The 72,089-nt window shown below is 44.6% G+C and overlaps 1 protein-coding gene across 5 annotated transcripts; it reads right to left on the reverse strand.

Moving 5' to 3' along the window:
* Positions 1-11,199: 11,199 nt before the first annotated feature.
* Positions 11,200-48,758, reverse strand: LOC146198300 (zinc transporter ZIP1-like). 5 transcript variants are annotated; one of them, XM_084593725.1, is made up of 4 exons: positions 48,344-48,758; positions 17,807-17,932; positions 13,830-14,051; positions 11,200-12,251 (listed from the first exon to the last, which is right to left on the reverse strand). In XM_084593725.1, the coding sequence occupies exons 2-4, from the start codon at positions 17,917-17,919 to the stop codon at positions 11,681-11,683; spliced, it is 906 nt and encodes a 301-aa protein (XP_084449851.1). In that variant the 5' UTR covers positions 17,920-17,932; positions 48,344-48,758; the 3' UTR covers positions 11,200-11,680. The 5 variants fall into 5 exon arrangements, with proteins under 5 accessions (XP_084449851.1, XP_084449850.1, XP_084449847.1 ...); XM_084593724.1 differs by lacking the exon at positions 48,344-48,758 and adding an exon at positions 21,080-21,336; XM_084593721.1 differs by lacking the exons at positions 11,200-12,251; positions 13,830-14,051; positions 17,807-17,932 and adding exons at positions 30,636-31,429; positions 32,243-32,752 and having other exon boundaries at positions 48,344-48,685.
* Positions 48,759-72,089: the final 23,331 nt, after the last annotated feature.

The following is a 72,089-nucleotide window of genomic DNA, read 5'->3' on the forward strand; positions in this document are numbered from 1 at the left end:
ACGTCTGTAAGGCGGGATGGTAGTTCTGTTACAAAAGATGACCTCGTTTTTGTATTTTATTTTTTTATTTTTTTTTTTTTTTGTGCAAACGAGTACGTTTGGGTTTCGCTTCATCGTGAGGCAGTTAACCTATCAGAAATGACGTGCGTAAAGTAAGCAATATTTTTAGCCAGGGCTTCACACAGGAGTTAGGGCGATCAATTGCAATGCTATCAGGAACACATAAGGCTTTGTTTTCAGGCAGCATAAAAAAAAAAAAAAGCACGAGGGTGAGAAATAAAATTGCAGCTTCAGAAAGGTAATAAGCTTTGCCTTTAGCGGTACCTGTGCCTAGAGAGAAAACCGTGCTTTGAAAACAATTATTAATATTCTGAGCCATCTGATCACATACCATACTGCAGTTCACGGTAACCCGTGACTCGCCTTTTCTTTTAACGCTATATCGTTAAATACCCTGTTCTGCTGAAAATTAAACGTTTTCGGTCTGTTAGCTTTGTGGGCGAAAAATCACGTGCGTGGCTCTGGTAGTTGGTAGGCGACATGGCCGAGCACTTGTCGTCGATAGGCTGCGTGACGTAACGATAGGACAGCATATGCTGTCGCAAACTTTGTAGAAACTGCCAACTTGGGTCGCTCTTTTGAGGTGGGAATGTGAAGTAGAAACTAACCTTCGCGGACGCAGTATGCCGAGTCAGGCAAATAACACTCCTATATCGGCCAGGCAGACACATCCGGACGGACTGGTTAAAGCGGAGCTTTATATCTATGTCAGATGGTCGCTTACGAGTCACGACCGGTAATTTAATAACGTGGTAGCTTAAGTCTATATGGTAATATATAGAATACTAGAGGCACAATTTAAGGAATTGATAATTAGGCGAGCAGAAACAACACTTACGCGAACGAGGAGCCACAATGGGAGTCACACACAGATTGGATCGAGCCGTTAATGCTATGGCGTCATACCCTTGTAGACGCAGCTTAGTGTCAGGACGTATCTTGGTCAGTCATATTATTAAAAGCGTTGGCTGTTATAGACTTGGCGAAGACTGCCAAAGCAAAAGTATGAAGTTTTTAGTCTTTTTAATTATACATGTTCACACTGTACTTCTATGAAAAAGGAGCCCGTGAGTTAATTAATTAAAAATAAATAAGGTGGGTTCCTAATCATGCAGGGATAATAGAAAATGAACTGGCTCATCAGCTAGTCCGAGATATTCGCATCAGGACACCTGCGATCCCCTGGTCAAGCCCACCTGTGTAGGGCGAGAAGATGGTCTACAAACTCACTCTTAAGAAGCACTACAGCTGAATGAAATTCTGATATCGACATTTACCTCGCCCCCATAGACAAAGCACACACACTTCATTAGAATCAATGAAACACTCGCGTAAAATATTGCCGCATAGAAGACGACGCAAAAGATGACGACTATGGCAACACAAGCGCGAGCTGAAAGAAGAAGGAGGAAGCTTGATCGCAAGACTCGTTCTAGGCCAATAATCAAACCGTCTTATATTTCGACCCTCCTTGGCGTTCTGTCGAGACGTGACACTGGTGGAGGTGCTGGGTATGCATAAGACTCCTTCCGGCAGTCCACAGCGGATCCCAGACATCGACACTCCTGTCCATCGCACTAGCCGCCGCCTTCTAGGCCTAGCCCCGGAGTACAGCCATCTGCCGAACGACTCTTCTTCAAACGCCCAAGTTCGTCAGGTCCCCAAAGCCATGGCACATACCAACCTTACGCCGGTGACTCTTCAGAACACCAAGGTACCAGAGTGCTTTCGCGGGGACGCTTTTGAAGATGTCGAGGACTGGCTTGACCAGTTTGAGCGAGTGGCCAAAATCAATCAATGGAGCGCAGACCAGAAGCTGTCCAATGTTTATTTTGCCCTTCAGGATAATGCTAGAACGTGGTTTGAAAACCACGAGACCAGCTTATCCACATGGAATGACTTCCGCCGCCAGCTGGTAGATACTTTTGCGAGAACGGATCGACGAGACAATGCGCTGCGCCTGCTTGAAGTGCGCATCCAGAAGCCGAATGAGAGCGTGGCTATGTTTGCGGAAGACATGGCTCGCCTTTTTCGCCGTGCCGACCCTGATATGAGTGAACCAAAGAAGCTACGGCATCTCATGCATGGCGTCAAAGAACAGGTGTTTGCCGGCTTGGTCCGCAACCCCCCTAAAACCGTGAGTGAGTTTGTTAAGGACGCTACGGCTATCGAACGAGCCCTCCAAGACCGGTGCCGCCAGTACAACCGACCGGTCAACTGTGCCCCGACGACTGCGGCGGCGCTGACTGCAACAGATACGACCACTCTTCGAGACATCATTAGAGGCATTGTCCTTGAGGAGCTGCAGCGAATTACGACTACGAAGGCTCAGTCGTCAGGGGCCCTCATGGAAACAGTGAGGAATGAAATTCGATACGCCCTATCACCGTCTACACCATGCAACGAGTCTCATCCAGTCGACAACGCGGCACCCCTTTCCGAAGCATACCACGCTCCAAAACCGATCAGCTGCACGGCCAACATTCCTGCAGCTTACCTCGAGCCGCAGCCCGAGAGCTATGCTGCGGTCCTTCGTCGCCCACCGCCAGACCACGCCCCACCGAGCTCACCGAACCGTCAGGAGATTCGGTTCCTCCAGGGGCCTCAGTGGGCGCCTCCCAGGCGCTCTCAACTGCGCCGAACTGACAGGTGGCGCAGTTATGACAGCCGACCACTTTGTTTCTACTGCGGACAACCTGGTCATGTGTATCGGTACTGCCGCCACCGCGAAGAGGGGCAGTCCTTTCCGCTTGCTTCTGCTCGCCGCCGCTTCGACACTGATTCTGCCCAAATCGACGACGACCCTCCGGTCAGCAGGGAAACCGAATCCCCGGGCTTCCGCCGCCGCTCCTCCCCATCGCCACAGCGTTATTCGCCGACGCGTCGCAACACTACTGGCGTTAGCGCACGGCGGTCTCCTAGCCCTCACCGGGGAAACTAAGAGCTGCAACCTCGCGAGGGGAGGTTGCAACCAGTCTAAAAGTGTCGAAACCCTCACCACCGCCGCAATTGCCGACAACCCGGGCTTCTGACGCCGCCGCTAACATTGACATTTCCGCACTACCGCCGAAAATGCCGTACCAGATGATCAGCCATGACGACGAAGCTGACAGCGCCGACCTTGCCGCGCTTCCGCCGCAAATGCCGAAAGGGACGATCAACCCAGATAATTTTGTTAGCGCTGACCTCGCCGTTTCCATTGATGGGCTGGCGGTACATGCTCTGGTGGATACCGGGGCAGATTTTTCAATTATTAGCCAGAAACTGGCCGACACCCTGCGCAAAGTAAAAACTGAATGGACTGGGCCAGTAATAAGAAGTGCTGGGGGTCAGCTACTGGCACCGACAGGGAAATGCACTGCCCGGATAGGAATAGGAAACGCGGTGTTTGTTGGCAGCTTCGTTATTCTCCCTGACTGCTGCAAAGACCTCATCTTGGGCATGGACTTTCTGCGTCTTCATGGGGCTGTAATCAGCATCCGTGACAGCATCGTTGCCTTCACCAATAACCATGAAGACCTTGGTTATGCGCAGGTACCACTATTGCCCTTACGCGTCGCCAATGAGACGGTGACATTACCTCCGAGATCATGTTCTCTTGTTGAAGTGAAATGCGACGTGGCGCATACAGGCGATGGCGTCGCCGAACGGGCAGTTACCCTGGTACTCAGCCGAGGTGTTTCTATAGCTCGAGGGCTGGTCAACTTGACCAATGGGCATACCGAACTGCTGCTGACAAACTTCAGCGACGAGCGTCAGCAAATTCCGAAAGGCACAACTGTGGCCTTTTTCGACAGCCTCCCAAATGCGCAGCACTGCTGCTTACTGCAACAGAGAGGATCAGTGTGCAAGACACCCGTAACCATCGTTGATGTGAGCCCAAATCTGTCTTCTTCAGAGCGGGACCGCCTTTTGGATCTCATAGATCAATTTCGAGACTGTTTTGCTTCAGAATCGCGGATCGGCCAAACGCCTTTGACAAAACATCGAATTATCACGGATGACTCGATTCGCCCGATTCGACAAAATCCTTACCGTGTGGCTCCGAAAGAACGTGAAGCCATTCAGCGCCAGGTGGCCGAAATGCTTAGAGACGACGTTATCCAGCCGTCACAGAGTCCCTGGGCTTCTCCCGTGGTACTTGTTAAAAAGAAAGACGGCAGCTTACGATTTTGCATAGACTATCGCAAGCTCAACCAAGTGACTAAAAAAGACGTGTACCCTCTCCCTCGCATCGACGACTCCTTGGATCGCCTACGAAATGCACGTTACTTCTCGTCGATGGACTTGAAAAGTGGATATTGGCAAATCGAAGTGGATGAGAGGGATCGGGAGAAGACAGCATTCATCACTCCCGACGGATTGTATGAGTTCAAGGTGCTTCCGTTCGGTTTATGCTCGGCGCCAGCAACATTTCAGAGACTGATGGACACTGTGCTTTCGGGACTTAAGTGGCAAACATGCTTGGTGTATCTTGACGACGTGATAGTGTTTTCGGCTACATTTGAAGACGTTCAAATGTTCAGCGACGTTTAACCGACGTCACTTATGAGGTGATCCCAGACGGGGTGTCGACATCAAAGCGACGCCAGCACCAAGCTGACGTCGTCCACGTCGTGCGTATGAAGCCATACCACTCAGCCTGACCTTAACCTCCTACTTCCTTTTTTTTTCACATCGGGACGATGCTTCCTAAGGAGGGGGGCAAATGCCGCATAGAAGACGACGCAAAAGATGACGACTATGGCAACACAAGCGCGAGCTGAAAGAAGAAGGAGGAAGCTTGATCGCAAGACTCGTTCTAGGCCAATAATCAAACCGTCTTATATTTCGACCCTCCTTGGCGTTCTGTCGAGACGTGACAATATGCACCTTACCTACGATCCCATTTCCATCCTTGTTCTAACCCCTCTTGTTCCAAATACCCAGCTCTATATGCCAGTCTAGAACGCTGCCTCTTTTCCTGTCTCACAGTCCAGTCCCTGCAAACCCTTCCTTCTCTTTACTCCTCCTGGAGCGCCTGGATCTCGTCGGTCCAACTGGAAGACCAGCTTGCCTTGGTGCGCCAGGCGCAGGATATGTTGAACGCTTATCGTCGTTCTTAAATAAAGTGTCTCTCTTCCTACCTCTTTATCACATGAACGACGGCGCGACATAAACATTCGGCGGGTTGTTTGATGCGCTTGCTTGCCCCCTAGGTGCCTTTCCATGCTGTGCACGCTGTCTGCTAACTATATCTTTAGGGTGCCTCGATGACCAGCGAGGCATCGAGGCACCTTATATATCTTTCTCTGCCAACGCTATCTGCCGCCCAGTTTTCCTTTACAACTCTCACGACCTACGCGCCGCGGTGCCTCAGTGGTTAGGACGCTTTGTTACTGAGCTGGAATACCCGGTTTTGAACTAATTCGAAGCGGCCGCGTTTTGGTGGAGGCTGGTGGATATTGTGCGATGCCAGTGATAGTTAAAGATCCCCAGTTGGGCGAAATTATTCCTTCATTATTCCGCAGTCCTCCAACACGGCACCAATTTCTGGTTTTCTTCTTTCCCTTCCACCTTCGCCCTCTTTATTACGGAAGAGGGAAAGAATTCCACCAAGAAGTGAAAAAGATACTGTGTGTTCCGTTCTTCAAAACCAATTTTTATTTTCTACTGCGCCTTGTCCGACTTTAAGTGTGTTTCCTCACTCATTAGTTGCTGCGGTCCGAGAATCGTGCAGATGGCAAAACGGGGATTTTTCGTGCCATGACGCCGACCGTATACAAATACATGTTTCGTCATAATAGGACACTTAAGGTTTTTGCCTTAAAGAACGGTTGCAATTTTAAGTTCAAATCATTTCGTTATTTTGAAGAGGGTGTTAGCAAACAGCTTAACAACCGTTTTGTACCTAAGCACAGCCAGAAGCAATATGAACCAATCATACGCCAGTAATTGTTCGAAAAACTTGAGACATACCACGTCACAAGGTGCAATTATTAGAACGTTAAGGATTTAAAAAACATTAACTGCGATTTCAAAACTCAATGTGCAGAACGGCTAACGACAACTCTGGCGTGCACATGTCTCACCAGGTTAAAAAGCATACGTCACAAAATCACGCAGGACATTCCTCTAGTGCAATTAGAACAGCCACAAATGCACAATCGGCACGCTTCTACTGCTTTGCCTGTACCGCCTGTGCACTTATTTTTTTTTTCGGGATTTAACACGCGTCCACGAAGTATATATAGAAACATACTTCGATCTTGCATTAGCTTTCAGCTGCATTTTGAATAAACGGAGCTTCGGCGCTGATCGCGCCGGAATGAGCGTAAGATTCTGTTGTCAGCTTGGACCTCAAAGTGCATGGCCACTTTAGTCCAGACCATGGAAAGCACCCGCCGTCATCTCCGATAAGTGATAAGTTACCCTCCGAAAGCCATATTAGTAATCGTTTATTCAGTCTTCACAATAAATAAATAAATAAATAAATAAATAAATAAATAAATAAATAAATAAATAAATAAATAAATAAATAAATAAATAAATAAATAAATAAATAAATAAATAAATAAAATATAAACAGCGAAGCTACGTGGTTCAAAGGAGCCTCCGTTTGATTGCTTTCTTTCATTATTTGCAGCCCATTTAGTTGACCCGTTGACGTGACCGGCGGCTCCTGATTTTGCTGTTTTTATATATTTAAAGAAAAACACCGTCGTACCAATGCGGCGGCTTAAAAGGCTCAGTGCCAGGGCGGACAAGAGACAAGCAATGTGCACAGCTTGTAGCTGTTCTTTTCGGAAAAGATCTTTATTACCCCTGTCCTGGGAATGTACACAATTGGCCAACGCAGAAAGCACACATAGACAGCTGCACTAAAATAAAAACCGAGCACACAAGCGATGGCGAAAGTGCCTCTTTATCAATGGAAGCGCATCTAGCAAGCGATTTTTACCCATTTTGCAGTTCTGATGGTCGCCATACCATTGACGCGGCTTTCGTTACAGCTTTTTTAATGCACTCTTTCAAAGCTTGATGCAACGATTTACTGCAGGCACGCATTAATTAGATGGCTGAAGAAGTACGCGAAGCAATCGGAGTACGAAGGACGGCAGGTAAGTGAGCACGCACTGTGAACGCGGCCGCATTTATGACGCTTCAGAACGGGTGGGTCGCCAAAGACCAAGCATTTCGGCTGGGGGTACTCCAATGATAAGAGCCTGAATGAAGCAATGAAAACTCCCCTGTCTAGAGTGATGGAAGAAACACGGCGTCGCCCGTGTCGGCGATAAGGCATCGAAACGACAAGATGGGACTGATGAACCTTTACTGTCTCTATTCGTTTACGCTTCTATATAGATAGAGCTGGGAGACAGTTTGGGTACTACTTGCGCACTCTATTTTACTTTTTGGAGCCCCGTAGCATGTCGCCATGGTAATTCTACGCCGCCGCGAGAACATCAATGTGTATACGTTTATAAATGAAAAGGAAACACACACACACACACACACACACACACACACACACACACACACACACACACACACACACACACACACACACACACACACACACACACACACACACACACACACACACACACACACACACACACACACACACACACACACACACACACACACACACACACACACACACACACACACACACACACACACACACACACACACACACACACACACACACACACACACACACACACACACACACACACACACACACACACACACACACACACACACACACACACACACACACACACACACACACACACACACACACACACACACACACACACACACACACACACACACACACACACACACACACACACACACACACACACACACACACACACACACACACACACACACACACACACACACACACACACACACACACACACACACACACACACACACACACACACACACACACACACACACACACACACACACACACACACACACACACACACACACACACACACACACACACACACACACACACACACACACACACACACACACACACACACACACACACACACACACACACACACACACACACACACACACACACACACACACACACACACACACACACACACACACACACACACACACACACACACACACACACACACACACACACACACACACACACACACACACACACACACACACACACACACACACACACACACACACACACACACACACACACACACACACACACACACACACACACACACACACACACACACACACACACACACACACACACACACACACACACACACACACACACACACACACACACACACACACACACACACACACACACACACACACACACACACACACACACACACACACACACACACACACACACACACACACACACACACACACACACACACACACACACACACACACACACACACACACACACACACACACACACACACACACACACACACACACACACACACACACACACACACACACACACACACACACACACACACACACACACACACACACACACACACACACACACACACACACACACACACACACACACACACACACACACACACACACACACACACACACACACACACACACACACACACACACACACACACACACACACACACACACACACACACACACACACACACACACACACACACACACACACACACACACACACACACACACACACACACACACACACACACACACACACACACACACACACACACACACACACACACACACACACACACACACACACACACACACACACACACACACACACACACACACACACACACACACACACACACACACACACACACACACACACACACACACACACACACACGCGCGCGCGCGCGCACACGCACACGCACACGCACACACACACACACACACACACACACGGTATATATATATATATATATATATATATATATATATATATATATATATATACGAGCTGGAGCATGAGCCATCATTTCGCCTTGGTAGTACCCGGACAGACAAGGCCTCGAAAAACAGTGATCTTTTTAACTGGCTACGCGCACTGTTTTTCACTGCTCACTGATCACTGCGCCACCCCGGCGCAGCGGTAAGGCGCTCGACTACTGTGCCCAAGGACGCGGGATCGAATCCCGGCCTCGGCGGCCGCTTTTCGGTGGAGGCTAAACGGAGTGGCGTCCGTGAGCTGTGCGGTGTCAGTGCACGTTAAAGAACCCAGGTGGTCGAAATTTCCGGAGTTCTCCACTACGGCGTCTCTCATGGCCTGAGCAACTTTGGGACGTTAAACCCCACAAACCAACCAACCATCCCTAGGGACCATGGTATGGTCGCTGAAAATTTTCTACTGGGCTTATAGAACGCGAGAAGGAAAATTCCAAACGCTGGATAATTTCTCGGTTGTTCATTAAATGGTTTAACTCACTGTCTCTCTCTCTCACTGCTTGCTTACAAGATAACTAATACATGAAGAACTGCTATCCATGCGATGAACAAAAAGGCAACATAGGAATGAATGTTCGGAACTTCCGATGGTCATATTGCTTGATTCAAACATGTAAGAACGGCAACTTTACACGTTTAGAAACTCGTAAGAAGTATATCTACAAAAAAAAAAAAATACTGACTCTTATGTTGGAAACTATGCACTTTCTAAACTGCTCAAATACTCTTGATATCAGAAAATGAGAGCAACAGATGTTTAAAGCCGTTTTGCGTGATGGGGCTCTGAAAATAAACCCTGTAATCTATTTCACTTTCTGCCCGCAAAGTATTGCCATTTATTCGAATTATCAGACGTCTTCCATACACTTTTATCCCGCTCTTTTTCTATTCAGTGTATGTGTTCTGTAAGTCCCAGATAAATGAAAGAAAAAAAAATGTTTCCGCTGCTCGCGACATGATAATTAGTTTATTGACATGAAAGAGCAAGCACAGCATTAGAGGTCCCATGTCGGCATATTCATGCATACAGAGTGCTGCCAGAATAATACAAGCTGCATGGAAAGAATCCTACAAATCATAAAAAAAAATAAGACACGAATATGATCATGAATAGGTTTTACACCTCAAAGAAGGTGTAGGCGTTCTCACAGCAATTCTATCAAAACGAGCAAAAAGAGTGATATCTCTTTGGAGACTGACACGGCTGAGTATTCTATCATGATGACTAAATGCTTGGCTTATACGCTGTATTGATAAGATGCGAAATTACCTAATATAATACAATATAATAGCACTGAACACATTAAAGACGTCGCGACAATGTGAAATGCATCACTGCTCCATTGTCGCTTGTAGATAGTATAGGTGACATGTTTGTATCTCACTCATGAGCCCCTCACAGTTTCGAACTCGCACGCACACACAAAGATAAAAAATAAGGAGCACCACTTCTAGGCTAACTTTGCAATGAAAGCATCAAATATCACCGCCGTGCTTACCTGGAGTAGTCGCGGAGCAAATTTACGGGATGCATGCGTTAGGAATAAATTGACCGCAGCACCGCCTTCTGACCCCGTATCTCAGCAGCATGCCTGACGGCACAGACATTATTTTTATTTGACGCACTCATGTATCGTAGTTTTTCGGTTCTGATCGTCCATGAGATCTGTTGTGCCAGTTACGTGAACATCTCAACGCAGACAAAAAATTTTGATAGCTGGTGTGTTTTTTCAAGGGCACTATTCTCAGGATATTCATGGTCAAATTTCAGCATGCGCACGTGGTACTGGAGAGTCTGTGCCTGCCGGCACTGGGTCTCCGTTTTGAACCTCTTCTCCAAAAAGTGGAAAGAAGGTCGCCCTGACATGCTTCTTTTCAGTGGTTTAGGCAGAGTCAGCTGAAAATAAATTTTGATGTATATCTAGTCTTGCCCCGATGAAGCAGTGACAAGCCAGATAACAACACGGGAAGTCTGAATACTGGCACAGCTTATTCGCAATGGAGCCCAAAAATCTATCGGTTTTTGTTAGGCTTTTTTGCTTGAGAAAAACACTGCGGAGATATGCATACTGTATGTTAAGATTTTTGTTTCTTTTTTCCCAAGTAGTTCTACCCCCTCCCCCCCTCCCTCCCTCCTTTTTTTTTTACCCGTGTTCTTCTAGCAACTGTGCCCATTTAGTCTGGCCGGTGCACAACAATGCCGGACACATTGAGTCACACAACTGACAGCAGTACCGTCCTTTAAAACATATTTTAAACTCTCTTAGAGGTAGTCTGTGACCAAAGTATTCGTTACCCTTGCTTTACGTATTTGTATTCACCTTAAGGTGGATGACAATTATGTGTGCCTGCAGCCATATAAAGCTGGAGTATAAGAGGTACATAATGCACACTTAGGAACAACTCTCATCACGAGCTGGCATTCGACCCTTGCCCGTCTCGTGCATGGCCCTTGGCCTGGAGGTGTAGCACCCTGTCTTAAAAAGGTGCCATAGCGAACACAATACAAAAGTGACTTGCTCACTATCCACGTATACAGCTCTAAAAAGCACAGTCTTTGGCAGTGGACGCACGACGTCGGTGTCGAGCGAAGGTCACAGCGACAATTCGCACTTCTCACGGGTCACCACACGTCTGGAAGGCCGAAGCGTAGCAGTATCGTGCACACTACTCCCGCCGCAGCAGGCGGGAACGAGCAGCAGCTGGATGCTGATCTAGTGTAAGGGCAGAGAATGCCGAGCGCACTCGCGCACAGAAGGATGCCGCAGGAAAATGTGTCAGCGATGCCCACGTAGAACCTTGATATCTTCCACTGTGTCTCAGCGCCGATAACGAAGGCCACCGCAGGCAGTAGGGCGAGCAGAAAACACCCGATGAGAGGAACTCTTGACCGAGGCCCTGATGTGTACAACACCACGGCCAGGGCGACGGAGGCCATGACCGTGTTCGCTATGGTTGTCTTGAAACCATTGCTGGCCACTTCTGACAGGTGATCGGGAATTTGTCCAAGCGTGAAACACTGCAGCATGTAATACACGGTCAAGATGCCGGCGGCTGTCACGGAAGCCCAGAGGTCCACAGGTGGAAGTGGTTTGTCCCTTGGGTGCATGTCTGAATGCGCACGACTGGATTCAGTGGCTCCGTAGTCGACACTTCCTGAGTAGGATGACAGCATGGTGCTCTCGGTACGGGACCTGCACATAAATTTCAGTTACTATTGGCCCTTTGGGCATTGCATGCAGTGTAGCGGGATTAGGAAAAAAAAAGGGGGGGGGGGTGTAGAGGAGAAGAACGCGGGTACATTTAATTGTAAGCTATAGAAAGAATTACTGCACGCGGTGCAGCAATTCCAGTTTAACTAACAATAGTAGCGAGGAAAACAAAGATTACAGTCCTAAATAGTAAATTACTATATATATGGAAAGAGTTTTACCCAAGAGGGATGCAGGATTCAAGACAATTGTATGAAATTAGGGGGCGTTGAGTCCGTGAATCGCTAGAGAACTTGCGAAATCAAAAGCATGTGGCAAACTTAGGTAAATCACTTTCGATAAATCATGTTTCAGTTCAAAGCATATTGTAACGTGGTGGTGACAATGCCGTTGACAACAAATGAAGAGACGATCTTCGCAGGAATCAATCCTTTATTCGGCTGACCTGAGCCCGCAGAATAACTAAGCAATCGGCGGCGGCGGCGATAGCAACGATCGTGCTCAGCGCTCGTCAATCTACGAATGCCAGTTTCATTTGTCAGCGCTGAATTTAAAGGCGGCGAGGAAAGATCTAGATAAAGCCGCAAACGGTGACTAGCACGACCTGGAACATTGTAGAAATACACGCGAGCGGCCGAAATCTTCGAGATACAACCCGACGCATCTTTCGCGACAAACAAAACGATAAAGCATCGTCTCGTGACAACGAGCATGAACAAACAGAGAATACAGAATCTATCTGCGCACTAAAATCACAGGGATAAGGCCGCATGACAGCGGCTGTCGCGAAAGAACAAATAAAAATTTAAGTAGTTCGCGGCAATATTATGCAGGGTATCAAGGTGAGTCTTAGAACAATAAAACTAATTAATAAAGAGTGGAACATTTGTTACTAAACTGATGGGCCTGATTATGCAGCCAAGTATCATAGAACAGATATTACATTAGGCACAAGTTCACATCTTTCTCAAAAATTCAGCTGGAATACGAAAATGACTATTCTCAAGTTCATTCAAAATTGGTGCAATAATTCAGCCACCTTACATAATAACAATAATTGGTTCGCAGGAAAGGAAGGCGCAGCATCCATCACACTAGTCCGTAAACACCTGAACTGCGCTATAAGGAAGGGAAGAAGATGGGAGTGAGAGCAGAAAGAGAGAAAGAGGTTCCGGTAGTGGAAGGATTAGGAGTAATTTTCCAGCCACCTTAGAGCCCGGTATTGATTCCTAGCACATTCTTTCTGCGAGGCGATGTATGTACTTCATATGCAGAGTTATATGCTCATCGCCTCATGTTAAGGTCCTGATGTGCTCAGGTTGAGTACAAGACAGCTAAGAAAGGTGTACGCGCTTGAAGAACATTGAAGTGCTGCGCACACGTCGTTACCAAACTTTCCTCGTAGGTGAAACACGCAGGCGATAGGAGATGACTAGTAATAATGCCAGTAGCTAACGCTACTGGGCCCCGTGGCCAAACTAAGTGATGTCTGTGTTGTATATGTAGACATAAATGCCTCAGGATACTTTGAAAACCGTTAAACAGCGTTTTCTCACTCACAGGCGCCTTGTCGACCTCGTGCGTGCAGCCCTGTCAGCAATGAAACGGCCTAGCTGCTGGAGGCACAGGCCGACTGCGAAGCCGATGCACACCACTATTTCTGCGGCCGGCAGTTCGTACGACGTGGCCTGGTTCAGTGTCTTGGAGCCCGTGTACAGCATGTTGACGAACGACACACCGAACAAGGCCCCTCCGCTGAACAGTAGCGCGGCTCGGTGGTACCTGCGAGATGACGTGACATAAATGATATCAGGGCTGGGTAAAATATCAAGTTTGCTGTACTGCCACTTAGCTTTACGAAAGTTACAAAATTTCGGTCACGCGAGCGAGCGATGCATAATCGTACAGTGCACGTGCAGTTCCAGATGTAATTTTGACCCCACCCACTCGCTTTCAAGGCTGGACTGGTACTGAAGCTGCGTTTGCGCTTTAGCTGTAGAGTAGAGATACGCCGTTGACTGTACAAACTCCAGGCTTGTTCCTTGTCCTTTACGGTATCTTTAGAATCTTTAGATATCTTGAAAAACGGATCATGCCGGCGATTTATTCCAGCTGCTCATTCCACGTATTGACAACAGTGGAAAAGTCGCCCGCTGAATACTGACAGAGAATTTGCAGTTAGGGAACTGGTGCATGTTCAAGCACTACACAGTACGATTTCTTTTTAATGCTAATACATTTCTTGCCTCATGAGGGGCGTCATCATAGCCTGTCTGCAGATTGTACAAAGACTCACATCAGAAGGTGTCCGCACGAACTGTTAATAATTAAAAGGAAAACTGATTTTAGGGATAGAGAGAAGGCAGAGGTTTCGATTTCTAAAATATGTTCACGAGCTTCATTTCCAGTAAACGTCCTGGGTTCGAGTACTAGAAAAGGTCTTAGGATCGACTCACAAAACGGTCGTGGGTTCGAGCTCCAAGAAAGATTGTGGTCTCAAGTACCAGAGAAGGTCATGGGTTCAAGCATGGTGAATAATGTGAGTTCCAGCCAAGGTCGTGCGTTCGAGTCCCTTGCTCAGTAGTATTAAGAGATATGCTTTCGCATTTACTGCATTTAAGCGGAACTTAAGCGCACCCCTGGAAGTTTTTCAAAGATGATATGTGAAGGGTCGAACGCACGGTACAAGTAGATGTGTCGTTCGTTGATTTCTAACTTCTGTGGAAAAATGACACTGTGCAGCGCGCTAGTATATATTCATGCTTTAACCAACTAGCTCTACACAGGCAGTACTCTAAGTGGTTTAGAAAAGGTGTGTAGTTCGTACAAGGTGAGCCGCACAAAGTGGACCCTTCGTTTGTAGAACCGGACTGTTAAATTCCTGCTGAAAATACGTACTGGTATTCTAATACAAAAATGTCTTGGTACTGCCCATGCTTTTAGATGTCTACTTCCACGCTTTTCATTATCCTTTTACTCTGTAAGTGTACGGAAAATATTGATTGCTGACTATTTCTGAAGTTTTATTCTTTACTGAGCAATACGACTACCCCGGCGAGCGTCTATAGAAAACTGGTCTCTTGATGCCGGCAGTTCTTAGTCAGAAGAATAGTGTATTGAACCCCTCATACCTCAAAATTCTTGGTGAGCCAACGACTGTAAGAAATTTTCAAGAAACCTTTGGTTGAAAATTTAGGGATTGAGCCTTTTCTTTTAAGAGATTCATACGCGCTCTCGCCAGGCCATATCATCGGAAGCTAACTAGAATATATCGGAAAAACTCCAACAAGTTTGGATCATAAGTAGGATCGTTAGTCTAGTAAGCTCTAGAAAGGTGGCATTAAAAGGACGAGTTTACTGGCTTGAAGCGGACTTCTAAATGCTCTTCGAGGCATGACGCGAAAGATTGGATGTGAACCGCAGCTTTTTGGATTGAATATATTGGTTGACCCCAGCATGCATCCCCGGATTTTCTTTAGAATATCTCTTCATTCGTGAATGCGATAGCGAATCTACCAGTGACACATTGCATGTCAGCTTCTTGTCTGGAATGCCATACGTATCACACCGTCACACGTACTTAATTTTTTTCAGCCGCTACTCCATCATGTATGAACCACCATCGTTTGCGCTTTGTTGAGCGTGTTAGCCTTGTCATGTGCGAATGCCTGTACACTGCGTTGTTGTCTTTCTGTCTTAGAGCGTTAGATGTACTGAATCGTTGGATCTACTGCTCACATTCGTCAAGGTTGCGTTATTGAGCAAAATGTAAACAATGGTGGTCGCCATGGCAACGGCACGAATCCATCGCAGGTAAGGCAGAGCTCATCACAGATAGAGAGTGCCACTGCGGAACTCTATATTGGTGATGAGAGAGTCTTAGTGCAAGGTGAATAACAATAGTAATTATTATTCATACCTTGCACTAAGTCTAGCTTCAAGTTACACACAGAAACATTGCCTTTGAGACTTGGCTTCATAAAAATGGTATTTTCGTGTCATCTGTGAACTGCCGCATTTGTGATGTTCCGGAAAAGATTGAACAGTGCTCCATTAATTGTAAGGACGCAAGAAAAAAACATAAAAATCAAATCTTTGCACAAGAGTTCTCGTGGCACTGAGAATAAGAGCTCTTTTGAAAAATATACTGTCAGAAAACGCACATAAAAGTATAGCTCCTGTATAAATCCACATAAATAAGGACTGCCAGCGAAGTTGGAGAATACAACCATGGCTGGTAAATTGTTGGACGGAAACCCGTCTGGCGAGGCGGCAACGTAGTAGAAAACCGAACACTCGCCAAAATAATAAAAAGAAAAAGGACAAACACTAACAATGTGGCTAATTAGCATTAACTAAATTTGTAGAAAAGCTCGAAGTATTGGGTGGGATGTATCAGGAAACATATAAAGTGAGCCACAATCTGTTGCTCCTATATGTCAATCTGCCGCCCAATCTGCCACCGGCTCTGACAGGTCGGAAAAGGTAATCACGTCACATGGGTTCCATGAAAGAATTTGTTTTGCGATTGTTCACCACGCCAGGACTTCTATGCTATCGCCAAAGCAGATCACGCCTCCTGTAAAACTACAACACACACTCGCGATTTGCAGCAAACATCGTCGTCTTCACCAAGTTCTATCTGCAACACCTCTTCATGAAGTTGCACCTGTCGCGCTCCTACATTTAACCTACGTAAATGCGCCATCACATAGAGTGCGACTGTGATCGATCGCGAGCGTAGTGACAGGTGAATCCACCAGGCGGGTTGACAAAGAGACTGCGTGGCATAGATGAAGCCACTCGCTAGAGACAGAGACCGCAGCCGTGCCGGTTATGCTGCGGAGGCCATCGAACAAAGAGACGCCAGTCTAGCCTATCGCCGATAAGCTTACCAAGCGCGTAATCGAGCCAAAGTAGAAGCGGCAGCAGCGAATACGGCGCTGACCGATGACTAACGCTTTTGACTAGGTTCAAGAATAGTTGAACCTCCACAATTTTTATTGCGATAGCAATACTGAGCCAGGTTTCGAGTCATCGCGTAGTCCCGGTGGAGGCCACGTTTGAGGAGGAGGAGGAGAAGAAGAAGAAGAAGAAGAAGAAGAAGCATGATAGGGGAATAATGTAGCAGGCAAAAGAAGCTTCCGCCGCTGCTATCGCAATTCAACTAGGGTTAACCAGAGTTAAACCACTATTTTTTCTCTTCCCTTTAGTGATAAGTTGCTGGCAGTTACATTCACTTTTTCTCCATTTTCGTGCTCAAATCCTTGCACGCTGCATAATCATTATTTTCTTAGTTTTATAAACGAGAAATATGCATTCGTATTTCGCGCACGCATTTTTTTGCTCAATGCTGTTGCCTTGTTTTCTCTTAGTGACATATGTATTGTTACATGTTGTACATACTTCGTAAAACGCACGTTGTCTAAGTCCTCATACTGAGGGCGGCAGAATAAAATAAATAAACGGATTTTGCAAAAATTTATTCTTCGTATACTTATGACGCTAGTGACTCAACATGGGTTAAAAGCACTTACTTCTGTGAGCCTTGCCGAACGTCTGCCCGGATGTGTAGCCAGTAGACAAAGGGTCCGGCGATTAAGTTGCTTCCCAACAGGAGCAGGGCTCGACAGGTCGAAGTGGTGTCCATGACAGCACCTGAACTGCAACAGACATTCTACGGTTGTTGCATCCGTAGGCCCAGTAATATGCTTATACTGAAAATTCAAGGCAGATGGCAGTTTGAGATTTGTTATTGATTACATTTACATACGGTGCACTTATATCAAGGTTGTGCCATGAATTCACCCAACGACGTTTACAGGTGTACTGCTCCATCCGCACGGATCATGTTCATACTTGCACATCCGTTTTAAGGCTGCTGAAAATTTAGGTGTTGGAGACAGCAGTTTACATAGATGGCAAATACTTTTTTTATCCTATGCACGCCAGCCAGCACAGTCTGCCGCATAACGTCTCTGTTAATGGAAACACCAGGATGTGCTGACCAGCCATTACACATTTATTTTGACTGCAAAAACTCTACAACTCGACAGAGTATTTCGTCCTTTTGACTGCGCCATCTCGCACCATCACGTAGCCCTGCATGCAGAATCGAGAATTGATCCCTGATTAAAAGTGCTGGTGGGTGAGCGCAAATGTTAACGAATAAACAATTGACCATACATCTAGTCTCTGTCGCTGCACACTGGTCAGACTCGCCTGACTGCATCCTTGCATTGTCACTGCTGTGCAAGCAACAGTACATATCAAAGGCAGTCGGCTTATCCAACCAAGCGTTTCCAAGCTTTATCTAAAAACCACCAAGAATAACAGTGTAGAAAACCATCAGTTCCAATCAGCAGTGTCTGATCTGTGCGATAAACTAACCCAAAGCAGATAACTTTAAGACGTTGAAGTCCTGGCAGACTCCTAAAAAGAGAGCGAACATAGTTCATTCGCAGCCTTTTCCAGCCGCTGTGATGGCAACGGGCTTGCCGCACGTCTCGTAGCTGGTCTGGTGCGAGTCAAGCGCTCCATGAATTAAAAGATGGGTAGGGGTAACGTGGTGATGTATGGCTGGTAGGCATTTGTACGGACAGTGAGAAAGGTCGGCATATAAGGCTCCTGACAGTTGTGACATGAAGGTGTATGTGATCCAACCGATGACGGTATACTTATACCCTTTCCGGTGTATAAAGGATAGAAAGTTGAATTTTGCTCAGGAAACGAATAAACGAAGTGGAGAGTTCGGGGTGTGATGCTGGAATAGTCTGTTTATTTTTCTAGACACGGCCGTTGGTGTAGGTTCATTTGCTTATAATATTTATCCTGTCCGGACGCTGCGTATGACGATGAAATCACAAGTTCTCGATGGAAGGTCTCGCAGGGGAACTGATCTTTCAGCTCGATGGGCTCCTGGCATGACCAGGAGCTCATCTAATCCAAATCCGAAGTGTAGGAGACTTCGATACGTGTGTTCATCCGCTCTTCGCGAAGATGAGAGGGATTGTTGCTTGTCTGAATTTATCTAATAGTTGCCTGCAAATGAGTAGACGGTGCGCATGGTTTATGGATCATCTTCACCGTCTTCAGGCGTTGGCGTTGCCAGGTCACCCTAGCCGACCACAAGACATAAGAATCTGGACATCTAGGGCCCGCCCCCAGGCCGTGTTGGCATTTATCGCCGACACAGGTTTCCATCTCTACCTAGGTAACTCTCACCTACCGCTTGAGTGTCTCCCAAACTTTTCGGCAGTGTTCATGGAGTCACAAGAAGGGTGCAAATACTCATTTGTTCATAGTCTACAGTGCTACTTTTCATGTCGTTAGCGTTTTTTTAACCCGGTAGGTATCGCTACGCAAAGTCAATATGGGGACATGCAATTAGCCAGTTCAGCCGTAATGCATTAGATAAGCAAAATAAACTTCAACGCAGCAGAAAATAACCAAGTTGATCAGCTATTGTAGGCACGGGCCTCCAAGTCTTCAGACTTGCGATAAGAGTAGATTACTGCCTTATTCTATGCTGCTTGCCCGGAGTTGTGGCAACACAGGAAAGCAAGACTGTTGCACTTTTGCAGCTTTCACAAACAGCGATAACGTGTTAATGAGAGATAGAGACCATTTAAGTATCTTCAATATATAGGTAGTTTAATTATGGCACCTAAATGCCGAGTGATAGTTGTACCCCAATAACACAGAACGGTCGGAGCTGATAGATCGGATGAAAAAATCTACATTGAAACCAGGTGAGAGAACTGAGGTCATAGTGAACCTTTCATGAATATATTTTATTTGGAAAAAGGTTTATGAAGATCGCTACACAGAAATTTCATTATATGTTTGCCGTGTGATATGCTCCCTTAATGATAACTTTGGAGAATGTAAGGACTATAGTTTGTGACGGATTTCTTATTTTGAATTTGCAGTAGCATGGTTTGTCAGCAGCGTTACAGGTAGTCTCTCTACCGTAGTATTATCCATGTGGGAAGTATGCCATCGCGGCGAAGGCTCCGTGTGCATAAAGACTATGAAGAGAACGATCATCACTTATTTTCCTAATGAACCATGAAACCTGCTTACTTTGTGCTCGTTAGCTGATTTCATCATGATCATCATTTCTCTGTGCCGTCAAGAACCAAAGACTAGAAAATATTATGGCTAGCCATGCTGGTACAGCTAGAAAACAAGTTCATGTCGGTTGCTGAAGATGTAGGAGCCATCCGGGGAGCCCCGATGCGAGGATGCAAGCCTCAAACGACAAACAATTTCAGGAAGTGCATTTAGGTTTGTCGGTTAACCTGCGCTTGCACAGGACTTTGTTTACGGGCAGCTTTGGTGTTCAGCGAACTTGTCAAGTACTATGTCACGGTGCCGAAAGCGGGCAGCGCTGTTGCTCTGCAAGATGGATGCTAAGCACGATGCACATTTTTTTCCCTTTCTCTCTCGCTATAATGCCGTCGTCGGCGTGCTATGTCTCAACCAAAAGTACTCTGCAATCAGGTGGGCAGTAAGGGCATCGGGGTGGGAAGCATCATGCATATCATCCCTTCTTAGTCGAAGGAGAGTCTTGATTTCTTTCTCAGCTTCTTTCGGCATAGGTTCTGCATGTGCGCGTCTCATGTGAAACAACCAGTGTAAGCAGTACGTTCGTTTTTTTTTTCTTTTTTTTTAAACGGCACCCAGTATTCCTTTAAACAAAACAAAGCAACCTTCAGCAGGCATTGAACGCAACGAAAGAGATGCAATGCAGTTATTGCAAGCTGAGTATGTGAAGCACATTTAATCATGAAAGATTTTACACTCACCGTTAACAAATGAGAGGACTGCCCTTCCAGGTACCCAGATTCAAAGAGAGCAAAACAGAGCGCTCGAAGCCGCTATTTTCCCCGTTCACATTCCTTCGGGCATCGTGTGAGGATATAAGCATGCTAGTTGCGAAAAAAGAAGAAAAAAGAAAAGTAACCGTTACGTCGATCGAGACCGCACTGTCTGCTTGGCCGCAAATACTCGGGAGGCATCGTGCAAGCTGTGTTTGCCTTGCCCCGAGTACGTTCATAACATTTATCAGCATAACGGCAGCGCGTTGCGATTCTTGGCACACTGTTTGAATCAGATGAACAAACTGTACTTAAGGCAAGCGCTTGCCCCGATATCAATGATCATCGAAATGTGAAAGGCAAGCAGCTGTTTGACAAGCATGCTCCACAGAATCCTATCTTATCTAATCAAGAAGTCACTGTATTGAACGCCTAGTATGGGAGAGCAGCGAGCGTCAAAATGTAAAGAAACGCGTCTCCCGCAAAAAACATGACATCGCAAGAATTTCAGTTAGTGTTCCGACTAAATTCTGATTAAAAAAACTAAATAAAAGAAAATATGACATATTTTGCCTTCAGATTTTTATTGCTACAGAGTTTGACCGAAATGGTGCCTGCGTATGGCCTTGACCAGACTGTGTAACCAAACACAGTGCGTCGCAAGCGCAGAGAGTGTGCAGAGGAACTGACGTCAAAGTTACCTTTGAAACAAAGGACGAATTGGAAAACTTTCCTGTTGGAGCGATATCTATCTGATAAAGAGCAAGGAGCGTACAATGGGCTAATATAATAGGCTGCGAGATAATGCTGCGCTAAGAGCACCTGTTGACTCCCAAGCGGCACAGGTATGAGTACCTTCGCGTGGCCGGAACAATGCAGGACAGGGAACGGTACCTAGAAATAAGCATACTAGTCTCTTTCTGAGGAGCTGGCAAAGATCGAATTGTCACTCTCTCCTTTCAGCTACTCTTCCTTCTGCTACAGGAAGGACTGATACGAAGAACACACGAAATAAAGGGGTCTCTTATGGTAGCGCTCATTTGCAACTACGGAGAGGAAAATGAACGAAAGAATGAGAAAAATATTGAAAATTTGAGATGATGTCGTGGAGATGCTGGAATCTCAAGGAAGTTGGCAACGACCGGAATGTAAAAAGGGTATGAGATGAGAGAGGACAGTCGAAAAAGAGAAAGAACCTAAGGAAATACGCTAGAGGAACATTCTTCAAGCATACACAAGTTGTCCCTGAGACCTGAATGTGAAGGCACATGCGCCAAAACTCTTGCAAATGCGTATTCACACCATATCACTAAATGAAGAAAGCAGACTACTGCTAAAGGAAGACACAAGTTCTTCGTTAACTGCTAGTTGTGTATTTCATAATGGAACAAGAAGTTATAAGAAGAAATTGATTAAAGCGCGGAACGAAAGGGAACCGTGAACAAAATGGCTGCTGAAAATAGCCATTAGCTGGGACGAAAAAGAAAGGAGTAACATTTGTTAACTGTTACCATTTTGCCGTATAGGATATTCCTGAAGGCGCAATCCACACTCAGCAGACTCTTTGACAGCTAGGAAGCTTTTGAGTGAAAACAGAGTCATGGAAGTATATACGCTCAATTACGCTGCTTCAAAGCGAGAACGAAAAGCAAAGTGATGGCTATCTATTTGGGTAGGAAAACAGCGAAAATCGACGTATAACAATCATCGGCGTTGCTCTCGAAATTTAAAATTGGCTTAGAGAAATGCCAGAGAAAATGAAAAGTCTAGTCGTGGGAAGGTAGCGACACGATGAAACGCTGTACAAACTTTCGCCGTCAGACTCTGCCTCAAGGACGGAACGAATCAGGGTACGCCAGGATGAACGTCACGCGATGAATGATATAGGCGCTCTACGTGGACACTGTACGCATCACAGGTGCCTGCACTTGTAGAAGTCCCTGCTTCCACACAGTGTATTAGCGTTATTCCTGGATTACTGGACAGATGGAACCTCTACCATAGAATGGAATGAACAATAGTGTTTGCAAACAGGTGTCAAATATGTGTTCAGACACGAAGCCGCACATTGTTCTTTGCTAAAACTCACAATTCGGTTCAGGTGTTCTAAGCACGCAGTGGCTATATTCAGATATCATTCCCAGCATATACGCCATTACTATAAGTAGAGTTTTGTTGCAGATAGCAGCTCATTGTTGACTGCGCTTATCGGAAGCTAGAAAAACTCGACACTGAGATAATGACATTTGTTATTTTTGCGACTTCGCTGTTGTGCTATTTTAGTTTTGGACAGACAGTCGTGTCATTATTGCCGCTAGTTCCTAACCGGATGTTCGACTTCGATAACAGGCGAATTAGTGCCTTTGTTCTACGATTTGTCATTTGCTTGGCTGCTTTCGGTGCACGTTTGCAGTTGTGGCCGACCTTCGCATGCTTGCAAGTTTGGTCTGGCTTGGTTTGACGTCCCAAAGCGACTCAGGCTATGAGAGACGCCGTACATTTCGACCGCCTGGGGTGTTTAACGAGAGTGCACTCAACACCCGCGCCTTGATTTTCGCCTTTATCGAAACGCGACCGCTGCGGTGGGCATCGAATACGCGTCCTCAGAGTCGGCACGAGCCGTCGAGCGCCCTAACCAATAGGCACCGCGGCAGGACGCACACTTGTAGGTTGCGAATAATTCACAGAGGGCGCAACTTGTGAGAACGTTATTTAATGTTGGAAGTAGCAACTCACTGTGCTGGTTGCTCATTTCTTTCAGTGTTTATTGATCAAGTATTCGCATATATTATTATCTAGTTCAGGAACGAAAATGCTAGTGCAAAAGGAAGGAAGGCTGGCACCTGACACTTGATGGGAAACAACGCGTGTCAAATAGGAGACTAAAGAAATAAAAGAAGATCGTCACGTAACAACCCAGAAGCAATAATTCATCGTCTCTATTTTTCTTGACGGAAAGCTGATACTGTGCATGTCAAAATTATGAAATATGTTTTTTTTTTTGAGCCTGCAGTGACTTTCTCTTTGAAAGTTCATATCCCGGCTGTCTAATTTCCAGAGCGCAACCAGACAAGTTTAGTGGTTCAAGCTGAGCATTATGACTTCGCGCATCTCAATAAGGAAAGCCAATTTCTTGGAGTTGAGCCGTTGCGGCAAGTCAGCTGTAAGATATAGAGGCTGCAGTTGTCATGTTGGAAAGCGAAGCATTGTAATGGACGAAATCCTAGCTGTGTCAGCTGGACAGAAACCCACACCTTTAATTTGTTCTTTTAATTTCATACGAGAGCATGGTAAAAATTCTTTCTTTTGGCTATAAAAACGACGTTCAGTTCCGCACACAGCTAAAGGCTAATTCTTAGAATTCTATCATACGTTGGTCTAGTGAAATAATACATTTATTTATGCTCAAGAAAACAAACAAACAAACAAACAAACAAACAAACAAACAAATAAACAAACAAACAAACAAACAAACAAACAAACAAACAAACAAACAAACAAACAAAATGTCTTCTCTGATCCGCTCTTCCCAGTAGGTAAAAATTGACTCTTTCAATGATTCCGGCCCACAGCTTTTGTTCTTGGATCTCGCAGTAATTTTGAAACGTGTAAAGACTTCATGAGAGAGAGAGAGAGAGAGAGATGGATTTATTGAAATGAAAGAGAGAAAGGTTAGCCGGAATGATTAAAATCTGGCCTGCTACTCTGCACTAGGGAAGGGGGGAAGAAAGAGGATCATGATGGGTGAATATGTGGGAGAAGGCATATGAAAATATATACAGGCACGGTAACTTCCTTTACAATCGAGAGTCAAGTCCGGCGGCGCACAAAAGGAAGGATTTGTTTAGCTTCAGATTTCTTTCATCACTCGCACCAACAGAATTGCGGTCGCTCTAAATTAAGGCTATACTAAAAGATAGAACGAAGCTGTTTTCGTAAAATAGGCAACTATAAGTGTAAATGCTCGATCAATTCCGTTTCCAAGTAAAAGCTCTGCGCTGCCTCACATTGCTGTTAAAGAACTAAGCCAGAAAGGTAAGCCAGAAAGGTCCGTGCTTTATGTCGGCAAGAAATTTCCTGGCACTTGGACGACCCTTCTCTTTGAGCGTGTAAAATTACAAAATACCGTTTGCGAAAATAATACATCTGACGTCAAACGTCTCCAGACCACGTGATGAACGCAACATTAATGAGCTGGGTAGGCATCTGGAAAATAATTTGATTTTGAATTCCTATGCAAAGCGAAAGGCTATGTGCGTTTATTTCAGGGTGCGTGCGCTGATCACGAACATATTCATACTGTTCTTTTTTTTTTCTTCTTTTATTAGCTTGGTGTGTAGAGTAACTTTCAATTCTACTCTTCCCTATGCTCTCTTCTTGCGCATTGTCTTGTAGTGCTGCTTTCTTACAATTTGCAATTTACAATGTGCGTTACGGTTACGTGTATGGACTGTGAAGAAAGGTTTGTTTCGGAGCTGCATGCGTGCTTTCATCACGCAAAGAACGCGGTAAAAAGACATCCTAAACGTTGGAAGGTAACGAAAACCTGCGGCTCGTTTTGTTTCGATACGTTTCGGTTTCGGCGATTTGCAATCACAGCGATCCTCTTTGTATGCCCACGTCGTTTCGCTTTTTCGCATTGTTTGGTTTTTGTCACCGCGGAGCAGTAAGGGAAGTCCAAGGTTTTCCCCGTACGAAGTTCACGCATCGGCAAGCGCTTCCCCATTGAAAAGTGGTATAAGATTTATACAGGATTCTGGATATCATTATTTGTGCCGAATAAACCTGCATGGAACCAGGTGCAGCTTTCCCATAGGCCCCTCATCGGGCCTGGTTGCGACAGGGGAGAGAAAAAGAGGGCTGAAAAACGAGCCATAAACTTCAAAATGTCACGGGCACTTCCTTTAGGAAAACAAAAAAAAAAAGAGAAAGAAGATCACAACCGAATAGGATTTGAACCTTCGCCTTTTTAGAGAACTTAAATGATCTTCATTATTATTATTATTATTATTATTATTATTATTATTATTATTATTATTATTATTATTATTATTATTATTATTATTATTATTATTATTATTATTATTATTATTATTATTATTATTATTATTATTATTATTATTATTATTATTATTTGTGTAGCGTAACTGCATTTTTTGCAGATATTGTTTTTTCAAGCATTTAAATATTCATTATCGTTGAACGGTTGCCACCGTAGCGTGCTGAAGTTTTGGGCTGGCTGTCACAGGGTGCCACAGATGTCCCATATTTTTAATAAGCATCGGATTTTGCAGAGGTATCTCAGAATATTCTAATTTCTCAATGTTCGCTGTTCTGTCGTCGTCTCGGTACGTACACAATCCTTGCTACGTACACCTATATGCCCCATAAGTTTGTACAATGACCAGTAATTTAGCTTCCCCTGTGCCCTGCCACTGACAATTTTGGATTAAGCCACATAAGGTGTAAACACCTAAGGAAGCGTCGTACGAAGGGCAGCTTGGGTGGTTCATTTAAGAAATGCAAGACTGAATGAAACGGAAGAAATTGAGAAAAACAGCACCTGTGTTTCCCTTCTTTTCTTTCATGTCACAATACACGGGTCACCTCTTTCTAGTGTCAGAGTAATGCAAGCAGTGAATGACTCTGCTACTGAATAAAAACGTCCGTAGCAGTCTTTACTGTCAGTCGTGATAGTCGCTAGGCGATGTCAGCTATGCTTGCTGCCCACACTGCGCCGCTTTGTCCGCGCTTGGAAATTCTTGATATCATGCTAGTCGAGTCGGCTCAACTCTAAAATGCATCGCATGCTTGATAGAGCCGAGGTCGCTGAACTGCAGGCCGGCGTTGTCGCGAAAGCTTCGTTATCGATCTCGGGAACAGGATTTATGGCTGTTGAAAACAAAGCAACAACCCCAGCAAACCTTAGCTTCACTTTCGGCTGCTCACTGCTAGCCGCGTGCCAACAACTATGGGTTCGGCGTTCACGTCATAGTGTGCGTCATTTTACGTCATAGGGGAAAACTATGTTTAAAAGAGCGGCGAAAAAAAAAAAAAAAGAAAGCCTTTTCAACTTTGAATCGAAGTATCGCGGCATTCTTTTGTTGCCGGATAAGCTACAATGAAGTACCCTATTGGTTTTGTTAACATAACAATTATGATGGAGCTACCAGGGTCACTTTAAAGGCCCTGTTTTCCAGAAATTCCGGTTTTAGCGCTGTAAGCGACCAATCGCGGGCCTGTGGCAGGTGGTAGTTGGCTGGTGCCATGGCCGGAAACTGATTGGTCGGTGGGTTGTGTGACGTCACGAGAATGTACAAGATGGCGGGAACTACAAACTCGATCAGCTCCTTTGAGATGGGAGGTTGTGATGGGAACCGAACCTTCAGGGACCCCCTTGTATCTCCAAAAGACACGCCACCGCTATGCTAAGCAGGCATGTTTATATGAGTTGGCTAAAGAAGGGCTTTATCTCTATGGCGGGTGGTCTTTCACACAACCATGTGTTATCTTAATGTTACTGAATGCTAATGAGTATATGTGATATGATAATAGTGGAATAAATGAGAAAATTAGTAGTTAGACTCATAGCAAAGAGAATTAAGCGAACGATTACGCGTATATGGGGAACTGCAGACCTGCATGCTATATTCGCCATTCTTTGTTCTTTTCATTGGTCGCAGAGTTAACTTATTTTAGGTTGTGTGGTTACAATTTGATGATTTTAAGAATATGAATTATACGAATATGAATTATCGTCCCTGTTATTGCTTCCTTATCGGTACCAACCGCAGAGTCCTGTGACGCTGCCGGTCTGGTGCGGCGGCAGCCTGTGCCTGCAAATACCGTGTTCCACTAGGAAAGCGTTCGCCCTTATGAAGGCGCCACATATTTGCTTCTCCCATAAGTCAATAAAATGTATGTATGTATGTATGTATGTATGTATGTATGTATGTATGTATGTATGTATGTATGTATGTATGTATGTATGTATGTATGTATGTATGTATGTATGTATGTATGTATGTATGTATGTATGTATGTATGTATGTATGTATGTATGTATGTATGTATGTATGTATGTATGTATGTATGTATGTATGTATGTATGTATGTATGTATGTATGTATGTATGTATGTATGTATGTATGTATGTATGTATGTATGTATGTATGTATGTATGTATGTATGTATGTATGTATGTATGTATGTATGCATGCATGCATGCATGCATGCATGTATGTATGTATGTATGTATGTATGTATGTATGTATGTATGTATGTATGTATGTATGTATGTATGTATGTATGTATGTATGTATGTATGTATGTATGTATGTATGTATGTATGTATGTATGTATGTATGTATGTATGTATGTATGTATTCTTTCCTTGCACCTCACTTTATATTCCTTTTAGTCCAATCAGAGTCATTCCCGCTCATGCAATCTCTTTCTTGTTTCGCCTTTCACTCCTCCTCCTTCTCTTACTGTTATATCTACTGTCGTCATTCAAAGCAAGAACCAGCGCTTAAGAAATGCACTGTACAATGACAGTGACGGTAATGTAAGGTAAAGGAGAAGACAACTTCGAAGCACGATTTCTAACTTGCTTCCCACTCATGCAGTGCAGTTGCTGTGAAGTGTATTGTTCATATTACCTCCTTCCATGCCTTGCAGCTCGCTGCAACATCAATTGCCTAATAAGCTAGCCATTGTCCAGGGACAGGTCATGATTCTGCGCTCACCGGAAGTAAAAGCATGACTAATGTGCGTGGGAAGCTCCGATCGGCCTCATGCGATAGTGTATCCGATGCGCAATGGGAAATGGATATGTTCGTAATTATGTTGACCGCAAAAATTTTCAACCGCTAGTATGATGTAGGTGCCATTCGTGATATGCAAGCACAGACGGTGACCTAAACCTGCCCTCTCGTCGAAAGCACTTATCGACGGGTAGAATGTCTTATCGACCAGTTGCAACTATTTGCAGATCATTCACCGTTAGACAGTTCGCCGACGCAAATAACCCAGAGAAACTAAATTAGTATAAACCTGAAGTGCCTTGAGGGGAGTCATGTTTGCAAATGTAGCGCTTAGAGTTGCCAGTGTTTCTTTGTTCACTCGAAATTATAGCCGGACCTTGTTAGCAAACCATTTTTGTTTGCGTTGCCAGGAAGCGTGCAGAGTGGGTGAGAGAAATAAGTCAAGTTACCGACATTCTAGTGGAAATCAAGAAGAAGAAATTGGCATGGGCCGGACATGTAGTGCGAAGAGAGGATAACCGATGGTCGCTGAGGGTAACAAACTAGATTCCAAGGGAAGGAAAGCATAGCAGGGGGCGGTCAAAAGTTAGGTGGGCGGATGAGGTTAAGAAGTTCGCAGGGGTCAAGTGGATGCAGCTAGCACAGAACCGGGTTAATTGGAGAAATATGGGAGAGGCCTCCGCCCTGCAGTGGGTATAGTCAGGCTGATGATGATGATGCCAGAATTCTGTTAGTCTCAGCTTTCAATATGACCTCAAGCATATATCACATACTTCGTCGCCATCTGCTTCTTCTCCTTGGGGAATTCATTCCGACCGAAAATGCAGGTGTCGCTGAGAAGAGTCCCCACTGGGTTAAAAAGACGTAACCGGAAAATCTGAACACGCGCAATATTTTTCGAAGGGAAGATGTATATTAAAGCAATGTATTCCGTAGAAGGTAACATTGCACTATAAAACACAATACATTAACAGAACCCCTCTAAAGATGGTTTCGTTTTCTGCAGTTCGTTGTCAAAAACTCACTCTCATTGGTTTCCCATGGCAGCCTTGACTACTGAGTGAAAGCGCGGGGCAAAGCTCAAAAGTAAGATTTTGCTAGGCATCGAAAGATCAGGCCACTTCCATCAATGTATTCATTACGGTATCTTACAATATTGCATAGCTACATATCTCACGGATGGATGGAAGGCATGGATGGAATATAGGAGCGTCTCCTTTGAAACGGGGTGGTAGCAGTTGCTATCATGCTCATTCACCCCCCCCCCCCCCCCCCTCTATATCTTAATTATTGTTTTAGATGGTTAACTATACTATCATTTTATTTATTGAATTTTTCTTTCTATATTACTAACATTACGCCACTTTTCTGCTTTTAAGCCACAGTTAGGTTCAAGAGCGCACCCTATTGATTTTTTATGGCAACTTTCGCTACCTAGTGGGAACACCAGGACAAACTTGAAAAAGAAATATCTTGCTTTAAACTGGAAGGTTAGACCATCGCCAGCAATAAGTGAAAAACAGTATTTTCCACAGCTGCCTCACTATCAAATGTGCGTGTCCAGAAAAGCTGGACTTGAATGCATTTCAGAAAAACCGGATCCACAATTCGATTTGTCAGGACAGCCTGCAAAGCTGTCCTGACATATCGAATCGCGGATTCCAGGCAGTCCGAGTCGAAAAATAGACGATCCTGGAATCAACTCGCTTAGAAGCCACTGTGCAGTGAAATATGTGTAGGAACGTGCACAGTGGACATAAACAAAGCACTAGAACACACACAATGAAAGATGCATGTTTATTTATTGCACGTTATCACCTTAGTAAAAATTAAAAATAAAGAGATGAGCTGCATTTCTCTTGGCACCTTGTGTCAAAATATGTAAAAGTTGCTCGATGACGATCACTATAAATATTACCAGCAGGTACGCGTCAACATCACTTCCAGTCGATGCCATTTGGCATACATGTACAACAACAACAACAACAATAACAAAGGAAAGCAAACGATCAAACGCCCTTCAACTCAATCGTGAGGTAAGACCAGGACTAGTGTCAACATGATGGAGAAGCCGAACAGGACCGCCAGCAGCTGCAGCACCCCACTCAGTTGTCCATTCTTGTCTCTCTGCAGGACCTCGAAGAAGGTCACGTACAGGAGCGTGCCTGTGGCCACACCGTTCAGTCCAGCGACCACGGGTGAGTCCTCGAGCTTGTTCTTGGTGATGGCTCCAATCAGGGCGCCAAGCGGTGACATGATTGAGAATATGGCGATGTAGATGAGGATGTTGCGTCGCTTCATGCGGCACGCGCTCATGTCGAAGCCCACAACGAACGCGATGACGAACTTGTGGATGGAGATGGCGAGAAACATGATCCACGTCGCCTGATTCGTCGACTGTAGCCCCAAAGAGAGACCCTCGAAGATGGAGTGAAAAGAGAGCGCCACCACGATCAGTACGCTGCCGAGAGATACACGCTCCGCAGGCTGATCGCCGACGACGTCGGCTGAAATGCTTTGCTTGGCTTCGGCACTATTGTCTTGCTCCAGTGGAGGCTGCTCGGCATCTTGACTGCCGGTTGAGAAAAGAGAGAGAAATAAAAAAAACGCAGTACATATCAGCTTCTCGATAGCCAACAGCATCAGTTTACTGAGTATTGTGAATGACTTTATTATACCGTAACAATAATGTATTGCAAGAAGCAAATATATTATTAAACAAGCGAGGCTCCTGTACTGTTAGCTTTTTTCCTTCTGTATTCCCATTTCTCACTGAAAGGCAGGAACATGCAGCAGGACCCAGTTTCCTGACATAGCTTCGTGGAATCATGACGGCATCTTAAAGACCTCTTAAAGATTCACGACATGCTTTATCGTCTTGACTAGGGTTCATCGCTATAGATTTTTATATGGCACGTATTTGTGGCATTTGCGCGCCATAAGGATAGTTTGCATTTTTGCGGAGACAAATGCCAGTGCGCAGTGTACATGATGAATTTGGGCTAGCTTGCATTTAGTTGGAATATTACCCAAGTTTCGATGGTATGTAGTTAGTGGAAAGCTACACATAATACTATAATGCACGCAGCTACCATCGTGAACATGAAATAATGCGAGAGCTTAATTATTAAGTGACATTTGCTTGGCATTTACGATAAACGATTAAAAAAAAGAATAAGATTCTTCAGTTTTCAAACTAATTAAATTGATCATAAAAGCTTAAAATGTCGAAATTTTATATTCGCCTATGTTAGCTTTCGCGTTCTGCTCAACCAATACCATTCCATGTATGGATATGTCCTTCACCTGAACTCACTTTGTAATACGAGTGTATATTTAAAGCACATGCAAATTACGTAAAACGACAACAAGGCAAGGGGTTTACCTGCATGTCATCACTGTTGCCGTATGCGAGTGACCATGGTCGGAAGCGTGGTGGCTGTGGCCCAGACAGGCGTGGACAATTTCTTCCAGCGCGTAGACGGCAAGAAAGCCCAAGCAGACGACAGCTTCTGTGACCGGAAACTCCGTTGACAACTTCTCGAAGCCCTCGCGCACTTCCGGTAGGAGATGCAAGAAGCTCGTGGCGAAGAGCACGCCTCCTCCAATGCAGACGAGAAAAGCGAATGCTCTGTTGCCCCACCTTGCAGCGCTGAGTCTCTTGATAAGCCAGATGGGAAGTAGACCCGACACCAGCGTCCCGAACAGAAGCAATAGAGGAGCAACAACTTGAGCCCACTGAAACGCCATTTTTCGCCGATTGTTGTAAGTCCCTGCCGCGTTCGGAGTCGCTGGTGCCGGTGACAAGCCTCTTTGGAGGGTTTCTTCTTCAGGAGGCGTCCAGGCCTAAATGAGACGCGGGATGTCCGTCAGATGCAGTTCCGCTCTGGTTAATCTGCGAAAGAAAGCAGAAGACATGCACGTCAGGAGGCGTATGCAGCAATGTAGGGGCGTGACTTTTCCGTGACAAGCTGCCAGGACTGACCTTGGGCACTGTTCTTCCATAACGCATGAGGAAATATCCCAGAAGGACAGGAGCGAGGAAGAGGCAGGCGGCTTGTAAGTGCCGTCAGGGGTCGGGAGTATACGCACTTTTAAACAACGTTTTGGTTTGCGTGGTATGGCGTATTTAAGAAATATCAACCGACGGAAACATCAATCTTCTCGCGACTCCTGCACAACAGGCTCGCACTGCTGCTGTTCAGCCCTTCAGAGGGAGTGTGTTGCGCTTATCAACGCGACATACCACACCGCCGGCTTCTGGACCGGCGCCTGCTCGTCGAGACTGCACAGCTGCGGTCACTTGAGAGCCGGCGCGCGGTGCGTGACTTTTCGTTCATTTCCCGTGGCCCTGGATCGCGGATTGCCTGGCTGGCGCGGATTTCAAGTCGCCCACGCAACGCCGCCCGCAAGAAGACTCCGGATGTCCCGCGTCGGCAAGGCGAGCAGCAGTATTCCGAACCGCAGATCATCCACGGTGTGTGTGTGTGTGTGACCTGTCTGTGGCCCAGACAGGCGTGGACAATGTGTGTGTGTGTGTGTGTGTGTGTGTGTGTGTGTGTGTGTGTGTGTGTGTGTGTGTGTGTGTGTGTGTGTGTGTGTGTGTGTGTGTGTGTGTGTGTGTGTGTGTGTGTGTGTGTGTGTGTGTGTGTGTGTGTGTGTGTGTGTGTGTGTGTGTGTGTGTGTGTGTGTGTGTGTGTGTGTGTGTGTGTGTGTGTGTGTGTGTGTGTGTGTGTGTGTGTGTGTGTGTGTGTGTGTGTGTGTGTGTGTGTGTGTGTGTGTGTGTGTGTGTGTGTGTGTGTGTGTGTGTGTGTGTGTGTGTGTGTGTGTGTGTGTGTGTGTGTGTGTGTGTGTGTGTGTGTGTGTGTGTGTGTGTGTGTGTGTGTGTGTGTGTGTGTGTGTGTGTGTGTGTGTGTGTGTGTGTGTGTGTGTGTGTGTGTGTGTGTGTGTGTGTGTGTGTGTGTGTGTGTGTGTGTGTGTGTGTGTGTGTGTGTGTGTGTGTGTGTGTGTGTGTGTGTGTGTGTGTGTGTGTGTGTGTGTGTGTGTGTGTGTGTGTGTGTGTGTGTGTGTGTGTGTGTGTGTGTGTGTGTGTGTGTGTGTGTGTGTGTGTGTGTGTGTGTGTGTGTGTGTGTGTGTGTGTGTGTGTGTGTGTGTGTGTGTGTGTGTGTGTGTGTGTGTGTGTGTGTGTGTGTGTGTGTGTGTGTGTGTGTGTGTGTGTGTGTGTGTGTGTGTGTGTGTGTGTGTGTGCTTTGCTCTTCTGTAAAGGAGCAGTGGACGCCAGGAAGCTCATTCCCACGGGACTCGGGCTGTCCGGCATGGGCGCACGTGAAGACGGCTGCGGATTTGAACTCCACGGAATGTGCACGTGTGATGTTGTGCGTACAGCACTACGGGTGTGAGGAGGAACTATGCTGGAGCCTATTGGCCCCGCCCAGACAGTTTACTTCGTCCCTATTGGCTTAGCGATATGGTCTTTGTTTAGCGTGCCTATTTAACGAGATGTCAGGGGTGGCATTGGGGGGAAGAGACCAGTTGCAATAAACATGCTGTAAACTTGGTTCGAATCCGAGTAGTTCTCCAAGGTGCTCAGCAGGTACACCTCAACAGATCGCCGGTCAGCGCAACCAAGCTCGGCGGGTGAGAGGAGAACCCTTTCGAATGCCGGCAGCTGAACAGACCGTCGCCTCCCCGGACGAGCACGGCGGGTGACAGCTTGGACAGCGGCTTCGAAACATAACTGAGTGGAGTAGACATGATAACTTGGGTTAGGCAAAGAGCAGCGCGCACCCGAAACAACTGCCGTTTGACCAGCTAAGGGCAGACATTGTCATTCCCTCAGTATTCCATCAATATTTACAAATCCACATTCATGGGAATAGGTGGGCCATACGAAAGACGGTGGAAATAAATAAAGAAATAATTTAACGAATCAAAGCGGGCAAAAGCAGACTGAACGCGAACGAAACGCAAAATGGCTGTATTCCAAGCGAAACACCAACATGATAGAATATTTAAAAAATAAAGAGAAACCGGCAAAAAGCGGACAGAAGGCATTGAGCAATGGTTGGCGGACAAGCTCGGTCATGTGACGAAGGTACATTACATGCACGGAAATAAGGATTATTACCAAGCAGTGAAACAAAGGTTTTAGATAGTATTCATGCCGTACGGTCGTTATCAAGAACTTCTGGGTAAACAAGTGTGATGGACTTGCTTAATGCATGACTACAATTTGAGGCACACTCCAGACAAAAAAAGCAAAAATAAACGTGACAATTTGTGCATGATCAATCTAGACTAAAAGCTCAAGCTTTCAAATTAAGCAACCGCTTCTCTTTTCTGATACCTGTCATTATATAGCCATGCGTAAATTTAGTGTGTCGCGAGCTTGGAAAATGCGAGGCCGTTATTTTTCAGGTGCACACCGACGGACCCATGCGCTCAAAAACGGGCACGTGCAGCGCAGAAAATTCCGCCTTTAGTAAAAAATATGAAGCATTTTATATTAGCCTACCAGGCGAGATTACCTTTTGCTCTTGCCTAAGAAAAATGTGCGATTAAACAAGTAGAGGGTAGCTAATTGTTTTCTGAAGATCCGGCTTTTCAACATGAACAGAAGCCACGACGTCTGTGCCACTGTTTAGCATTAGGATAAAGTTTTCAAAATCACAGCGATAATAAGTGTAGTGCTGGATGCAAGAGTGATTTCAAATACGATTTTATCAGGAATATAGCGTGCAACAACTAATTCTATGCTTAGGCGGTTCCTTATTTGTAGTTTCGACATCTTTGCACATAATCCTTTTCGAATTTCGTAGCCGTATTTCGTTTCTAGAAACTAAGGGACAATAAATTATATTAGGCCACAAAATGAAGCTATTAAACGGTTAAATACCTTTGCACTGCATGACGAGGCGAACGGGTTGTCCGGTATCCTAGAGTGAAGTGTGGTGGTAAAAACCGCAGAGGTGAACATGCCGGGCATATCGTTCCCTCTCTCCGACAGGTTATCTCGACGAACCAGATGAAATCATTGTGTATAGCGTAGCCTGGGTTTCTCTGATTAGGAGTGTTCTTAGTCATGCTTTACGCACGAAGAAAACACGCCCCTCGTAAGCCCGTTTTTAACACTGGAATGTGCAAAAATGGTTCGCTTATGCGGTTAAACTTCCCAAAGCGACTCAGGCTGAGAGAGGCGAATGTGCAAACATATCTGGTAAATGTTTATTGTAAAATGATTGCTGCAGTTTTCTGCAAAAAAAAAATTATATATATATATATATATATATATATATATATATATATATATATATATATATATATATATATATATATATATATATCTTGAGAAAGGCAGGCCTCCTGCCGAAACGTCGACTACAAATAAACTTGGAAACAGTATGAAGCAATTTTTCACTTGTATGTAACCTCTAGCAACCAAGTACGTCTATTTACTTATGCTATATATATATATATATATATATATATATATATATATATATATATATATGTATGTATGTTAAATCAAATAATTGCCGTGAACTACATGAGCAGCGCTCTTGTACATTTCCTTGTAAGATGTCCGAAAAATTTTAAGCATGCTTAACATCGAATTAAGATAAGTTTGCACTCCCCAAAGATTGTGCGGATAGCATATTTAAAGGTGACAGCAAGAGCAATATTTCGCCCCAGTTGCAAATCCAATGTTGACAAGGGATGCAGGTGACAGCCTCGATTGTCACTTCGCTGAAAGCCTGGAAGCTCCCTTTTCTTTCTCAAGCAAAACTTTTTCAACACATACTAATTTTCGTACAGTTCTCTTTTTAAAGAGGCAGTCAGGACGAGCTGAAGTTGGCCTGTATCTATAGAGCACTGTGTTCTAAAGGTATGCTGCTTTCAGCAAATACGGAGCGCTTATGAGTTAGGAAAGTTCCAACAAATAAAGGTGTAGCCAAGCGAACGGCGGTGACGTCGCATACATTTTTTTTTTTTTTTGCACTGACCCCTGAGGCCGGACTACACTGCTATTCACTTCCAAACGGTGTTCAGGAAGTCGTTTTTGCTCTTGACGTCATGAATTTGAGTCAGGTTAAAAGAAATACATTTTTAAAACTAATTTTTTCCAGATTTTACCGCCGAACAACCATTAACAGATAGGCAGAAATAGCTAGAACATGTAATTTTTTAAGCGGTGAGTAGGCTGGGTGCAGTTGACGTCATCGTCTCTTTAAGAACATAGTGGCTTTAGCCATGCTGTTCATATTGGTATCGAATATTTTGCTTTCTAGCGTTCATATCACATTTTCTGTTTCCAGACTTTATAATAGCGTATCGTAGTCTATTCGCATTTTTCACAGTGCCACCATTTATTCGCGAAGCTTGTGTACTCTATCGGATGCCATCAGCTAAATGTGGCCAAGCTTATTATATAAGTCCAGGAACGTGCTAATTTTGAGGCACCTGCGAGGTACGTGCTATGAGATACTGTTATACACATTCGTCAATGATGGCCCTCCGTTGAGTGGCCAAACAATGCCTTTAAATTTTTTTTTCCTGCGCTAGCAGCATGTAGCTAAAGCTGCCATAGAAAACAAATGGGCGGCGTTTTTGAGAACAATCGTAGGGAAACTTTGGAACATTGTACGATCTTTTTAAAAAAGAATATTTATATAAAAGACCTACGTTTTCGAAGCGTAGCAAAATTTTGCCTCTGAAGTTTTTATCGGGCTTACAATGGGTAATTATGGCTTTCCATAGAAAAGCAGTAGTGTGCGTATTATCAAACAACAGCAAAAACTAGAAGCCTACCGAGGAATGATCTGCATGTATATTGATTGATATTGTGAAGTTATGCAGCTTGTGAAAAAATTACATTCAAAGACGTTTTTTCCCTAGAAAATGACCAAAATGTCTGTGTATCAAAATAGATGGAGTGCCCTAGACCAGTGAAACCAACTGAGGGTTCTGGGAATAGAGCACTGCAGTCTGCAGTATTTTTCTCTCTCTCCAGAGTTTTTAATTAACGAAGAATAATCACATAACCAATGATTTACTCCAACAACAAAGGGGTAATTCAGGCATCGTACCTTGTGCTGAATAAAAAGCTGGCAGGCCGTCAAAGAAAGCCACCAACGGCACCAGCTGCTGGCGCATTTCCCTCTCCCAGTGCACACGCAAAGCTTTATCGGGTATAGTGCTCCGGACATAAGTGGAGTTTGTCTTCGAGACGCGTATTGGGATGCTGAAGTAGTACCGTTACCATGTAGATTGATTTCTTTTTATTTTGCCCGTGTTAAGTCCAATGAAAAAAAAAAAAAAAAAAGGCACTCAACGTAAGGGTCACTCGGTGCAAATATTTCGGTCAGCTGCTTTTCAAGGCGATCTACAACTTCAGCTTTGGCCTTTTATCTATAAACCATAAAATAAGTAGCTATAGTTAGTAAACAACGCAATAAAATTTCTACGGGCGCTTCGTACTTGATATATTGCACACTCAGGATTCCCCCTGAAATCTGTACTGTAGAAAGGCTTCATAGAAAGAAAACGTTTCCTAATACATCCGTTACGCAACTGCCGGCTATCATGGAATTTGACACACTACAGCACCTGAACATCCGATGCGTTTAACGGAGTAAGTACGGAAAAGACGCCCATCTAGAAAGGTTTCTCTTTCCAGCGAAGGAACACAATCTGCCTTAAGCTGTCCACCAAACTTCCAAACTTAATTCTAGAAGCGTATTATAAACTTGAGAAGGTAAAGTGACTATTTGCTTGGGCAAAAAGGCAATGTCGAGAAAACCTGCCCAGTACGCACGTGTCTTGACTGGCCTTGCACCGCTGCTGGAGATGACAATGGCGCCCGTATTCTGTCGATCCATACAACGCTGCAAGTGCAGAATGGCTGTCTATAATTCAATGATGCGCATTCCATTCGAACTGACGCGATGAGATAGGTGTTTCCTGTTTTGTGCGTACCTTCGCCATTCAGGCGGGCCTATGTGTGGAAAAAGCAAGAGGAGCACGGAGAAATAAATGATTAAAGAGCGGACACTCGGCTACACCTGGCTCCCGAGAATGATGTAGACTAAGTGTGGCTTCCAGCGAATAGATGGCGCCACCAGCGCGGTCGGATCGCCTGAGCAGACGAAAGCATTTGCGAAAGGCGTTGTCGTCTGCGCGGACGGCGTCCTTGTTCATGAGCACAGACCGCATATTTTTATGTATCTCTTGGAATTCAAAGCGGAACTACTGCGTTTTGACAACTGTAAGATGAGGAACTTTTTCTTTTTCTTTTTTTTTGATTTGCCGAACTGCGCTACATTTCAAGCAGTTTAGGCCGACTGCGCCGGCCAGTGCCTTCAAACGCGCAGCTCGTGAACAGGTGCAGGCATGCAAGGCTTGTGGCCAGCCTGCTGCTCTGGTCCAGATTGTGACACTCCGGCCGTTTCCAGTAAGAGCAAGGTGAGAAATATGTTCTTACCAGAGTACGTCGTATTTCAAGCAGTTTAGCTCAGCCCGCCGGCGAGCGCATTTGTGACGGGCACACCTACGTGCTCAGCCATGACACGAACCCATACTCGCCGGTCGGTGCGCAATTAGATAAGATCGCAACCACGTCTGACGTTCTTTGCTTGTTTTGCCTAGCCCTTTTTTTGTGGTGTGGCGTTTAGTTTTATGGGTTACGTTTTTTTACGGCCCTTGCCAAAGCGCAACTTCTTTTGAATGCTTTTTTGTTTGGTTAAAGTGGTCAACTTGGGAAGAGTCGGCAAATGAGTTGAAGACGAGCGTTCTCGAGTAGTAACTACGGGACCAAAATATTTAACACAGCTTTAAAACAAAAAAAGGCGGCGCACAAAAAGAAAGGTGTGCGCCGAAAATTCAGTTCATCTACTCCAGTGTAAACGCGCATTGCACACGCGTAGTGACAACACGGGAATGCACTTTTAAATAATGGCCATGATTAAGGAAACGCCTAGATTTTTCTAGAACCAGGAAGTGGTACGTCAATAATTCCGTCTTCTCCACTTTTGAAAAACGTGTATTGCACCCGCGCATTTGTTCTCGGTCCTCTTAATATACACTATGATCTTCTGGCTGATAGTCCGTGCATTGCTACCAGTGTATAAAGTACTTTTTTTGGAATGAAACGCGTAGTCTGCAGTCAATTCAGCTCTTAGAAACCAAATAATAACGCTGGCGGAAGCAATACTTGAAGATTACTGGTAGGGGTCTTCGCCATGTAGTGTGATGTGTATTCTATGGGGGAAAAGTCAGCATGCGAGGTTCGGAAGATCATATTGACCCTATTTGCAATTTCATTCCTTTACAATTTTTTTTTCTTACTTCTAAAGTAAATTCTTCAGCTTATGCCAGGAACCAGCTCCTACTTCTGTGTGCCGTGGTGCGAGAATAGCATCATATGTATGTGCGAATGCGCGGAAAATCTTTCCTTATCCAAAAAGACAATACGTTTGTTGAGTTTTATATTTTCAGCTGGCCATTTCTCCTACTTTAATGTTCAGGTCTTGTATTTTCACTGAACAGTAACCGCTAATCAACCTGAATAGTGTGTTCGTGGGCATGAATAATTGTTCCTGATGCTATACAGAGAGATGAATACCAGGTAATATTTTCATATTCCAGAAAATTGATCATATGACTACATGGCATTGTAAGGATGGTTGGTTTGTACGGCTTAACGTCCCAAAGCGACACAGGTTACAAGGATGCGCGCAATAATGAAACCATGCATTTTTATATTGGAACTATTGTGCATTGCGGCTACGAATACTTTAACGAGTGTTAAATTTTCGTAGTGAAATGAATGCTAGGCAGGCTTCAACATAAATCTGGATGTTTTTCAGTTTATTTAGGGATTACCGCGTATTTGTATTAAGAACTGGAATTGATATGTTGTACGCTGCGGAACGTTAACCAGGGTGGCTTGCAGTTTAATTGTTTACGAAGTGCACACAAAATAAAATACAGGGTACCCCTGGTTAAGGATTCGCGAATGTAATTGTGAACATTGTAATGTACAATGCGTTTTATTATGTACAATTCGCCAGATAGTCAGTCTAATGTCCTGCTATATTTCTTCTGTTATCTTTAGCGGTATTTTTTGTTTTCGTACACTTCATCCGATGTGTCATACATTTTGTCAGTATCTTCCAGTTTGTCTATGATGAACCAAATGGTAACATAATTGCATAGGCTTTTTTTACATGGAGCAAAATAAGCACTTTCATTTCACAAAGCACCTGCCGTCTTTTCTGGAATACTTGCTGGCCGGTCAGCAGTACTGGGAATGTAATTTTCATTGTGAAATGTTGAAAATGGAGAAATAGCACATCGTACGGAGCGCAAGTGAGCCAACAGGAGCGGCAGGGCGCAGCGCATGCATACATTCAACCTGCGCGCGCCTAGAACCGGAAGTTGTCGTCAGGCGGCAAGGCGCAGCGCATGCCAGCCTTCAAACCGCGCGCCTAAACCGAGACCAGAACTTGATTTCCTGCCGCTTGGTGCGCTACACTCAGTTGGGCCGCTGGGCCCCATGAGAGCGTCCGCTCTTACTACCATATTCCTCTGAGAGGAGAACGGGTTAAATCTTCGGCGATAAGGCCATGATAAACCATGATGCTGCCACTGCCCACCAGCTGGCTTGCAGTGAATGCGTCACGCTGTCGTTTTTGAACAAATAAACTGATCGCGCCACGACATTGAGAAAAAGCAACGATGTGCGCATAGCGAACGACCGGAATGAATGACGTTCCACTGCGCGTTTCTTTGCCATTTCATGCACAAAATGGCTCGTTGCTACAGGCTTACTTTTTTCTTGCAAAGCTACGAAAACATCAGCATACCCAGCTCTTCACTAGGAGTATTAGATCACACTGCTTCTTCGCGCCTGGTAACGGCATACTGCTGGAAGCTGTGCGTGTAGTGCCATAAGATAAAGATACGAACGTGTTTATTTGCCGGATGCCGCGACGAGGAGAGAGACCGTTGTGTTCGTGCCATGCTCGAGCAAACTGGAACCTCTTGTGATAAAAGAGAAATAGAGAGCCTCGTTCACGTACTTGCTGTTAACGCTTCTTGATGGGGCCGACAAAACAATAAGGCTGAAAACAATGCGTCCAAACGAGTTGGACGAGAACAATGCAGGTGAATAAAGATAGCAGTCAAGTTAATATAATAAGAGCCGAACATGACAGAATCGCAAGTGTGGAATTTTTGTGGTATAAGAATAGATAGGGTTTAAAGGTGAGATCAGATGAATAAGGAAGCTACCTAATGTAGCAGGGAAGAAAGTTGCTGATATGCTGTAAGAAAAGGTAAACAAGACGGTGAAATTTCCCGTTAAGGTACGATCTCATATGGTTGAACACGATTATCATGTAAGCGTCGTTAATGAGTTCCGCGACAAATAGAAAGTGACATCATTTATTTTGAACAGAATGAATTTCTCCCCTACAATCCTAGGAGAGCAAGGGCAGGAGAGTCCAGTGTACTCTGCGCAGAAAAAAAAAATACTCTCAATAGCTTTGTGCATTGGCCTGCATCGCTCGATTTCGTCCTCGACTGAGGAGAGTTCTGTACTCTCTGATGTTCGTGTCCGGAAATACGCCTATCCCTGTACACAAATGTCCGTGAAAGCTGGAGCGTTTGCTACTTCGTTGAATTGAAAGGAAAAAAATTAGTAGTGGTTTAACTCTGGTTAACCCTAGTCGAATTGCGATAGCAACTGCGGAAGCTTTTTTTTTGTCTGCTACATTATTTCCCTATTACGCCCTATCAGTGTAAGGTGCTACAATATTGGGGACACTTAAGCTCATCCTTTAAGAGCATGAAGCAAGAACGTAAACTACCAGCCCATATATAAATGAGAAGGGTTCAATACTGCTGAACCGAATGTGCAGCAAAAGCATTAGCTGCCGATGACCGAGCGTTCCTCTCGTTCTTCTTCTTCTTCTTCTTCTTCTTCTTCTTCTTCTTCTTCTTCTTCTTCTTCTTCTTCTTCTTCTTCTTCTTCTTCTTCTTCTTCTTCTTCTTCTTCTTCTTCTTCTTCTTCTTCTTCTTCTCTTCTTCTTCTTCTTCTTCTTCTTCTTCTTCTTCTTCTTCTACTTCTTTTTCCTCCTCTTCTTCTTCTTTTTTTTCCTCTTTTTCTTTTTCCTCTTCCTATTCTTCTTTTTTCTCTTCCGCTTTTTCCTCTTCTTCTTCTTTTTCCCCTTCTTCATCTCCTTCTTTATTTCTCTTCTTCTTGGCGGCTGTTCAAGGTCGAACGTGGCCCTTCCCGTGACGACGCGACGAGCCGAAACCAGGCGCAGTATTGCTATCGCTATATCTTTTGGTTGCACGAAAAGGTAACAATAGTTTTTTTTCTGAGGGAGATACAAAACAAATAATAACTTCCGGGCATGCTTTAGAATTCCTCGGCGCTGCGGCAATGTATTCGTCGAATGAGAGAGCTGAAATACGCTCCGCCTTAATCACTGTGCGGCGAACTTGTACTTTGTGCATGTAGGGGTGGTTGTGCAGGGTGAAAACGCAAAGAGCCATCTGCAGGTTTCTCACGCGTCACTTTGTTTCGATGCGCCCCCCCCCCCCCCCTTTTTTCTTTTTATCTCAAGCACACAAGCTACATCTGCGTGTAATAATTCGACCACCGGCGCTCTGTCCACAGGTGTAGGACGCTTTGCTTGTTGTTTCTCTTTACTCTGGTGTAAAAGAGCTACTACATGTGTTTGGCTTCAAGGTCTCCCACGAATCTCACGCAAAAATGCTCCTATCGAGAAGGTAATGCTGCTTGCACAATGGTGTAGCCAAATTCGCTGTAGCTATTTATTATATGGTCAGCCTAAGCACTCCCGAACAAGAAATCAATTTTGATGCAGAAATGAGTTTACTATGCAGCTCATGCGCAGTGCACACACGTACATGTCACTAGCGACGTCACTGACATTCCACATATGCTTCTCACTCTGCAATTTTTTAGCCTTAAAATGTAGTCTAGACTGACAAGGAACGCTTGAACCAGTTCTGCTCTTTCTTTTACTACCGGCAGATCTAGCCTTGTGACTCCGATAGATTGCTATTTGCAGTTAACAGGTGCTGCCGGAGCAGGCAGGTAGTTTGCGAATTCATATTTGGCGCTCTTGCCAAATTTTCTTTTTTGCTAATCTAAGACACCGCTCCTGAGTCAGGACAGGAACCAGTCCTAGCTTTATTACCAGGAACGACCAGCTGTATTCCAATATGTCACGAAATGTGATGTCGTGAGAGGTAGTTACACTTCAATTAGAGAACTGTATGGAAAAGCTCATTCCTTTGCATATGTAGCTTTGGAGTTTCTCGTCGACTTTAGCCCTTCAATGTGTAAACAGCCATACGCTTAGTTTGCCTTGGGCGCTTAGTTTTCCTATATGAACACGCTCGTGGAGTGCTGCACTTGGTTAAGTTTGCTGCTTCTGCCACTATAGACACCACGCGAATAGCACGTGACAAATCGTGCACTTTCCTATTAAATGTACGGGTTTCGGGTGCTTTTGCACTTGACTGGTGTTAAAACGAGTTGGAACGTTTGTTTTTCTTTGTTCCGACTGTTCAGCCTTATTATATCCAACGCAGTGTGTCTTTTTTTTTTTTAAGCGAATCAATATCAGCTTCAGCCGGCGGTAAGGAGTCATCGCAGCTGCGTGTGTTGATGCTGCCCGGGCGCTTCTATTTCCGCTAAAACGATGCCGACGGAAATGTGCCTCGTATGGAGGCAATCCACGCGGCTTGCGTGGCTGCTGCTTGGCAGGAAATTATGCAAGTGGCGCCCGAACACTCTTGCTGTAGCCTTGTTTGCGGGAACGGACCTCATTCACCCAGGAGCCTACTATTCGAGCAGCTATAATAAACCTACATTACCAACTAATCAAACAATGAAACATTCTGAAATATTAACCGAGACTAAGATAAACATGCAGCCATGCTGAGGTCGCTGTAATAAGGCTTTGTTTTCGCTCAACAGCAATTTCAAAATGACTTTGAAAGGTTGACCTGTGATGCCTAATCATACGCCAAACTTGCCGTGTAGCAACACGTAGCCGCGTGTCAAATTATTTTAGCTTCCTTATTTTATTCGATTGTACTGCACAAAACATTTCTCTGTCGATGTGTACAGGTGCAGAATGCATTGGCTGGTACTGAATGTTCGCCATTTTTTTTTGCGCTTCTGGCCTAATAACCTTGTGTTGTTTTGTGTCACTTGCACGCATAACGATAAAAAAGTAGAGCTGTTAGGAGCTATAAACTATTACAAAAAGTAACATTTGCTGTTTTTCTACATATTCCTAGAATTTATCCCTCGATGTTGTTTAAGTGTTTCGAAATATGAATGCGAGACACAGTTCCAGTCAGCAGCTTTTTGCTCGTGCATTGTGCATATTAGTAATCACAAATGTTATTATTTTTTGCCCAAAGTGCACTCGGCATTAAATGATTTTCAGAAGACTGAAGGCTCAGTTCTCGGTTTTTCTAGTGTCGCAAACGCGATTGCAGGGTATGAAAAAAAAATTAATGGGTGTTCACATAATGTTTAGCGGAATGCCCCAAGGTATATAGAGAGTAATTAACAGATGGACTGCTGGACAAGCGATGGTCTCGGGCTCGAATCCCGTGCCAAGACGAATTTTCTGTAACTATAAAACTGTTCAAATGGACGGATGCTATTAATTGCTGCGTAACTATCAATCGTCCACGCAACCTGCTAGATTACGTTCAGTGCAAGACGAAAGCTTTTCCCAGTGATCTCCAATTAGCCTTGCCGTTTGGAGGTCGACCAGCTTATCTTTATATTTATTTAAATTACAATGCGGATAGCTCGCTTTAATAATATTTTCTGCTAAATTAGTAGAAAGGTGCGTTTAATTAAGGAAAAGAAATGCGGAAGCTCTAGAAGATGGAAAGGTAGAAAGACGTGCACGAAATAATATGAGCTTGTTCAAGTACATGTCATAGGGGGACGATTTATTGTGGGAAGTCGCAGTGACAGTGCGGCGTTCCGAATTTCACAGGTTATATTTGCGCCAAAACGAAAGGAGATAAATGCTCTACTGCTACGTTTTATATGTGTGGAACACGTCGGTTGTCTCCAATTTTGCAAAAAGAGAAGGAAAACAAACATTTGCTGCACTTTAAAATCGGTCACCAGGTCTGTCCTGTGCCATGCAAAGCATTGCTATAATCGCCGGCCATTTCATTCGACGCAGGTGATCATGGACCTGCGCCGGTTCGAGGATTCTTCATGAGCTGGTGATCATCGATATACGGAAAGGACCGCTGTACTGCAGAACCAGATCGCCTCGTAATGGACAGATGACCAATTCACAACTTGCAGTTGGGAAGAAAGGACCATCCTTATCCACCATTATTCGGCACACGCAGAGAGAAAGAGGAGCAACCGCAACGCCCCTACCACGCCCCCTCCAGCATCCTTACATTCCCTTGATATCTACTACGCTGCTGACTTTTGTATATGGCTTTTCATCTTTGAACTGTCTGTCGTATTTTTAGAAAACACACGGAAACAATCGCTTCCGGATCCTAAGACTGTTCGTGCTGTCCCCTGGGAACAGCCCTTTACGCAGATGTCGGCCGCTTCTGTTATCTCCTTGAACTTTCACCGCAATCAACATTAATCGGGACGAAGAAACAGGACCGACCACAATCTTATAAAATGTTCTCGAGGCCCTTGGCACAACTTGTTAAACTAGGTCAGTGGGCAAAGTTAACCTCTATCTGTGTATGAAAAAGGGGTATTCAAGTGACGCCCGTTTGCTATTTTGTGCTGCAAGCACAGCTTCAGCAGTGCAATTCAGAGCAGGCGACGATAACGCGATTAGATATGCGTGCAGCCTTCCGTCTAGACGCACTGGTGCAAAATAGCGGCAGTTGTGACGCATGTGCATACTCCATACAGAAAGCAGGGAACATACAAAACAATGAACTTACTGGCAAGTGCACGCTGGTACGGAATATCCCGACCACGCATGGAGGATTGCGCATTCCTCGAAGTTGTAACTTATTGCTGAGGTTCGCAAGGAAAACTTACAAGTCAATAAAATGTTAAAATGAAGTTGAATGCTGCTAATCTACAGAGCAGTATTATGGTCTCATTTCCAGAAGGGAACTGACCTGGGTACTTCTACGAAACAGACTTCAGGAACCTCTCTAAACGCGAAGCGTAGTATAAGCCGAAATGGAAGCACCACAATTAACACAAAGTAACGAATGCAGTGCAAAGCGTGTACTGCTGAGATGCGAACTTTACCAAGTGCGCGTACGCCAGCGCGTTCGAGAGTAACCCCCCTCCCCACTAGCTGCCTCCAAGGAATTGTTGCCTTTCCTGCTTTCTGCACAGTTCTGTTTTACCTTAAAGCTAACACCGCAGTAAGCTCAGGTTATGTTCTTCAGCTCCGACGACCATCTTGTTATGTAGGAGTCATTATTGCGTAAACTAATTCTTGTGAGGCGCCTAATCGTAGGTGCAACAAAACTAACAGACGTTATCTATTCTGCTTTTCTGGTAAATAGCACCATTGGTAAATCGCCTCTGCCGCATGGTGGTGTCTAGATGCCATTTCAACTGACGCACACAAAATAACAATGCCTGATACTTCTCACCGCAGCAGAACAACACCTAAATAAGGCAGCCAGTTGACAGTTTAATCCATGTGATTTTGCAGTGTACACATCTCCAAGCATAACTATGTTGCTTGCCTGGTCACTGCACTATGGATCAGACGTGTTTCCAGAATGTAAAGCTAAGGAAAGTTTTCGGATTTGTAGTTCACGTCTTCGTAATTCTGCATTATAATTCATGGCGAGGCTGTTTTTTTGTTTTCTATTCTTTTTAAACGTAGCCCCGCAGGGAAAGTTAGCAGAATTTCGACTCTCCATATTTCTCTTCGCCCTTCAGCTCATTCGGTATTCTCTGAGCGACCCTTCCAGCGCTTTAATAAGTCGGTCGCGGACGGTCAGCTCGGTTGGAGTGAGGACCCCCGTCGATATCTTTTATTCTCTTCATCGCGTTACCTGAGAGCGGCCTCTTAAGTGGGGACGCACTTGGACCCCCACCGGATGATGAGGGGAGGATATCGTCGCCCGTGCGTCGCAACGGCAAGCTAGGTAGGCCTCCTGGCGAACTGCAGCGCGGCCTATTCTTCGCGCTCCAGATAACGCGCCGCGCCAGACGCGAGTAAGGAGGTGAGGCTTTTGCGCACAGCCCCAACTTGCGTTCCGTCCGCACAATCCGCCTATATAAACCGCCAACTGCTCGCCTAGGCGCCGTCCGCGCCAGGTGCAGGGTAGGCTGGTATGTCTGGCTTCGCGCCAGGCGACGGCACGCGCGGCCTCGGCCACCTCGGCGACGGCAGTGTGGCGTAGCGCGTAGTGGCGAACCCTACGTGCGAGCGAAGACGAAGTGTCGAAGTTCTCTTACCCGTAGATGTCGTGGTCTCTCCTCGGAGCAAGGTTGCGTGCCGTCTGCAAAGCTTGTCAGGGCGTGTTTAGAGATCGCTGCTGCCGTGGGGAACGGTTCGGTTGGTGGCTTATCGGGCCTGTGGAATGATGGAGGGGGAAGGCTGGCTGATGGAGAGGGGAAGGCGCCCTCCGTTATCGCACTTCGCTTCTTTCGTCGTCCTCCCTCCTCCTCGTCATCCACAAAATCTTCCAGCGTTGATGATTGTCGCTTGACTCTTCCAACGCCTCTGCTGCTGCCTGGGGAGGGAGGTTTCTGACGCCGCCATTGTGTTTTGAAGAGTCTGTTTCTCCGGTCAGCGAATACTCAACTAGCTGCCGGACGCTGATGGGGGGAGTGGCGGCGTGAGAGGTGGCTGTTCGTGCGCGCGGTCGCGCACGCTCGTTCGTCGGGAGCACGTCAGCTGGCGTTCGAGCGCGTGCTGCGGCTCCTGCCTGCGCCGATGAAATTACGAGCGCCGGTGTCGTGCCCGCGGAACGGGATGCGCGCCATCGAGAGCGGTCGATGACACGGCTTCGTTGTAACCTGCGAAGGTTGGTGTGCAGCTAAATGGCCGGACTTCGAAAAATAGGGCACGCACGTTTGTTGAGAGCTGCGTGACATTCAACCAGAAACTGAGAGAAAACGTTTGTTGCATATGTCATAAGTTTTGTTTGCGTCTGGCCAACTCTCGTATAGCTACATACGAAGCTTTTGGTTATTTTCGAGGTTATACTGACAGCCATTAGGAGGGAATAAAGAATGCAGCTAATGGCAAGTAAGGTTTCACAGCACGAGGCGATAAAAATGCATGGATGTTGTCTATCAAGCTGAAGTTTAAAGTAGACTAGAACTTTACTGACCACTTGTAGATAAATACCAAGTAATTCGAAGGAAGCGGCAGCATTTTTGTTTTGGACTTTATGGTATGGATGGAATACCATTTCCATCCTGAAGGTTTTCAAATTGTATAACCTTTAACCATACATCTCAACATCTGCCCATTTATTCTTGTAAATTGTGCGTAAAGTGAGGCAGGAGAAGCCAGGATTATCGACAATGATGAGCTGATGAGAAGGGAGTGGCACAAAAATAAAAATAAAAAATGAGTTCAATGGCGCGCATTGACAAGGAATGCAGACAAGCAGAAGGTTACCTGCTGGCCTCTGCCCCATGTCCTGAGGTAGGACATTTTTGCTTTGCTGCTTCTAGTAAATAAAAGCGCGGACGCAATGAAACGAAATGATTACCTCATTGTTTTATGCTTCGTTCAGCGATTGTGTCATTCTATACTGTGATCGAAACAATTGCAGGTAGCATACTCGGATAAACTGGCAGAGCACGTAGGCGGACTTGTATGACCTACATACCGAGATATGGTCGCTTGCAGTTGGCTGCGCCATCAGCGAAATTGTATAGCTGATGGCAGTGACTTTCAAAGGCAGTTACAATCGCACAGCTTATGATAACGCCGTCAATCTTAAGCAGCAGGGTCGTATACAACTGCCTCTTGACTTAGTCATATCAGTGCGTGCATCTCTCCTACTTTTACACAAAAAATGATAATGAAAAATGTAGGAACACGTTTTTGAAAGGGACACCTTGTTGGTTATCCGGCTTCTGCGCAGGGTAAAATATATTGGAAGCACCTGTAGCTTTGTTTCTTCACAACAGAAAGGGTAGAATCGAACATGAAGAGAAGAGATCCGTAAGAACAATTAATGACTAAACGCTCTCCAACACCTCCCATAGAAAGACGAATACATTTTCTAATGAAGATACTTTAGTACGTTACGCTCGCTGGTAGATTCAGAATTTGCAGGTATATGTACCTGCAGATCGCTTGCCAAAAGTAACGTGTATACAACAGGACTGAAAATACGGGCCTGAAAATATGTGTTGGGCATGCCTTTGAAGCGAGGAATTTGTGGTTAAAGAGATTACGATATTTCATAGAATTCCCCACCGCGGTGGCGCAGCGGTTACGGAGATCCACTACAGTTCCTAAGGATGCGGGATCGAATCCCGGCCTCGGTTGCTGCTTTTCGATGGAGGCGAAAAGCGAGGCGCCCGAGTGCTGTGTGATGTCAGTGCACGTCGAAGAACCTCAGGTGGTCGAAATTTCCGGAGTCCTCTACTACGGCGTCTCTCATAGACTAAGTCGCTTTGGGACGTTAAACCACACAAAAGCCGAGCCAAAGATACTCCACAGAAGTGCAAGCACTCCACGAACTCAGGCGAACCCCAACCCAGACGCGGTAACGATAAAATGTGGGACAACCGATACCAAAACTGACAGATAGCCGCTGTGGCATGCGCTTTGGCACACAAAAATTTTGCTTGTGTACATCGAGCAAGTGATTAGAAAGGGCAAATGGCAAGGCCTTTGACCCGTACGCCTGAAATCTTTCTACGCAGTTTATCACATTATATGCATGCTAACACAGTTTTGCCGGTCACGTGCACTGACTGCGGTAGTATTAAAAAATATACGGTGACTGCGATGGCAGATTGCACAGTTTAGGTCACGCGGTATATTCAATCTCCCGTTGAAACGGAATTAAGGAATGCAGCCGAGAAGGTACCAAGTTTTATTTGCATATCCAACAAATCACTTTGGTTTGTTGTTTGAGCCTTAAGATGACGAATGGAAGAGGTCCAACTTTGTTCCTCGAACCAAACCTTTTGCAAGGCTTATAAACATTTGCAAAAACCGGAGAGAAAGGGATAGTTTTTTCTAGGCACTAGAACAAGCCGCGGGCTCCTTGTATGCCTGAATGTGTAGGATGGCAACACGCAAAATGAGCACTTGTCTTCCATCTGAACTGTCAATGTCTATCTGCGCTTAATAGCTCGCACAGGTGGCTCGGCGGCAGTTAGACACGGAGGATGCACTGCAGTGCTGATGGAGTCGTCGCGAAAGCGCCCGCGCCCGGAATATCCATAGCCTCAAAGCCGAATAGTTTTACTGCAAGCAGTTTTTGGTCAGGATAAAGAAACTCGCACTTGTGTTGCCGAAGGATAGGAAGCATTGAATGCTGACGGTATTGTGTGCAGTGGCATCAAAGCAGCGACGCAGCGCGCCCACCATCGCTCTTACTTTAGACTTTTGTTGTCAAAGGCTTGTCGCCTAGCGTGAATGCTGAAAAATGCCGATGATTTATCCTTTATTAGAGGGAGTACACTAATGGTACTTTCATTAATAGCACTAAGATTGAAAACAAGACTCGATGATACGGTCGCAGGCTATACGTCTGCATTCTGTTGTGCTCGTAACCACCGTATGGAAGCATGGTTTGCGCGGTCCCAAGTTGATGTTTGGCTGACGTGAACCTAATCTGACTTCTATATTCGTGGCCTCAAGCGATTGTGTTGCGACTTAGTGTTCGTGCGTACTACGAATCCCCATTTATGTCCTTATGCACGTCCCCATGCTTCTTGTACATCACAGGCCTAGTGAAGTGAACTGGGGTCATAAAATGTGCGTTGAAAGTGCCTGAAACCGCACAACAAGGCTTACATGAGTTCAGCTCAGAAACGCGCATGACAGATCATGCAAACATGCAGGTGTGAACCCACTAAAGCTTTCTTTTTTATTCTTAAAGAGTCGTTGGTTGGATTGAGCCGGAAAAGAAATCCTTGTTGATGGAAGCGCCATGTTCCAAACAAGACACAAGGCGCTGTGGAACTGGTAATCGGAAATTTGTGCGCATTGTTCAAAATATGTTGTTAATGGCTCGCGCAGTGCCATAAGTTCGCAATTTGGCTGAAAGCAGAATTTCTGAACACGAGAAAGCTAATGGACACAAAAACGCTGAGCCCTGCCGGGGTGGCGCAGTGGTTACGGCGCTCTACTACTGTTCCCAAGGACGCGGGATCGAATCCCGGTCTCGGCGGCCGCTTTTCGATGGCGGCGAAAAGCAAGGCGCTCGTGGGCTGTGCCATATCAGTGCATGTTAAACAACCCCAGGTGGTCGAAATTTCTGGAGTTCTCCACAACGGCGTCTCTCATAGCCTCAGTCGCTTTGGGACGTTAAACCTCACAAATCAAACCAAACAAAAACGTAGAGGTGCGCCCCAGCAAATGAAAATTACCAGTAAGCGTATAGCAGTACTGCATTGACGACAGTGCAGTATCTCTTCTTATTTGTTACTGGTTCCTGAATCAGAAATGGGAAAGTCAACAATCTCTACTGGGCATCTTCGAAGCTGTTACAGATTCAATGACATTTTCATTTCGAACGAACCCTGCTGTCGATAGCATTGGTATGGTAAGTGAGGGAAATAATGTCTTTGGACACATTAGACAGCAGTGCCTTCACTTCCTTGCACATTCACATTCACATTCACATGCACATTCACATTCACTCGTCCCGGTTTATTCATGTCGCTGTTATCATTTAAAAGTAGGACATCCATCCTCAATACGGCCGATGGGTAGGCTGTGTTTATCAGAGTGGCCATGTTTTCTCTACCTCAAGGCCAAGAGACGGGTTGCACTCCATGTGATTCTTTTTGACTTCCTTGCAGCCCTCCTGTTCTGCGAGGGCGTGTTGGTACGTCACTCGTTGGCATTCAGATAAGCGGTGATAGAAAGAGTAAAGGGTGGTTAGCGTCCCTGTCCCCTTGAAAGCGCGGTCATCGAGATAAAAGGCGTACTTTCCCTCTAACTTCCCTTTATCTATACGCCTGAGTGCTGCCTAAGGAAATGGACCCTCAGAAATGTGAGTAGAAAGAGGCAGCTTGCGACTTCGCTACTGGCTTTCTGTGTTTCTGCTGTTTGCTATCTTCATGTATGTAAAGGCGCTGTATGGGCTGAATGTAATGTAGACAATATTCACATGTTGCGTGTATCTCCGGCTGATAGCTATGTTTCAGTTTGGGGCTTAGGAAAGAATTAAACTAAGTGAAGCAAAATGAATGTGAAAATAGAGAAAGCAATTAGCTTCTAGCTAAGCTTAACTGAGATAATGAGGGGCCAGCTGTACTCTTGGCTTTACGTCTCCGGGGGTTTGTCCGAGCGTAAGCTTGATGGACATTGCCGGCGGCCGGAGTGCCAGCTGGTGCATTTGCCTTTAAGCTGCTCACTAATAAAACATACAAATAAAAGATTTAGAATAATTGCGGAGAAAGTAATTGTGAAGTATTAACCCCGCTTGTCGCTGTTCGCATCGAAATGGGCTCAATGTTTGAACGGTAGTACGCGCAGTAGTTGTTCGCTTTATCGTATATTTTATTGATATTTGAGTGAAAGGAAGTCACGCTTGCTGCTTTGGCGTTGTAGACTGAGGTGCTCTGACCCTTCGAGCCAGAGATTGCTTTTCTCTGTCCCTTTCTGTCTTTATCACTCCATCTTTCTACTACCATCGCCGGCTAACTTTTCTCACGTGGCTGTCTTTGTGGCAGCGATAGCAGCAAGGCCCGTGGAATTTGGAGCACTGCACGGGTTCCCACATTCGGGCCGGGCTGGGACCGGGCTCGAAGTGGCGGGCCCAGGCCGGGCTGGGCCAGCATGTTTACGGCTTATTTCGGATACGAAGGAACGCCGGCTATACAATCGTTCAAGTGATTTAGGAATAATCCACATTTGTTAACGCCGAATGAGAGAAATATAATTCGCAGATCGAGGTTAATCAGCGGCAGGCAGTGGTTTGTCCAAGTAACTTTGGCCTCTCTTGCCTGGCGGTGTTCAACGACACAGCGAGAAAGTTGAAAAAGCACGAAATCCAGCAGCTCGCTTTTTACTGCAGTGCAGGTCTTAAGGAGCTCTGCAACGCGATAAAACACGGCTCGTTTACATGAACACGCGCCTGCTAAAGTAAACAACACGCTAGCTTGGAATTTTTTGGCAATCAGAGAGTACACTCCGTCGGATCTAGCAGAAGGCGCTCCTTTTTTTGAAGAGGACAAGCTGTCGGGCTAGTTGGTTTTTCATAGTTTTTGCAGCGCGTAGCCGGACAAGGACAAAGACGGAGGAACAGGTGAGACGCACAGGCGCCTGCCCTTCGATTTTGTGGTACCAAACGACTGGAAATTTGAAACTCCACAAGATCCGCTGCAGAAGGACATTTAATTGACTTAATTGACTCAGGCAGCCGTCTGTTTAAAGAGAGTCTTTCCCTGGCTTTCGTTCGTTAACGTGCCCTGACATCGCTCAGCACACGGTCGCCTTGCTTTTGCCCTATCTAAAAGCATCCGTCGCGGCTGGGATTCGATCCCGCATCCGGCGTCGTAAAGTTGGGTGTCAATTTTCGTTGAATTTAAACCAAGGTTATTTTTAAACGATATATCGGTGTTCCGGAGCAGATGAAAATATAGAAGCCTCGTTTTTTGTGAACAGTACGTAAAAGGAAGGAAATTGGGCTCCGAGTGTTGGGAAAGGCCTTTGCCTGCAGGCACGTATACTCTTTCCCGAAGCTTAGGTCTTCGAAGTTTGCAGAGTTGCTCCAACTGCTACAGTGTTCAAGTGTCTATTACCGAACATCTGCAAAATTCGCTCGCTTGTAAGTGACGCTCTAGATTTTCTCCCCTGTTCAAGGGAGCAGAACTGAGGTGTGAAGGAACGCAGTTTCGCCATCTTCCATCCGTCTTGCGGTGCTGAAAGCTTGACGCCCTGCTGCTTTTCCAGGCGTGTCCGTTCTGGCATCGCTTGATGTGTTCAGTTTTTATGCGAACCCGTCATTGTTAGCGGATGTAGATTTTTTTTTGTTTTACTCTCGATAAGTTACAAGCATGACTGTGATTGTTTTTGGCCGTCACGCATGTTTCCCTCCTTAGCACCGCCTCACTGAATTCCGGGCGTTATGCTCTTAGCACGGAGATATTTGAGTGCGCTATTATCTAAAAATACTAAGTGATTAAGCGCCGAACTATGGGAAAGCACTTGCGTTAACGTGCATAGAGATATATGAGCAGTTGTCCCAGGTATGGACCTCTTTAAGCTAGCTTCCCTGAACATGGTGCATAATGAAGGAACATCGTTTCATTTGGTTATATTGCAACATTTTCCCTCAGATTGGAGAAATGGGTGGTTTGATTGAAAAGCCCGTTTTCTGCGCACAGCATGAAAATGCGCTGACGGGACAAAATAATTGCTTAAACACAGGTGTTCAGTGAGCGGTGCGATGTAATTGAAAAGTTTTTGCACCCGTGCGGACGATGTTTTTCTTACATAGTGATGAGAAAAAAAAAAGCAAGACAATCTGTTTGCGTCTCTGCGTTTTGCGTATTGAGTTCCCCGGCAGCATTTGTTTTACCTAAGATGATGTTGCCAGGCAACGCTCCAAGTTGTACAGTCATTTAACTTATCATTTCGCTATTCTTTTGGTGATTATTCCTGTCGCCGTTTCAGCCTTTCACAAGTGAAGGCTGACGTTTACTGTTCCAAAGTTCTAATGCAATAAAATATTTCAGCTGTATTTAAATTTTGGTTTTACATGATTAAGATGAGCCAGTTATTACAGGTTTGCTTCGTTAGTCTTAAATCTTATTTTTTTTTTAAACTTGCGTATTGTTGACGCCACGTGGTAGCAGGCTTGTGTCGAGGCAATTGCCAATTTAATATTAAGAAAAAGGTATCTAAGTTCAGTGACTTGAGTTTGATTGCACGCTGAATGTGTTGCAAAACAACACTTATGGGGCACGTTGTTAATGGAACAAAGAAAGGCGGTTTGAATTATTTTTTTGTCTCGCTTCTGCTGTTAGAAGGGCCGTGATTGTCTGCTTTGCATCCAGTTGCCATACGAGACGAAAAAAATGAGAGCTCTGCTTCTGCTTATGGCAGCAAAACAAAAAAGTTTAAAGAATAGTTCGCAAAAATAAAGGAGCGCGCGTATTGTCTGGAGAGTGTCTTAAAACAAAAATGGAATGATAAAAGAAAGTTGAATCTTCATTTTCACGTCACTTTTGCATCCGATAACGCATCTTGTATGCCAATCATATGTCGCGGAAGATGAAAGGCTCCGCCAGAGTGGCCGAAGAAAAGGCCTTGTATACATATATATATATATATATATATATATATATATATATATATATATATATATATATATATATATATATATATATATATATATATATATATATATATATCCTGGTTTCGAGCCAGTTACAGAGGTTGCGCACGTAGTTTGGACACACTTGCATATGAGTGTACAAGTTAGCGCAACGAACATCACGGATCCTATCTGCATGTGAGACTCCGCTACGATACGCGTGACATGCCATGCGCATCGGGAAGCCCTGCTTGCGATGTCAAGACGGCGAGGCACAGGTTCCAGGAAGCTTCTTCTCACAATCTACGCGGACGAGACAGATAGCAAGGACAGGCGCGGCTTATGTCGACACACTTTGTGCAGCCGTGACACGAGGTGGCATATCTTGACTGACTCATAAATGGAAAAAAAAAAAAATCAGTATCGTAGACTGAAGAGGAAAGGGGAAGACGACGAAAATGGCAGAAAAACACCTCGGCTGCCTTAGGCCAAGGGTACGCCGAACGCCCCCCTTCGCGTCAAGGTACGGGGCCGCGAGAAGTGTGAACACTGGAGGATTCACCTCGATATGATGAGAATATTTAGGCCTACTTGTACATATTCCTAGTACATTTGGAAGGCATTTAATTGCCCGGCTGAGGTACTTTCTAAGAATACTGTTGAGCATCAATTGAAGGCGTTGAGTCAAGTCAGGTTTATTTTCTTTCCTGCAAGGAAAGGAGGAGGCAGGACTAAAAGCTGTGGAAACAGCTTGACGGGGCCCTATTCACAAAAATGGCCAACGAAGGATATTTGTGAAAAATTGAATGAAAATTGAATTAACCGCAATGCCATTGCTTCGTTTATGTTGTGTTCGTCTATGTGTGAAAAAGGCTATTCGACGAAGACAAATGCTCGAAAACGTCTAACGATAAGCTGAAGGGCAGCGTGATTATTCAAAATAGCTAAAATAAATCGAATACATTCGTTATACGGTTCATATTGGATTTTAGTAGAGGATATAGAACAAATATAGGACAACTCGCAGATTTTCAAAAACTCGGTAGCGGTCCAATTCCACAGATTTTCATAAATAAGGCATTGAAAACCTCAATATTTGGAAAATCAATCGAAGTGTGAGTTGAAATAGTTTGGAAAACAGCACCCGTTCAGGCATTTTTCTCCCTCTCATCTGGTCTGTAGAGTCACAGCTGACATGCTGTCGAATCGAGCGGTGAAAAGTGCTGTGCAGGTTTTATCTACTTGTCGTAAGAACCGAGACTCAAGTTTGTAGGCGCGGCAGCAGTGCGCGCCTTACTTGGAAGCGAGTGGCGAAATTGAAGAGAGCGGAGATAGCAGGGACACGTTCAGTTTCTCGCGTAAATTTTTTTCACATATCGCAATGGTACCCGCTTCTCCATCTTCAAGGAAGCTCTGAACTCATTACTGCAGTATTGTGAAGTGGCGCCAGAGCTCGCATAGTTCATTAACTGCCGAACCGCCAGGGTAACTTCACTGCTTCCAAGGCAAATGGTGCGAAAAGCTTTTGCGCAGAGCGTTGACGCAGCATGTGCGAAGAGCCTAGTGTTTATTTTGCGGAAAGTATTGGCTTAACTGAACCCGAAAAGGACATCGTTTTAATGCCAAGTGAGTCTGCTCGTCTCTTGTTCATAGCTTTATCAAACACATGACATTACTCGAGTCGTTTCGAATGATTTCGAACATGCAGGATTAGTACGTTGAGCGCTATAGGAGGATATTTGATTCTATATTAAGCAATCATAAATGTTAACACCACCTTAAGTAAATGAGTTCCATTCTGAATAGCTAAACATCTTACTTCAGCGTGATTCGTTTTCTTTTTTAGCAATAAGCTTGGTATATTTTCCATTCCAACCAGCAGTCGTACCGTAGTCCTAGTAGCGAGACAGAGGAGGCATGCTGAGCAACGCTACATTGTTCAAGAGTGCGCGTTTATTCATCTTTTACAGACTTCGGCAGAAAAAAAAAATTGTATATATCCGTTTTGATGAAATCACATTTTATTATGCCTGGACGTTGCGAAAGACTTATCGAAGAAAATTAGTAGCCAGGCACTCATGTTACCAAGTATGCGGGGATTGTATATTATCTCAGCGTTCTTTATATGCTTTCTCCGCACTTCGCACGAAGGATCTTTATATGCATTCTTAAAAACGAAACTATGGCCTACGATGTATTTTTATTAGGACATATGAGGGGAGAATGCGCACTTGAGTAAATGTAATGCTAAATCACTAGAAACTCTGTAGCTTGGCCTCTTGGAGCTCGAAAATGATTTAAAAGAATAAACGAACTTGGAAAGGAGCTCAGAGCTCCGCTGTTGTAACGCCGTTCAGGAAAGGTGACTACAGCGCGTTGCGCAATTATATACGCGTGCCGTACAATGCTTCTTTCAGTTAAAGCGCTGCATCCTTAGAGCTCGACTTTTGCATAGAAGTGGAATTTTGTAGACCAAATCTGTTTCGGTTACGTGCCTGATTTCATCAGGATAAGTCTGATGCTTCCATCGTCTGTGACAACGGCGAAACAAAACAGGTCGCTATCTTAGTAATGACACTGGTGGTGCCATCTCGCGTGTTTTGTAGCAACACTGGCATAGAGATTCAGAGAAGGAAGGTGCGCGAGTGCAGTTGTTTTGAGGAATGTTTGTAGAAGGTTTGAACCGCTTTCTTAATAACCCATAACAAAGACTTAGTTTTGCCAAACTGTACTAAATCTGAAATTTTCTCAGTTTTATCCAAGTAATTCTTTTTCAAGCTTGGAAGGCGACGAAGTGGCGCCACCGTTGTCATCCCTGGGACGGCGACTTATTTTGCTTCGCTGTCGCCGCAGAAGATTCGAATATCCGTCTTTTTCTGATCGAGTCAGGCAACCAACCGAGGCAAATTTGGTATAATCAATACTGCCGATCAAATGCCATTTCAGTGCGAAACCTGAGGTCTGATCAGTAATCGGGTTAGCTGAGAGAAGTGTTCTAAGGCACATGTATAATTGCGGAACCCTCTTTGTACACGCAAAAATATATTCATGGCGCTCTGACTTGCAATTGTACATCTACAGTGGAATCCATTTTTAAAAGTGCCGTAAAAAACACATGTGCATTATATTTATGCAGTATCTTAGGAAGACAAATTTGTCTTCATAGAGAACACCAGCATACGTACAAAAGACTTCCTCAAGGCGATGCATATTCGAAGTCATCATATGAAAGTCCATTCAGGACTTTCATATTGGAGAAATATTTGAACATAGAAAGCGGCGTTGTTTTCGAGGCGGTCAAGATAACTGCATTTTTACCTTAAGGGCGGTGACGAAAAGAACGATTTATTGCTGCTGTCGATATTCCGTAATGCTCACACAATTTATAAGATCATGCTGGGAAAAGAGCTGCAGCTCACGTTCCTTCTGAACGAAAACACGATACGCGGCTTGGGGAGGCTATTAAGACGCTTGTGTATACTGTAGCCTTGGAAAGAACAAGAATGCGTCTCTGGGACAGCGCATGCAGACATAACAGCGTCGACATATATCCGGCCAAACATGTCCCTGCTCTGTATGCGCAGTGGCAGATAGGGATGTAAAATATCCGGTGGGTGATACGTGCGCCCTCGGAGCCATGGTGAAGGCAAGAATACTCGAGCGGCGCAGCACTGAAGAAGGACGAGGGGCCCATCGGACGTTAGGATATCTGCTCAGTATATACAGGACGGCGTTTGAAGGTTTGTTTTGTGGTTGCGGCCCTTCCAAGGTCAATACTAGCGAAACATTGACATCCTAGAATATGCTGTCGAAAGCTGACAGGGCGAAAGATAAGGTGGAAGCTTACAAAGGAACCTATCGGTTAACTCCTTTGGAAACGTCTAGTGAGCGAATTGCAATTGGCGGCCAGAACAGGTATGACGATTGGGCTGTGACACAAATAATTGAGACAAAAGCCCGTCTTAGTTCTTCAGGACCAATACCAGCTGGAGTCCTTGAAGCTTCGAAGGCTTGCTTGCATTCCTGTTGCCGTCGACGCTTCGTTTGGTGGTTGAGTATGATATCTAGGTTAATGAGGAACCCTGACGCTCAGGCTGCGAATCATCGCTTACTGATCCCTTGGTACAAACACGTGCTCGAAGTTATAACGATAAACTTCTTTGTTGCTTTGGGAGGGCAAATTGTTTACCTTTCCTTGAAGAATGGTTCAGAAGTTTGCCTTATAGCTGCGGATATTGAGAGAAACTTGAGATAGCCATATGACAAATCATAAATTGACATTATCTAATACTAAGGAACAGTGCAGGCGTGCGAATTCTCAACTGACGCATTGAACTTGCATTTGAATAAATTATTACGATTACACTGCAAAAAGTCGGGGCTTCCAACGGTGTGATTAGGTAAATAAAGAGCTCTCAGGAAACGCGTTTGCTTTGTCGTTCAGAAAAGTGTTCTCTGAAGGAGCCGCTCTTTCTTTTTTTTTTTTTTTTTTTTTTTACTGCGATAACAATAAATGGTTACAGAAATAGTAGAAGGGGGGGGGGGGGTGAGTAAGATTATAGATAAACGTGTTCAACGTGTAGACCGAGTTCTCTTGAGTAATCGCACAAAGCAAAATTCCTTGGAATAAAGCCGAAAATTTATTATTATTAAAAACGACGTTTCATAAATTCTTGGTACCGCTGACGTCACCGGTTTCAGGCTGCCGTTTGCTGCAGCCACGATCGCTACGAGAGCCGAACGTCACAGATACACTTTAGGTAGCTGCGAAAGTCGCCTGCTCGTGCCCTGCGTGAACACCTGAGCAGTGGCGTAGTCAGAAATTTTTTTCGAGGGAGGCTGACGCTGCTGCTCAGCCTCCTCCGTATCGAGATACCTTTCACCAACTTGTCACCTCTCAACTGGACCATACGTTCTGCATGCCGGGATGCAAAAATTGTACGGAAGAATAGTACCGTCCGGGGCTTTCGTTCCATCGAGAATGCTGCGCATGTATTGTTTCATACTAAAATCATTTGTTTAATTTAGCAAATGCAGAACTGAAAATTCATCATAGCCAGTTTTCCAGCCACACAGTTAAGATTAGTTCGAATACGTAGTGTTCCTGACGGACCCACTGATGAAATGGTTGTCTGAACTCTCTTCAGTGTGCTTATGACTGAATATAATGCAGCATCTACACTCTAACAAGCTGAAGTGTTACGAACAGATGAGGACTCTCAGCTGACCACTTCGACAGACTTTCCACCGCAACATACATAGCGGTTAAAACACCGATATTCAGTGCGAACAAGAGGCCCGAGAGGGAAGACAGCGCGGCGTCAGAAGATCGAGTTTGGCCTGCGGAGGCCGCTCATGTGGCGTCACGCTTCCTCCTAGTTTTTTTTTTTTTTTCATTTTTTTTTCACGCTTTCCATCTCTGCGTGCTTTGTCACATTGTCTGATAGTGTGGCTTGTCTCCTTTGCATGGTTCGATGTACGATTTCAGAAAACTAAATGCACCTTTCGCATTTTTATTCACGCCGAAATCTCTTTTGAGTGTGAAGATGACACACTGGAGACAGTCCAGATTGATTTCTGACTCGTGTGGTTGTTTTGGTCTGTGGTTTATGACAGTACGAATTTCGTAGGGGGAAGCCCTCTCTCTGGCTACGCCCCTGTACCTGAGGTACCACTTTTTAAATCGTGAGAATGGCTTCACATTATCATCAGCTTGACTACGCCCTTCCCAAGGTAAATGCATCTCAATATCCCTCTGATCTTCTAGGTCCTGTGCCAGCTGTGGCCATATGCGCGCAGTTATTGATCTTTATGTGCATAAATAACTTCATGCCGCCCCTATAAAAGGCTTGCTGGCTTTTGGAATCGAGAAAGTTGTCCTTAACGATAATTGATTATCGTGCCTTCACATTACTTGCCATGTTGATGTGTTTTTCTTATTCTTGGTTTGAAACCGACGCTAGCCTGTGCAGCTCAGTTCGTGTCTGCTAGCGGTATACCAATAATTTTCCTTTTCATACGTTGCTGCGTTATCCTCAATTTAAATTTAACCCTTTTCATTAGCCTCCACGATTCTGCCTCATCGGTGAGTTCCACATTAAGGTTGCTCATCCAGATTCATTCACTTTTAGTTTATTAGAATCAGACCTGATGTCGCCAGAAGTCGTATACTGAATTTCACGCAGTTTTGCTTTATTAGTAACACAAATGACGTCACCAGAAATCGTCTAGGGATGTTTCTGTGTGTTGTAGCTGCTGGAGCTTGGAAGAGTAAGTTGGAGCCAGCTCGCGTGGTTACATTCGTTAAGAGTGTAGTAGGCTGTTTCAGGTATTGGTAAGACCGTGTGAAGCATCCGGTTTGAACAGAAATTAAAAGGCTATGGCTAACGGTACGTCAAACGAACCCAGTACGATGGGCAGATCGGATCGCTGTGTTTTGAGGTTGTGGCGAAAAGTACGTTGGGGGATAGACCCATTACGAAGGTTATCTCGGTACGCTGGACGAATGCGATCGCTATGTTTGGAGGTTCTGGCTAAAAATATGTTGGACTAGTCCAATGCATTAGAGAGATTTAGCGTAGCCAAACAGCCGTACAGCAAAAATATGACAACTCATTGCTGCTGATTTCGTTTCCGGGCCTGCCGAGCCAGATTTTCCGTACAGTAGCAGTTGTTCTGTCTACCGTGTATACCGTACTGTTCTGATAAAACTGCTATTTTTTTTCCCCACGTACGTCCGGCAGATCCACCACTATCTCAAAGTCGGATGCACTTCACAAATATTTTCTCGTGGGTTCGGTATTGCGGGTACGACGGTGGTTTCGTTAACTATGTACGATACACGTGCCAGAGTGGACCAGAGAGCTCTTCAGGCTGCTATGCGTGTAGAAAATATAATGTTTTACGGCGCGAACTTCAAAATTACGCGCTGGTATTTTCATGCGAACGCTAGACATATTTGATTTTCCCCTGCGTAGGAAGTCATTTCATGAACACTGAGGCTTTCCTCGCGGTTAGTCGTGCTCTCCACTCCAAGCTGAGTGCGCGACGCATCTCTGCTCGCGTTTAGTGATAGATGGGCGTCACCTTTAGTTTCGCGATAACACCGGACCCTCGCTAATCTCGAAAGGGCGTTACGAACACTCCTATATAGTATTCGAATCAATGGTCGCAGGGGCAGACTATGGGAGCACCGGAGGCAATATACAACTTGTATCGCAGGATTTAACGGCCGTTTTAAGATTCGTGCGGCAGGAGGCCTATATTTAAGTCTGACTTGTTCGAAAGTAGAAAAAAAAAAAGTTAAATCAAAGCTGAGTGGTTTACGCATCCTCATCTTCATAGGCCTGCTGCTCGTGCTCTCCCTTTTCACGTTGTGGCGTTCCCTTCTTTCTGGACTAACTTCTGTAACTCACTGAATTTTGGTTTGTCCCAAGAGGCCAACCTTAAACCGTAACAGATGCGGCACACGCAGCAGAAATGACGGTTCAGCGGCCCTTCTGTTGCTGCCGTCAGCATGCGCACTACGGATTCGGGGGTCCTCGGGCGCACCATGCATTTCGAGCAAGATGGCTTTTTAGTTCTTTTAAAGCCGAATTTTTGTTTTACTGATGTGGTTCCTGCCTTCAAGGTTTGCTGCGTGAATGAAGGAGGGTGCAGTGTGTCGCGACTAAAAAACGCACTTACATTTGTTGCCCACAACCGTAACAAAGCTAGTCTGTCTGAAGAAGACTAGGCAAAAGATGCTGGTTTCTGTTGCATAAGAGGCGAGTCTATACGTGGAGTTCTCCCGTTATTTCGTTCGTTTTTTTTTTTTTTTTGTGACGTCATTTTGACTTCTTGCGTAACCAAGTTTACAGAAGGGCGCAAGTTTCTATTGACCTTTCTGTCTGATGGCCTACTCACTTAACCATTAAAGTTGTTTCTTCTACACTTTTCAAGATTGAGAACCTAAAGCTTCAGTCCCACACCCTCCATAATGCAAACATGGTGTTTTTTTTTTTTTTTTTTGAAGAAAGAAACACATCTCAAACATGGCAAATAAAAACACGCCATTTACTTGCAGGCATATTTTGCCATCAGTGCTAATGTAATTCTTGTTTTTCCGCAAAATTTTTTGCATCCTGTGCATTTTTCAAATATAAAACGATTGCACGATTGCTCATTTCCCAAATCTTTTTTACTATTAAAGTTGCCACCTGTTTCGACAATTTGCAAGAAGTTTCTTACATGTCGAAAAAGTAGACATTGGTTTATTCGACAGAAAAACTGACAAAATGTCATTCTCTAGGCCCGAGTGTGTTTGGTCGAAAATATGCTTGCTTTGTTTCAAAATAATAAGCGGTGCCAGAAAAGCTTAACTTCCATGCGGTGAAAGCTTTTTATGAGAAAGTATTTCTTATTGCAACCACTACAGTAAACCAGACGATAATGTTTTAACTATTTGTGAATAAACCGTACTTTCCAGAACTGCAAGAAAGGAACTAATATAATATAAAGGGAGCCAACTGTAAATGACACCAAGGAAAGAACAGGGCTTTTTTGTTGGGCACTGATTAATGATGTAATAATTGAGATAATTGATAAGAAAGTTCAAGAAAAGCAACCACATGCCGCCGGTGAATGGTCAATCTCATTGTTTATATGCTTTTGAACGGCTCGTATAATATTATTCTCGCGCAGTAAAACAAATCAGTTGACAATGCGTGCTCTGCATACCGAAAATATTTTTTTCTGTGAGCCCTGAGCAGCTTCTGCACAAAAAGTCATTAATGCTTATTAGCTGTTTTGCTGAAATGATTATAGTTGAAAGGAGCTGAAAATTTCATCAGGAAATAAACAGCTGAAGTGTCTACAGACGATTCAAAAATTAAAAATCGGTAAGTGCAACCCTTAGCTAAACGTCGAGCGCGGATGACAATTTCAGGTTTGAAAGCCCCAGCGTCCCTCCATGCTGGCATCAGTGGCCAAAGCGTTTCAGCCCTTCCACGTTCACTGGAGCTGCAGGAGTCGGTCTCTGGTATCATTTGGCATCGACCAGCTAATGCCCCAATGGGTGTAAGGTTTCTTCAAACTCTGCTTCTCTAAGGTGAAATTCTTGGAAAAGAGGGCTTCTGACCATTCGTTGGCTGGACCAAAAATAGCTTGTGCTGTGGAGTTGTTTGGCCAAGTCTAAACTTGCTCCATTAAAACCCAGGTCATCATTCCTTACTGGTCTAGACGAGTAAGTCCTGAATGTGTTACCGCAAAGTGCTTGCTTTGTGAAAGGAAAAAAAAGCGAAAAAGAAAAAGGAAAAAAAAAAAAGCCACATAATGGTTTACAGTGCTGTAGAACCGGATTCGCCCAACTTTCAGCCTTCATCCACAGCGAGTTAACACAAAAGTTTTTCTGATCGATCCTTAATAGAAAAATAAAATATGAGATAAATTATCGAGTATGGGTGAAATTGCACTTTGTACGCTACGACGACGGAAACTTCAACTTGAGATGCAAATTCCTGCATCCCATCGTGTTTCCCCATTTCTAGACGTGGGGATTTTTTTTTTTTTTTTTGTGTTCCTCATATATATATATATATATATATATATATATATATATATATAAAAAAAGCTTAAATACATTTCCAACTGCGCAGCAGTTTCGTTTTAGCACTATGTGGACCTATACTGCAACGTGAAATGCAAATTTCTGAACCACTCAACATTTCTAATTCGAAACTTTTCGACGTTCTAGCATTGCTACATCGTAAAATAATGGACCGTCCCTTGTTTGATATGCATATGTGCGTAACACTACAGCTGCAGACGTCGATAATATGCCCAACTGCGATGCCGCCTGCCGTGGCACCATCGCGTGGTAGGTGGCCGCACGACAACTTTCCCCATTCGAAATGTAGCCGATAGGGGACGTTGCGCTACTCGCCCCTGGCACGAAAAATCGATGGCAAATCTTTCCGCGCCAAATTTGGTAGGCCCGTCTTTGGTCTTCTGAGTTGTTTAGAGCGAGCGAGATAAAGGTAAATAGACTGCTGATCTTCAGCGCTTTTTTGATGCTTCTTTCATTTTAAGTGACAGGTTATAGGTTGCAAAACGTGAATGCGAAAGGAGGTCACAAAGTAAGGTATTGTGGAAAAACTGCAAAAACTATTCTAAAAAGATATGCAGTAAGCAGTTGCAAAATATGTACGGTATTTAGCATCAGTGGGCTGTGGTGAGAGAAACGATGAGTTCCTCATTCATTCGCGAAAAGTCTGCAATATCGGGAAAAGCACAACACTTAGAAAATATCGCCTTTTTATTGCCTGCTTGCCTTTTAGAAAAGGACTGCAGGGGCTTAAATTGCAACACGTGCTCCCAGGTATGCATGCGACTGGTGTTTATCGTCACCATCTGACCAACTAGTTCCACTGTTGTTACTCTTACGCACCTTCAATCATATTTTTCCTCTTATATGTCCCGCCCACGATAAATTCTTCAACATAATATGACTAGAATATCCTGATTCCTGAACTCACGGTAGCTGCCCGGTGCACTCTGATCGTTTCTTATATCTTAACGTTACATATACGTGTAATTTCTCTTGCTATAGATCGCTGCGTTGTACTCAGTTCAAGTGAAGCTCATTGGACTGCAGACAAAAAAAAAAAAAAAAGAAAAAAAGAGCCTGAGAGCGGCATTTTGTCCTTGTGTTAAAAATCGCAGAAGTGTTAAAGAAAAGTAGATAAGTTACATGGTCTAACTGACATGACAAAGTCATCGGTTTTTATTGGGGTGTGAATAACTACTGGATCATGATGATATCTAAAGCAAAGTTTTTCATTTGCGTCATTTATATAAACAACTACAATAGTCACAGAGGAGGAGTCTTTATTCTGATGGACCATCGGATTAGTTCTCGTAAAATAGAAACTGACGCTGGGAAAAGTGAGTCTGTATTGGCTAAAACAAGATTTCTTAAAGTAAATTGCTATATGTATGTTCGCTTGACAGGCCACCTAGCTGTGGGTCGGCCTGAAGTTATCCGAGACCTGACTGACATGGTTGAATGTTGAAACAGAATATAGTCCTTGTAATCTTTAAACAATTAATCCGCAGTCACTATGGCATTAAGAAAGGAAATGATAGCTCTGTGAAATGAATTCCGTCTATACCGACTAGTGCTGCAACCAGCGCGTGGTAAAAATATTTTGGATTGACTGCTTACTGGTCAAACATCGGCAACTAAGTCAACTCTTGTACTTTACCTGTTTATTTATCCATATCACCTAACAGGTAGCAAGGACGGAGCATTGTGGGATGGGAGGATTGCATATAGATACGGGTAATGATAGGAGTATGAGTAACACGCGTTTGTACAAAACGTATTGACCGTTAGTACCGGTCACTGAAAAGTAGGAAAATATTTATACCATGCTTAATGACACAACAGTAACTTGAACAAATTACCTTTATTTCTACCCTAAAAGGAGTATGATCACGAATATTCACAATGTGTTAAGGAAGACCATTCCAGTGGATGATAACCTGCGGCAGGGTACATGAATTAAATGCAACGGTTCTATCAGAAGTACGTTGCAAGCTTAGGGGGTTGTTTAAACGACGTTAGGTGCGGTATGGTTGTAAAAGAGGCAGCGTTAAGAGTCCGAACTGTAGACTATTCTGCGAAATAGGCAAATTAGGGCGATTAGTCTTCTTGATTGCAATGTAGAGAGAGAGCGAGGGAGAGAGATGAATGATTTGATGTTTGTTACGCTCGAGTGACGGTTGTAGTTCTTGGAAATGAAGCGCGCAGCGCGATTCTGAACCGATTCAGGAAAATTAATTTAATAAGCCTGATGAGGTGACCAGATGGGAGATGCGTATTCGAGCTGTGGACGAACACATGTTTGGTAGGCGAGCTTACGGGTAGTGGCTGCAGTTCCATGAAGATTGTTTTAGATAGCCTAATGTGCGTGATGCTTTAGCTGTTACTTTTTGTATGTGAGTGGACCAACAGAGGTTACTCGAGGAATGAACATCGAAGTATTTGTATGAACACGCGTAGGGCACTGAAGTATTAACCAGTAACTGAAAGAAGAGTTAAGAGTTATATTGTTTTCGGCTGAATGTCATTAACTTCCATTTTTTTGGTGTTAAGTGACATTTTCCATGATGGGCACCAAGCTGATATGCGATCGAGGTCTCTCAGAAGTTCTAGGTGATCAGCAGATAAAAAAAAAAAATGCGGTAAATCATGCAGTCATCTGTGAACAAGCGAATGGCTGAATTATTGTTAGATGACAGGTAGTTTACGTAAATGAGGAAGAGCATTGTGCTCATGACACCATCTTGAGGTACACCAGACAAGAAGTCGCTAAGCGGAGATTCGGGACCGTTAACAACTGTAAACTGCTTGCGATCGAGATGACAAGAAATTTTTGATCCACGAGGTCGTTAATGAGTCTAGGTTAAGGCGAGTGATTTTAGCTATTAAACGTGAATGCGTGACGTGATCAAATGCATTAGAGAAGTCCAGTAATATGCAGTCTGTTTGAAAGTTTTCGCCCATATTATGTAGTAGTGCGTTAGTAAATTCCAATAGTTGAGTTTCATTAAGAAGTTGTCACTATCGAGATGTTGCACAATACCAGATACGATGAATGTTTCGAAGATCTTGCATGAGACAGGTGCCAGTGAAATGGGGCGGTAATTACGGGCGTTTGTTTTGTCCCCTGGTTTGAAGATGGAGATAATGTTGCCAATTTTCCAGTACTATCAGTGATCGCCGTTGTGTCTTGAATGAAATGAAATTTCAGTACTTGAAACAAGAAGAATGTGGTGGTAGGCGATTTACAATTATAGAAAAGCACGCACGGCTAAGATAATACGTCTTGTAGAGTCCTCTATTGATGTATATGAAACATTGTTTGAATCCATCAGCGTAGAGTTGTGGGGCGTATTGAAAGATAAACTTCTTGATCTCCATGAACGATGGGCCATGACTAAACGCCCTAGTGTAAGCTTCAAATATTAGTTTACAGAAGCTGTGCACAGAGTCGCCAAAAAAAGAAAAACAGCATGTATACGCACTCTTCATAGAAAATGCATAATAAGAAGGGAGAATAAAGTAAAGAAGGTTACAATGAAGTGAATGCTTCGGTAAAAAAAAGAAAAAAAATTGTCGCTGAATTCGCGTAATTTAAATCATTTGCCCTAAGAAATTTTGCTAGTATATTAAGAGAAACACAAAGAATGAGTTGTCCACACTACTACTAGATCATGACGGAATTATCGTTCATAATTTTTTGCTCAGAAATAAAAGTGTTTTAACATGTTTTTTTTTCTTTCTGTTTGGTGTTTTCTGCTCTGAAAAGGAATAGCTCTGCTGTCTTGGCCAGGAATTTATAAGCCATGGTATAGGTTATTGTGTCGCTTTTCAAACGCTTGAAAGTAACCATGTGTGATTGGTCTGGACAGCTTACCTGCAGTACTACTCTCTTCTTGAGCATCATCTCTGTCAAAGTACCTGCAGAAAAGGTATTTTCAATAAGACGTTAGAGGATGGCTCGTTACCGAAGAAGTGGAAATATGCAAACGTTCTTTCTATATTTCAAGCGGGTCCAAGAAATATTTTCTAAACTTTCAAGTAGTTTCTTTAACCAGTGTTCTATGTAAAAATTTAGAGCATGTTTTTGACACTGCTATTATAAATCATCTTAGTGTCCATCCGTTATTAAATTACCAACAGCATGGCTTCCGAAGTGGTCACTCATGTGTCACACACCTACCGTACCGATTTTGTACACGACTTAACAAGAGCATTGGTTAAGGAACATGTTCTATCGAGTCTATATTCTTAGACTTCAAAAAAGTATTTGACTTTGGGTTACACTCATTATTAATAGAAAAATTGCGTTTGTACAAAGTAAATGACAAGATAAATGCATCAAATCATATTTGAGTCCTGGGTGTAAGAGGCAAAGCCTCATGAGATGAATGTCACATCATGGGTGACTCAAGGATCCTACCAAGGGTTCAATGTTACTTACGAAGGCTGTCTCATTTTGGTTTTCCCGCGGCGCAACGCAGAACATCTTCCTCTAAAAACTAAATAACTATTGTAGTCTAATGTTCGAAGCATAACTTGGGTATGCTTGCACAGTCTGGGACCTGAAATCAGCATTTGGCATTCAGAAATTATTAAGAGCAGCGAATCTGGCCGTTCGCTTAATTATTTTAATAACTATGACAGGGACGTGTAACGTTAAGAGATAGGAAGCGTGCAGAGTGGGTCAGAGAAATAACTCGAGTTAAAGACATTCTAGTTGAAATCAAGAAGAAATGGGCATGGACAGGGCGTGTAGGGCGGGGTGAGGATACCGATGGTCGCTTAAGGTAACAAATTGGATTCCAAGGGAAAGAAAGCGTAGCAGGGAGCGGCAGAAAGTCGGTGGGTGAATGAGGTTCATAAGTTTGCAGGGGTAAAGCGGATGCAGCTAGCACAGGTTAATTGGAGGAATATGAGAGAGGCCGTCGCCCTGCAGCGGGCATAATGCGGATGATGATGATGATGACGATGATGATGAATCATGACAGGTATTTCAGCGTTTCAAATGCGAAGAAAACCTCGGGTTGGCACATTGTGAAATGTCCACATACAGACCGTATCAGAGTCCTCCATCTGGGAAAGTGTGAAATGTCAATAATAAAAGATGTCCGGCCCTGATAAGTATCATGGCATGAATTTGAGGGCTAGACAAGCAAAGCAGGGCAGTCGGTCAAACATTTTATATCGATAAAAACTAAAGCAATGCTCAAAAGCTTAGGCAGGGGACCAGAGTTTGCAGTCGGCAGTCAAATATTGGAAGTTGTGAGGAAATACATTTGCCGAATAAATGAACCACCTAGAAGAAAAGTAATGAGAGGGGAGAGGGGTTGGGGGGTCAGGGAGCACATTCGTATATTTCCCTCAAGTCGCGAGTAGCAGCTTAATATTTAAGTATGCGCGTCAGGCTGAAGGCGTCCAGCGGTAGTGTATTGTCAGAGCTAGCCTGAGCGGCAGATAGTTGGAGACTAATGTAAGATCCGCACGCTGCACCACGCCGCAATATTCAAAGGCCACGACATCCTCTACCAGTGGCTGCCAGGACACTGTGGCATTGCAGGAAATAACCAAGTGGACGACGCTGCCCCTTTTGCCCACAACGACGGACTTCCAGTCCAAATTCCGTTAACGGGAGCCGACGCAGCGAGCGGGTTTCGCTGTTTGGCTGTGGAGCTGACCCATTCAGCGTGGAACACCGGAGACTTCTGCAACCGTCGCTTCAAGGCATTGGACCGCGGACTGCGCCTGCGTATACCCCACCATACAACACGTCGTGAAACAACGTTACTGTGCCGCCTATGGCTTGGCGTTGCTTTCGCAAACAAATACGCCTTCCTGATCGGGATGGCTGACAGCCCAGCTTGTGAGCGATGTGGCGTTGATGAAACGATTTAGCACCTCCTTTGTGATTGCCTCGTGTTTGCAACTGAACGACATAAGCTGCGTACTGCATTAAATCGTCTGGACGCTCACCTCTTAACGGAAGGGAAGATTTTGGGGCCATGGCCACAAAAGTCATCTACGCTCAAAGCCTACAAGGTACTTCTTCGCTTTTTAAGAGAGACTAGCCTGATTGACAGACTGTGACTTTTTCACCTCCTCTTCTACCCTCCCCCTTTAATCCCCCATTCCCCTTCCCCAGTGCAGGGTA

The sequence above is a fragment of the Amblyomma maculatum genome, chromosome 2 (assembly GCF_055883805.1).
Source record: "Amblyomma maculatum isolate TAMU_Amacu chromosome 2, ASM5588380v1, whole genome shotgun sequence".
Taxonomy (NCBI): Eukaryota; Metazoa; Arthropoda; class Arachnida; order Ixodida; family Ixodidae; genus Amblyomma; species Amblyomma maculatum.

Excerpts from the sequence above, each read along its gene's own strand:
- LOC146198300 (XM_084593721.1), bottom strand. The coding sequence starts at position 32,607 with ATGGCGTTTCAGTGGGCTCAAGTTGTTGCTCCTCTATTGCTTCTGTTC. Across the intron at positions 31,430-32,242 it reads GCAACAGTGATGACATGCAG|TCAAGATGCCGAGCAGCCTC; the intron begins GTAAACCCCTTG and ends CTCAACCGGCAG.